Raw genomic sequence first — 69,619 nt, 5'->3', positions numbered from 1 at the left:
TCATTGTATGGTTTTCTTAAACCATTTCAAGCAGTTGGAATGTAATGTCAACTCAAAACGATAGCATTAAATTTTCATGGATTCAGTTTTGCTGTTTTGAAAATAAATTCAAAAGTAAAGTGTGCTTTTATTCTCACTCCGTGTTAAAACCACAGTTTTCACTGCCAGATAAAATATGTTTGTATAGAAGTAACAAGATTCCTTGTCTTATGCATTCATTCTAAAAGTAAAGAGAACCCCCAAAAGGATACATTACCACAAGTAAAATAAAAGTACAAAATGGTCAGTAAATCACTCCAGGGCTGCCATTTATATCATTACTAGTGAGTTCAAATATATTCTAAAAAGCTTTGCACTGCAGGGGAATCGAAATGCCATTCCAGATCCATCCTTTTGAACCATGTGCACGGGGAAGCAGTCAGTCATTCAATAAGCCACTAAATAACTATTCTTGTGGAAGAATAAAGACAAGAGTATTGACTCCAAGGCCCTCAGAATCTGGTACAATGAAAGGATAAAAATTCTACATTAGGGTTCAGTGTAAGAACACAGTGCAATGGGAAAAAGGATTTAGTCTAACTTACCTTAGAAGTGTATAAAGAAAAGTATTACCTACACTGAGTATCTGTCCCTCCTAAATTCTATGTTAAGTCCTAATGTCAAATATGATTGATGACAATAGCAGAAGCCTCAGCTTCAAAAAACGACTTAAAAGGTGAAAAGTTTTATTTGGTTTACAACTCCAGGTTATAGTCAGTTCATCGTTGTAGGAATCTAAGGTGGCCAGAAATGGAAGCCGCTAGTCATATTACATCCACAGACAGCCACAGAGAGCAATGAATTGATGTTGTATGCTATTGATCAGCTCACTTTCTCTACTCAATCCAGGGTCCGTGGCTTAGGAATCATGCCACAAACAGTGCTTGAGTCTTCCCACTGCAATTAATGTCATAAAGAATAAAGATAATCCCCTGCATACATGCCACAGGCCAGATCAATCAAGACAGTCCCTCCCTGAAACTCCTTTCCCAGGTGAGGCTGGACCATGTTCCATTGACAGTTATAGCTATCACATGGCACATGGTCATTAGAGATTATTGGATCAGGAAATTGGCACTCTTGGAATGGGATGCCCTTCCATAGAAACCCAGGAAAGTTCTCTCTCTCTCTCTCTCTCTCTCTCTCTCTCTCTCTCTCTCTCTCTCTCTCTCTCATCAATCATGTAAGAACACAAGAAAACGTCTACGAACCAGGAAACTGGCTCTCACATGACACCAAATCTGTATCTTCATGTTGAACATCCCAGCATTCAAAACTGTTTAAAAACTACTTTTCACTGGCTAGGACACACCTTTGATCTCAGTACTCAGAAGGCTGAGTGAGAATAAGGCCAGCCTGGACTACAGAGCAAGTTCCAAGACAGCCAGGGCTACACAAAGAAACCCTGCCTCAGAGGGGGAAAAGGTTGCTTATAAACTTCGAAGTTTATATTTTTATAGCCATCAAGGCAGACTGAGATATTACTTAGAAGCTGACATGCAGATTGAACTCTAGAACCTCTAGAGCAAACAGGCTCAGTGGAAAGCTGTTCAAGCTTTGCCCAAAGGGTTAGCTCGTTTCCACAGCCTGTGCTCTTCTGGGAATTGGTAAAATTCATCTTTCCATCAACATCTCTCATAACCCCAATCTCTCCTCTTACAGTAGCACTTTCTTCTCCATCTTTAAGCATTATTGCTCCCATGGCCTCTTCTGTTATGTTACTTCTCTCCATCATTTTACAATGAATAAATAAGGTACATTTGCTGTCACTGCTTCCTCAGCACCTTCCCCGTAAGCACTCTTATCCAGATTGACAGTAAATCACTGACTACAAAAAAAGAATTAAAATCTTACCATATTTAAAAAAACTTATCTTTTTCCTTCATTTCTCAACTCTTTCAGTGATTCTCTGTTGACTTTGTTATAGACCAGTGATTCTCATCCTTCCTAATGCTGTGACCCATTAATACAGTTCGTCATGTTGTGGTGATCCCCAGCCATAAAATTATTCCATTACTACTTTATAACTGTAATTTTGTTACTGTTATGAGTCATAATGTAAATATCTGATATGCAGAAGTTGGATATGCGACCCTCAAAGGGGTCATGACCCTCATGTTGAGAATCACTGTTATAAACTTAATCTGAGCATTTCATAATTTTAGTAAATGGGCAGAACCTTGGAGTTAGAAAGCTTTCCCCACTGTTTTGCAGAGTGTACTGGATTATGGGCATTGCTAGGGCACAGATAGATATAAGCTGCCCATAAGCTTTGCCTAACAGAACAAAACACAAACTTCCTTAGAGCAACTTGGGTAACTGAATCTTTCAAGAGAAAAAAAAAGGATGGTGTGCACCCTTCCATGCTCACTTCCTGTTTCCTGGTCCAGAAAAACAATTATTATTATTATTATTATTATTATTATTATTATTATTATTAATCTACTTTCCCCCTTAGAAAAAATAAAGAAAGAGCTGAAAGAAGGAGACTGTAGTGGTTTAGATGTAATTGGCCCCCATAAACTATTAAGAAGTGGCACTGTGGGGAGGGGTGACTTTGTTGGAGTAGGTGTGGCCTTGTTGTAGGAAGTGTGTCACTGTGGGGAGGGGCTTTGAGGGCTCATATATGCTCAAGCCATGCCCAGTATCCCAGACTACTTTGCCTGTGCGATCAAGATGTAGCTCCTTCTCCACTGTCAGCCCCTTCTCCAGCACCATGTCTGCTTGCACACTGTCATGTCCCACCATGATGATAATGGACTAAACCTCTGAAACTGTAAGCCACCCAATTAAATATTTTCCTTTATAAGGGTTGCCATGATCATGGTGTCTCTTCACAGCAATAGAAACCCCAACTAAGATAGGAGAGCAAGAATATTATAATAATCTTACAGTAATTGATAAAACTAGGACAGACTCAGGTCATCCCCACAGAAATGTTTATTATTCTAGAGACTGGGTGTGGTGGTGCATGCCATAATCCCAACCCTTGGGAAGGGAAGGAAAGAGTGATTCAGGTCGTCTTTCCTACATGATGAATTCAAGGCCAGCCTGGGATACAAAACAAAATAAATATTTAGTGTTCTGATTTAGACCATGTAAGGGTATTTGTTTGAGAGGACTGTGAAAAAAGGTTATTAAAGAGGAAAGGCAAATCCAATGCTAGGTTAGGGTGGAGCAAAAAGAATATCTGAAATAGTTTCATAATGTTTGTAAGGCAAATGTCTCATGTTTGTTAAGATAAAAATAAAGAACAATCAGATACAATAACAAATGGATTTGAGAGAGTCTTAGTTAGGGTTTCTATTGCTGTGAAGAGACACCATGACCACATCAACTCTTATAAAGGAAAACATTTAATTGGGATAGCCTACAGTTTCAGAGGTTTAGTCCATTATCATCATGGCAGGACATAGTGGCATGCAGGCAGACATGGTGCTAGAGAAGGAGCTGAGAGCTCTACATCTGATCCACAGGCAGTGAACTGTCTACCACACTGAACATAGCTAGAGCAAAAGAATCTCAAAGCCTACCCCCACAGTGACATTCTTTCTCCTACTAGGCCACACCTACTCCAACAAAGCCACACTTCCTAATAGTGCCTCTCCCTCTGGGGGGGTCATTTTTTTCAAACCACCTCACAGAGATATGAGAAAAAATAGTTAATATAAAACTTTAGATGCCTTACAATCATTTTAAGGTATTAGTGGAACAATAGTGAATGCAGTTGCCATGTCACTATATATTGGTGGTACTGTAGTAAATTCAGCTGCTTTCTAATTCTGTTTGTCAGTGTGCATTGGTGGTACAGTGGTTGGCACAACTGCCTTCCTAGGCCACCTGTCAGTTTGCATTGGCAGTAAAGTGGTGGGCACAGCAGCCTTCCTAGGCTGCCTCTCAGTCTTTACCTATATCTTCCTGAGAAACACCAGTTACACAAAAGCACTTAATGGAAAAAAGCTACATTTCCTTGCCTATAATAGAAGAGCAATTTCAATCAAGGGGCTCAAGTAGAATTATAAAAGATATCATCTCAATTCACCATCTTTAAAATATCTCTAAGCTAGTCATCTCAGAAAGAGAAAAATATACCCTATTTATAAGGACCTCCAGAAAGAGATTTTCACACATCATGTTGATGATTAATTTCAGTGCTTAATACCACCTCTTTCATGAATTAAATTAACCGCCCTTCAGATCTTCCATGGTATTTCTAAATGCAAAGACAGGAAAAATTCTTTGTGAATTAAATTAACTCTCACTCAGAAATTTAACATGGGCTTCTAAGAAAACAATTCAAAGAAAGAAGAACAATTTAGCTTATAGCCTAAATCTACTTTTTCACTTTTCTCAAAGTGGTCAAGTGTCCTATGCGCTCCACAAGGTTGGTGGCGAGATACTGCAAGCAAATCTCCTCACAGGACGTCCTACAAAAGTAGGAAGTGGGGTGAAGGTGGAAAGAACACAGATACACTCACTCTTCATCATCCTGAGTGACAAATCTGCAGTAGCTGCAAGATTTATAGTGCCGAAGTGAATTGCCTGACTTTGTAGAAATCAATGAAAGTAAAATTCAATTTAAACTTTTTATGAAAATAGCATAAATTGTAAGATGTAGCTTTCCCTGTAAATCACCAAGACTGGAAGGGTTCTCTCTCTAACAAGAGGGAGAACCAGAAAAACCATCATTCACAAACATCAATTACATTCTTTCAAGAAGACTATGGGCCTCTCAGGCTCATAGAGGGAAAAAAATCTGAAGCAACCCATGTACCACAGGTACACCAAACTGTCTTGTAGAGTACCATTATCATCAGCAGTCCCTGCGATAGTGACTGCTGTGGCCAAGTCATTTAAATAGCTATGTGCATCAATTATCAAAACTGCTGGATTTTGAAAGGCAGTCATGTTATACCCGGTCTTTTTCTAGAATGAGCAGTGCAACTTGAGAACGAGCAATGATATAAAGAATGTATTGTGGCACTGGATCAGTCCATGCTGCTGGCTGTCCCAAAAACAATCCTGAAGAAACAAAACCAAATAAAATCAAGCAAATGCAAAGTCAAATGAATATCATGTGTTAAAAAGTTAATATACAAGCCAGGTGTGGTGGCTCATGCCTTTAATCCCAGCACTCTGTGGGGAAGAGGCAGGCAGTCTCTGAGTTCAGGGTCTACAGTAGCCTGATCTACAGAGTGAATTCTAGGACAGCTAGATCTATGAAAAGAAACCCTCTGGAGGCAGGGGAGTTAATACAAAGCCCATTAAAAGACTCCTAGGGATCCAGAAGGTAGGAAGGCAAAGCAACTCAGATTAAACAGCAAGCTTACCAAGGGGTCTTGATCTAGAGTTCTTCCCTCTGCATACTCACAAAATATGGTAAATAATGCCACATACCAGAGAGAAACTGATAAAAGACATAGATGTAAGGGAAGGATACAATCAAGGATTGGTTGCATGATTCAGAAACTAGAATTTTCAAAAGTCAAGAACAGCAGCGTGGATAGAAAATCAGAGGAATCAGTTTAGTTGGCTAGAAACCCAAGGAAAACAACCATCCCAAGTCCCAAGGAGGATTGATGGTTGCAACAAATGTGAGCTACTAAGAATACGTAGAAGAGACATGGCATGGTTGTATTAATCCCTGTGTACTAATAGAATGGGTTCCTGAATGAGAACAAAATCAACAGGAAGAGTTAACAGAAGGGATGACTGACAATTTCTCAGAATTAAAGGTGAAGTGCCCCAGATTATAAATGCCCATAATGCATTCGAAGGTCCAAACAAATCAACGAGAAGGAAAAAGAAATCCAAACTCCAGACATCAAAGGGGAAATTACAGAGACTTCAAAGTTCGGGAGAAATAGCAAACTGTAGAGGAAGAAAGCAATTCATCTATAAAGAATGGAGTGCAGATTGTTATCAGAGTTCTGGGACAAAGGAAAAATAATTTTAGTATTTCTATAAAACACTGAACACCAAGTGCTGAGTCCAGTAAAGCTGTAATAGAGATGTTCTTTGTACACACGGCTTCAGAAGGTTAACCACAAACATGTACAGTGAAAACACTGGGGAAAGTAGCCTAAACAGAAAAGAAACAGAGGAAGCCAGATCTGTAAGAAAGTAGAGGAAGCAAATGTCAATCTTATCTAAAAGACCAAAGGCAAAAAGGAAAATAGATATGCACAATCAAGAAGCTGAACTGGATGAATTAAAATGGCCTTCCGTTTTATTATCTACAGGAACTCTTGAACACAAAAAAAGTTGAAAATGAAGGAAAGAAAAAAAAAACAATAGGCACATGTGAATCAAAAAAAAGGCAGAGAAGCCTAGTGGGGGGCGGGTGGGGGGGGGTTGTAGCCGGGCCTGGAATACAGGAGTTCAGGAGACAGAAGCTTAAGAATCACAGTAGAGCTTAAAGCCAGTCTGGTCTATACACAGGGATTCATAGGGAGACTTGGTCTCAGAAACAAACAATCAAACAAAATCCAGAGAAGCAATTTTAATGTCAAATCAAAATTAAATTTAAAACACAGTGTGATTCGCCAGAGAGAAGCCATGTAGGAGGAAGAAGGTGAAGGATGGAATCTGAAGGCAGTAAAACTCCACAGCTGAAGAAACTTGAGTCTCAAGAGGTTAAGAAACCTGTCCAGTAGGCAGTATCAAGACAGAAACTCAGGAGCTGGAGAGGTGGTTCAGCCATTACGTACACCTGCTGCTTTTTCAAAGGACCTGGGTTCAGTTTGCAGCATCCACATGGTGACTTACAATTGTCTGTAACTTCAGTTTTAGAGGATCAGATAAAATCCAATAAAATAAAACAGACTGTTTATAAAATCAAATTCAGGGGCTGAGAATCAATAAAGTGCTTCCATGCAAGTGTAACCTGAGTTTGAGCCCCAAAATGCACATAATCTGGGCAGGATAGTGCACTCCGTGCTGGGAAAGCAGAGACAGGCAGGTCCTTAGGCTTAATGACCACCAGAAAGTTCCAAGTCACTGAGAGACCCTGACTCAAAAAAAAAAAAAAATAGATGACCCCTGATGACCAACATCTAAGATTTTCCTTTGGCTTCCACAAACACTTCATGAGTATTCACAGATACCCATGTACCCCTACCTGAGCATATGACACACACGGGTGCATATCATATTATAATCCCTTAGAAGCAAGCCTGTTTGTTTTCTAATAAAAGACAGAAAGGGAGTGGTGTAACACAAAAAAATAAAAGACCCAGAGACAGATATTGGGGTTCAAACTTCAAGCTGAAGATCAGAGAAGCAAAGCGGCCAACCACTGCCTTTTACCTCTACCTCAGGCTGAAAGGGCTGATCCTGTCTCCACAAGCTCTTCACCAAGCTTCAGATTGTTGCCTCTCCTCAGAATGACTGGAGAATCAATCTCCACATGAGACCCTTTGCTTTTTACACCTCTCTAGTGCTGGGATTAAAGGAGTGTAACCCTGAGTGCTGAGATCACCTATGTGTGAGCTCTGTTTCTCTTCAGAACTGGATCAATTTCATGTAGCTCAGTGTGGCCTTGAACTAAGAGATCTGTCTATCTCTGCCTTCCAGGTGGTGTATTAAAGGTGTGTACCATCACTACCTGGCTTCTATAGCTAACTAATATGGCTGGCTTTGCTTTCTGTACATTCATGCAAGCTTTAATAAATCATAAAAATATAACACCATAGAGAAGAAGGTGAGGAAGAACTAGGGGGAGTAGAGGGAGGGAAAACAAAATCAGATACATTTTGTGAGAAAAAAATATATATTTTCAACAGAAGAAAAAATAAAATAAAAACGGGGCTAGAGGGAATGCTCAGCCATTAAGCACTGCTCTTGGTTTGGTTCCCAGCACTTACATTGGGTACAAACACAGCACACACATATACATACTTAAAAATAAGACAAAATTTAAAATTAGAGACAAGAACAAAATATCTAAAGAAACTCTTGAACACAAAAAAGTTGAAAATGAAGGAAAGAGGGAAAGACAAAAAAACAAAACAAAAACAATAGGCACATGTGAACCAAAACAAAGCCAGAGAAGCGGGGTGGGGGTGGGGGGCTGGAATCCAGGAATTCAGGAGACAGAAGCTAAAGAATCACAGTAGAGCTTAAAGCCAGTCTGGTCTATACACAGAGTTCCAGGGCATCCTGGGATGCATAGGGAGACTTGGTCTCAGAAACAAACAAGTAAACAAAACCCAGAGAAGCAATTTTAATGTCAAATAAAAATTAAATTTAAAACAGAGAGTGAGTCGCCATGTAGCCGCTGAGGAAGAAAGGAGTCCAGGCATCAGCCAAGACCAAGTGGAGATACATAGATTAATAGAAATGTGTTAATAACTAGCCAAATAAGAAGTCTGAGTCAATGGCCAAACAGTTTATAATTTAAAAAATTAAATTTAAGGTCACAGTGTCATGCAAAAATACAAATGTCATATATAGATCAAATGTGTGTTCAGTACGTATAATGATTATAACCTTTCTTAGGTAGAGTTGCCATTGCTGTGAAGAAACACCATGACTGCGGCAACTCTTACAAAGGAAACATTTCATTGGGATGGCTCCCTTACAGTTTCAGAGGTTCAGTCCAACAATATGATGGGGAGCACGGAGGTGTGCAGGCAGACATGGTGCTGGAGGAGTAACTGAGAGTCCTACATCTTGTGGGCAACAGAAAGTCGACTGAAAGTCACACCTAGGGAAGCTTGAGCAAAAGAGACCTCAGAGCCCGCCCCCACAGAGACACACTTCCTCCAACAAGGCCACACCTCCTAATAGTGCCACTCCTTTTGGGGACCATTTTCTTTCAAACCACCACAATGATACAACTCAAATAGTAGCACTTACCATCATTAAGTTCTTGCTGCACTTTAAGTAGTCTTCTGTTTATTGACTCAAGTATTCTTCAAATCCCCCATGCAGTAAATACAGTTATCCTCTGGTCTATTGTGGAAGAAACAGGGCAAAAGCAAGAAGGGCAGGCTCACGCTGCCTGACTCTGAGTTCACTTTCTCTACCTCTTACTTCTGCTGCTATTCTACATTAAAGTAACAACTGACCACCTTTTTAAGGCCAATCAAGAATAAGTTATGCAAGTCTGCAAAAAAATAATAATAATATTTGCATAGGGATAATAATGAATACCAAACAGTGAAGAATGACTAACTCAGCATTGCAATATACTATATTGGGATGATGGGAGAAACTTGGTCAGTATATGAAAACAAGGTTCATGAGTTGGAAAATTTCAGCACAGCTGATAGAAATTGACAGATCAGAAAGATAATCAATAAAGTGACAAAACAGAAGAGTGTGGTCCAGTGGATGACTACCTAGTATTGTAGATAAACTATATTGGTGGACATCTATACTCAGGCATTCACATATTTTCTCTGGCTGCTTTGTCGTGACAACAGCATAGCTGAGTAGCTATGACAGAAACTTCTGTTCCACAAAGCCTAAAATATTTCCTGTCTGTTAAGACACCGTGCCAGCACCTGCTGCAGATTTAAGAATTGACCAGCTCAATGACAGGCATATGGAGCATTTCATATGTAGAAAGAGTCAGTAATGCCCCCAAAAACTGCATCAGCTCAGTTACTATAAAGCCACCGGGAGGGCCAAGCAGATGCCATAACAGGCTGCTCAGTCTTGTCTCAGAGATCATGGCTCCATTTCAATTTCCTGAGACTGAGCAAGTAGTGTCTGAGGGAGAGCCACGAACAAAGGGCAACCAGTCTTCAACACCCCTGACAGCAAAGGACAAGCAGGCCCAGTACATGCAGTACCAGGCCTGAGGCAGCCCACACTGTCAGTGCATACTAGGACAACCAGCTTCCACAATCAATACGTTCAAAGTGATAACCAAATAAGGACAAAGCCTAGGACTTGTCCAGGCCTGCCCAAAACTGAAAAACTATAGTCCTGGCCAGCTCCTAACTAGCCCTAGCCAATTAGAATGTACTAATACAATTGCCAGCTGCTTACTCCAGTTGAGGATAAAAGGACCTAACTGCCTTAGGACCTCCCCTTGACTGTGCTTAAAAGGAGCGTGCCAGCTCCTCTAGGGGTCATTACCATTTTGCCTTTATGTGGATGATGGCCCCAGCATGGTGGAATAATAAAAATTCTTGCTGATTGTAGATGTGGATGATGGTCTTTTATGGGACTTCTCCAGGACCATAACAACCACCTTCCTTGCCTAGTACCATAGGTATCCAAAATATAACTCTAGTCATAGCACTAGAGCAGGGGTTGTTATCCTTCCTAGTGCTGTGACCCTCTGACTCTTTAATACAGTTCTTCATGTTGTGATGACCCCCCAACCATAAAATTATTCTGTTATTATTCCATAACTGCATTTTTGCTACTGTTATGAATTTTAATGTAGACATCTGTTATGCAATACCCGTGAAAGGGTCGTTTGATCACCCAAAGGGGTCACAACCCACAGCTTGAGAACCTCTGTGTAAGAGTCTAAAATACACATAAGGACCATGCAAACAAGATGAAAATTAAGGCTAATGAAAAACTATTTAGCAATCCTCCATGCTCATACAAGCAACCCTAATTAAATGCTGAAGACATGGAAAAGACATAAAAAGTATCAGGAGCAGAAGAAAAAAGGTTTGGTGGCAGGGGAGAAAGATAGGGAGGAAAATGGGGGGAATATTAACAAATTATATTGTGTATGGAAAATAACAAATTTTTATAAAGAAGAAACATGTAAGTGTGGCAGATACATAATACATATTTTTAACCCTGGATCTAAATCAGTAAACTATATCAACACAACTGTGAACATTTGTCAACAGATTTTCATAAGCATTTGCTGAAACAGCTATTGCGTATCTCATACAAGAGAGAGAGTGGCGTTGAGCAGATTAGAGCTTGGGCGTTGGGTGGGAACAGTGGATGTCTTTAGGTGGGGTCACTTAACTATTCAGTCACTTGGTTTCCTTCTCTGTAAAAATGAGGTTGGTGATGCTACACACCTAGTTCTCAGCGGTAATAAGGAAGATGGGATAAAAAGAACTGAGCACTTAGGAAGTTTCCAGAAGAATCTTTGGAAAGGTGATCTGCTGGGGCTACAACAGCTGAGAAACCAGCATGACTTTGGAGACATGTTCTTTGAACTGCATTCTTCTACTTCCTTGTCCCTCTTGGAGCAACTGAAGCAACATTTAGGGTCCAGGGTTCCTCCACACGTGTCCTCTTTCATTAAGATCTGTGTACTGATGGAAGTAAGCAGATACCCACAGCAAAATACTGAACTGAACTGGAATCCAGTTGCAGAGAAGGAAGAGTGATGAGCAAAGGGGTCCAGGCCAGGCTGGTGAAACCCACAGAAACAGCTGAACTGAACAAGGGAGAGCTCTTGATCACCAGACTGATAGCTGGGAAACCAGCATGGAACTGATCCAGATCCCATGAATGTGGGTATCAGTGAGGAGGCCTAAGAAATCTATGGGGCCTCTTGTAGTAGATCAGTACTTATCCTTACCATAGGAATAGACTTTGGAAGCCCATTCCACATAGAGGAATACTCCTTCAGCCTAGACACAAGCGGGTGGGCCTAGGCCCTATCCCAAAGGATATGACAGACTCTGAAGAGCCCCCATGGAAGGCCTCGCCCTCCATGGGGACCAGAAATGGTATGGGATTGGCAGGGTGTTAGTGGCAGGCAGGGGAGGAGGGGAGGGAGAGGGAACTGGCATTGACATGTAAAACAATCTTGTTTCTAATTTAAATTAAAAAATTGAGAAAAAAATAAAATAAAAATGGAAGATCTGTGTATAGAAACTAGAATAGAGGAGAAGACAGAGAAAGAGTCTGTGCTCCAGGGGAATGGAAGAAAACCCATTTTTCCAATAACTCCAGTGACCAATGAAAGTGCAGAATGTTTCATGACTGACACTGTAGAACAGCAGTTCTCATCCTGTGGTTCATGATCCCTCTGGGGAGTCATATGTCACATATCCTGCATATTGGGTATTTATGTTACAATTCACAACAGTAGCAATTATTACAAAAATTATAGCTATGAAGTAGCAATGAAATGATTTTATATTTTGGGGTCACCATATTAAAGGGTCTCAGCATTAGGAAGGCTTGAGAACCACTGTTTTAAAAGTAAGGTATTCAGCCAGGCGATGGTGGAGCATGCCTTTAGTTCCAGTACTTGGGAGGCAGAGGCAGGTGGATCTCTGTGAGTTCAAGCCTAGCCTGGTCTACAAGAGCTAGCTCCTGGACGGGCTCCAAAGCTACACAGAGAAACCAAAAGACAAAAAAAGTGTAAGGGGTTCTACACTTCATCTACCAACCCACTCTTTATCTAAGGTACATGGGGGAAAGATTTTCTTTTGTTTCTAAATATGTTTTATTATATTGAGCATAAACATACTCAAAATAGATAGGTTCGTTCATTTTCAAAAATCATAGAAGCAACACCAAGCAACTTGGAATTTGACACAGATTTCTTTCTGACATTTATTTATTGAAATATTTATTGAATAACAAAAAAATTGTCATATCATAGAATCTCAGTACTGGAGGCAATTTAGTACTAATTCAATCAGTGGAACAGCCAGGAAAATCATACATTAAAAAAAGAAAAAAAGGTTAAGTGATAACTATTTTTTCAAACTTGTCCCCAAGGATGTATTCCTGTTTACACTTTATTCAGGATGTGAGAGCAGATGACTGGATGACTTGCCTGTGTCAGATGTGGAAACCTGGTAACATAAACAGTTTTTATTCTGTGCCATAAAGCTTCAGACCAGAAGGTCATCACAGTCATTCAGGGATAAAAGTCAGAACGTGAAACCGTACACACAGAACGCCCTTTGCTCTCCTCCCACTTCTAAGAGCACAGATTGAAAATATGCCCTGAGACACCAGTCAGCTCTGGACCAAGTTCCTGGAAGGCCCTGACCTCCAGAGATTTCCGTTTGCTTCTCATGATTTTTCTCTCAAGTAAAGCTATGTCCCTCTGTATGGCTGTTTTTTTTTAAGCAGCAATTTTCTTTTTGTATATATTGTATTTCACCTTCCTCAAGTAAATTTTTTTGAAAAGTGGACATTTCTTAAGACAAATAGATAACTAGTGATGAATTTGCTCACTGCCTCCTATAGACCTTATGTTTAGATAGACAATAATGAAGCATCAGCATCATTCACGATAAGGCCTAGAGAGCCCCTGTTGCTGTTCTTGTGGCACAGTCATACTATGTAACTCTGGATGGTCTGGAACTGGATAAGTAGACCAGGCTAGCCTAAACACATAGAAATTCACCCGGCTCTGCTTCCATAGTGCTGGATTAGAGATGTGTGCCACAACTTGAGGAAAAACAAACTAGTTTTGTATTCTTGCTTCAAAAGTTTTTTTTTTAGACTTTCTAAAAAATGATTTACATAAAAGCAATTTAAAACAGGCTTAGTGTTCACAAGGATGAGGGTTCCATCTTCAGAGACACTCCTCAAGTTTAAATTGTGTACATAATCTTATAAATGATGGGGGATGTCCTTCTGTGTGCTGTGAATATATGTTTTTCTTATTGGTTGATGAATGAATGCTAATTGGCCAGTAGCCAGGCAGTAAGTATAGTTGGGGTACCAGACTAGGAGAAGACTGGGAAGAGAAAACACAAAAAGTCACCAAGGAGAGATGCCATGTAGCTGCTGAGCAAGAATGTTGGGCATCACAGGTAAGCCAAGACAAAGTGGAGATACATAGACTAATAGAAATGGGTTAATAATTAAGAGAGCTAGCCAATAAGAAGCCCCAGCCATTGGCCAATCAGTTTATAAATAATATAAGCCTCTGTGTATTTATATGTGACTAAAGGGCTGTGGGACCTGGTGGGGCAGAAACTCCATCTTCATATAAGTACACTCAGAGGGAGACTCTAGGGCAGCGGACCTCAACCTGTAGGTCACAACCCCTTTGGGAGTTGAACAACCCATTCACAGATATCTACATTATAATTGATAACAGTAGTAAATTTACAGTTATGAAATAGCAACAAAATAATCTTATTGTTGGAGGTCACCACAACATGAGGACTGTATTAAAGGGTTGCAACATTAGGAAAGTTGAGAACCACTGCTCTAGGGAAAGGCATATTCCTACATCTGTCTCTTTCCCATTGTTGGTGTTCATGGTTTGTGAGATTATAATGGGAGCATATACAAAGTCTACCAGGGAAAGACAGAAAGCCAAGGATGGTAAGAGTGGCACTTACCCACAGGCCAGAGGAATACCCACTACTGCTCCTCTCTCTTCCCTGCGCTAAAGAGAACAATACATTGCCATTGTAATGCTTTGCAATGCCAAATCATACTAAATTGAACTAAAAATAAATCACTCATTGTATGTATCAACCACAGATAAACCTGAAGGACATTGTGCTGAATGAAATAAGCCAGTCACCAAAGAGCAATTGCCACACAGTTCCACTCATAAGACATATATATAAAATAGACTCATGGAAACACAGAGCGATGGTGTTTGTAGGGGACAGGAGAAGGGGAATTGGGAAGCTGTTGGTGGGCAGAAAGTCCTAGTCATGCAAGATGAGCAGGTTCTGACTGCTGTTCAACACTATGACTACACATAACAACCTGTGCTGTGTATTTCAATATTTGTTCAGTTATGTCTACTATTTGTAGTAGCTTTTTTTTATACTCTTTACTCTTTGGGGGCCTGTCACCCAGCTCCCAAATAAATACATAGAGACTTATTTTTATTTATGAATGCCTGGTCTTAGTATGGCTTGTTTATAGCCAGATTTTCTTAATTTAAATTATCCCACCTACCTTTTGTCTCTGGACTTTTACCTTTCTCTATTCTCTCTCTCTCTCTCTCTCTCTCTCTCTCTCTCTCTCTCTCTCTTTTCTCTCTCTTCTCTTTCTTCTTTCTCCATGGCTGGCTATGTGATTGGGTGGCTAGCCCCTGGTATCCTCCTCTCCTTCTCCTTTTCTCACTCCCCCTTCTCTCTTCTCCTCTTATTTATACTCTCTGCCTGGCAGCTCCACATATCCTGCTCTTCTGCCTAGCCATTGGCCATTCAGCTCTCTATTAGACCAATCATGTGTTTTAGACAGGCAAAGTGACACAGCTTCACAGAGTTAAACAAATGCAACATAAAAGAGTGTAACACATCTTTGCATCATTAAACAAATGTTCCACAGCATGAACAAATGTGGCACATCTTAAACTAATATTCCATAATACCTGTTAGCTGTTCTTGTCACAATGAAAAGAAAAAAGATGAAGGAAAACACCACTGTATTCAATGAGAAAACCCAGGTGTGTGGAACAAACTATTTTAAGATGTACTAACGTGGAAAAAGTCATTTAACTCTTAGTCCTCATTCGTAAAAACAATGGTTACACTGACGTGTTCAACATGTTCAGCCACCTCAGAGATTCATTAAATATTACCAGACCCAGAAACAAACAAACCTACAGGACACTTGTTTGCACAAGCTAGCATTGGCCTTGAGCATGGCTTCCTTAGGCTTATTCACAGACATGCCAGTACCTAGAGCACAGGTAATTATTCATTCATAATCATTTATGTATTTAAATTATATATTATTTTCTGTGTATGGGTGTTTTGCCAGTGTACATGTCTGTGTACCACTTGTGTGCCTAGAACCCACTTAATCCAAAAGAGAGTAATGACTACTTTGGAACTGGAGTTACAGACAGTTGTGAGTTTCCATGTGAGTACTGTGAAGAGAGTCCTGGTCAACTAGAAGAGAAGCCAATACTCTTAACAGCTGAGATATCTCTTCATCCCTAATACAAGTATATTATAGATTTGAGACCAGTTTGGGCTACATAGTGAGGATTTACTCCCTACCATCCAGACCAAACCAAAAGTGTTGTTTTTAATTCTGTAAGTTTGGACTGCAGAAAACTATGTCACCCTCTGGTTCCCAAGATGATATGCCTTAAAATGTGTGATGAGAACGTGAGATAGACAGAGGACTCACAGTGTAAACATAATCTGGGGATCTTCCGTCTGCCTTATCTGTGGACAGCAGCTGTAACTATCCTTTGCCCTTCACAGAACATGGATCAGTTATACTACAAATTCAGAAAATGAATATCATATTTAAGATGACATCTTTCATTTTCTATAATCATTCCTTCCTCTAAGTAGTTAGAGATGTATCAAATGTCAAAAGTAAAGTCATAGCCGGGCACACACAGCAATACACACCTGTAATCCCAACACTAAAGAGGTAGAGGTAAGAGAGTCACAAATCTGAGGCCAGCTTTCGCTGCAGAGTAGGACTCTGTCTCAGAAAAACAAAACTGGAAGGGGGCGGAGGCTTGATTTCCTTTCCTGACTTAAATGTAAACCATGTTCTTTCCTTCATTCTTGATCTCTTTTTAATGTCTAACACACACTCATGTGGTGATATTTGTTTATGATATAACAAATACAGCTTGCCTAAAGATAAGTGCAAAGCTAGAAAACAATAGTTAGCCATAGAGGCCAGGCAGTGGTGGCACACACTTTTAATCCCAGCACTCAGGAGACAGAGGCAGACAGATCTCTGTTAGTTCAAGTTCACCCTGAGCTACATGAAATGGGTCCAGTCTAAAACATAAATGTCTCCCAGGCTTGAGTGCAGGAAACTTATTCTCCAACTGCTGGTATAATTTTGAGAAGAGGTAGGGAATCATCAGAGACTACTCAGTGAGTCTAAGGTCATTCTGGGCTGCATGAGACTCTGTCTCGAAAATGAATAGATAGGGGCTGGAGTGATGGATCAGCAGTTTCTGGGCTAATAGATGATAAACACTTAAATGTTAGCCACCTAGCTGTAACAAAACCCTCTGTTCCAGGTGAGGAACAAATTCAGCTGCACCTACAAGGTACCTTGGTTGTTGTCAGTGACACTGGCCTGCACCTCTTTTTACAGCAGGGATGATCTCTTTGTACATTCCTTCCCTGGTGACCCACATATGCCTTCTGGCCTCTGTACTGACTTCTGGCTTATGTAATGTTGCTCAATGTAGGGACCTCTGCAGCCTCCACATCAAAATACCTTTGGTATCACCTATTCTCAACCTTCCCAGTACTGTGACCCTTTAATACAATTCCTCATGTTGTGCTGACCCCCCCACCCAGACCATAACATTATCTCGTTACTACTTCATAACTGTAATTGTGTTCCTGTTGTGAATTATATTGTACTCTGGTATGCAGGATATCTGATATGTGACCCCTGTCAAAGGGTCGTTTGACCTACAAAGAGGACTGAGATCCACAGGTTGAGAATAAGTGACCTGGATGCTCTTACCTCTATTCTTTGGGCTAAGGTCTGTGTTCCATTTGTTCATTTTGCTGAAGCTTTGGGACACTAGAAGGGGTTTAACATGGCTACACAGAAAAAAAAAAAAAAAAGTATTAACTAATGTTCTTTTAAACTCTTCAACTTCCTACTCCCAGGGAATGTCTCCCATCAATTGGTCTTCAGGGACTACAGGTTTACTGAATTCTGTCCCTATAGCTCTCCAACACTCATGTGTGCATATTTCTAGCATGTCAGTGTCAGAACTTACCATTGAATAACAAATTCACAAGCTAAGTTGGCTTCTGTGGTTGCTGTTTGACATAATCACACTTGTTTTTAAGTCAAAAAGAAGTTGAAAATACTGGGGTGTTGGGGTGTGTGTGTGTGTGTGTGTGTGTGTGTGTGTGTGTGTGTGGTGAGAGTGGGAGTACATGAGTGTCTGTGTGTATCAGAACAGATCAGGTGTTGCATCTTGGAGTCATGTACACACACCCATCATCCCAGTACTTATGTGGCCAAGGAAGGAATAGTGCCACAATCTCTGGCTAACCTGGGCTAAATAGTGAGTTCCTTATGAGCCCAAGCTAAGAAGTGAGACCTGTCTCAAAAAAAAAAAAAAAAAATCAAAGGAACAAAATGATTCTTTTTCTCAACCTGGCTATACTAAAGTTTACAGGGGTGGGGGCAGGTGATTAAAAGCATCTAAGTTAATTAAGAGGAACCTACAGCTACAAATAACAATAAAAGATATAAATATCTCTGTGGTCTAGTAGTTTACCTAGGCTCAAACAATGACACCCATTTATTTTGTGCAAAATTATTTTTTTCTGTTTGGCCAACTAGCTCACACCATTGTGTGTAATATATGTTTAATTATTAAATTCCAAACTTTAAAAGAGAAAATTGTGAAAGATATGTCAGATTGTGTGTGAGCATACAGCAGAATTTTTCAATGTGCTAAAGGCTAATTTTCAGAGCAACATAAATATATGTGGGCAGTGAGAAATCATCACCCTTCAAGAAAATGAAGAATAAAAGGAAATGAGAAGTATGTACCAAGTACATTCGCTTACTCCAGTCTGTGCTCTACACTTTGTGTCGGAAGTGGGATAAGCTACCTGAATTCAGCCAGTGGCCTAGTAAAATTTTCAGCAGAGCTCACTCTGCTAAATGTCACTCACATAAAAGAGGGTGTTCCACCTGTATTTTAAGAAGATTAAACACATTCCTTACTTGTTTCTGTTTATTTGTAGATCACCCATCTCCTTGAGCTTTAAAGTGATCTGTTTTTTTAAAACATTATGGAGAAAAACATGAAAAATAAATGACTATCTATTATAAGGAAATAAGACTCACAGGAAAATGAAAGAGAGAAATAGTAAAATATTTGTTGCTGGTATTTTACACCTCGGTGGTTTTCTTTGAAGTATGAAATAGAAAAGGAATCAGGCAATAAAAGGAATTCCAATACAGCAAATGTATGCTTATAGTGCTGAATTCCAGCACCCCGGGAGGCTGAGGCAAGAGCATAGCTTGAGTGCAAAAGTCTAGGGCCAACCTGAGCAACAGCTCAGAGGCTGTATTAACCTGAGAACTAGGATTTGGATCCCTGAGCCTTCAAATGCCGGAAAATACAGGTCTGAAGATCTAAAGTCCTTTCTCCCTCTCCCTCTCCCCCCCACCCCTCCCCCTCCACCTTCCCCACCTCTCTCTCTCTCTCATACACACACACACACACACACACACACACACACACACACACACAGGGGGGGTACACAGGCACACACACAAACACATTAACATTGTAACAGAAATAGAAGGGGGGTGAAAGAGGATAAAACAGCAAAACTCCGAAGGAAAATAATGCACTCAATTGCAATCAAAAGTGCAGCAAGAAAAAGGGAATGTTAAAATACCAATCTGAGTTAAAGTGCACATAACTGCAAGGAGAAAATGGCTTCGTTTTATTTAGGCAATATAGCTCATTCCAGCAAATTGAAGAAAATTGCAGATTCAGTCAGTCATTCATTCAACAGATACATAGAAAAAACAATTTTGCTACTCTCTTCTAACTGGGGCACTCAAGGGGGGTCTATCAAATAAACATACAGTTTTATAGGCTCAAGGTGCATTTAAACAAATGAAATCGCATTAAATAGCTTAGTGTTTTGTAATAGGCACTAAATAAATACATGGCACACTATTCCAAAAAGGTACTAGGAATACTTGACTGTGTTTGTACATAAAAAAAATGATTTCCTGAACTGTGTAACTAAAGGCCAGACAACTTGTAAACAGGAACTGTGTGAATGGGAGCTTCAAGATTGCATCTTTAGATTTCAATGGTACATTAGAAGTACATTGTTGTAAACACCAATTAGCAAGCAACATTCCACAGCCAGTATTTATGTTTCCTCTGCACCCATTTTCTGCTGAATTTTCTCTTTTTAACTATATGTTCAATGAAGCATCATTTGAAGTGATTATTATGTGCATATAAGTGCTTTAAATATCAGTATTTGATCATGGCCAGTGGTAGCTTTTCCCCAAATGACTTGCAGTTGTAATCAAAAATAAGTTGATTCTCTTTTTGACTGACTCAGTTGAAATGCATCTCTCGGACAGCTGTGTGTCTGCATCTAAGGTTTAACCAAAATGTCACAACGCAATCAAATTTCCAAAACCTTTCGTTGTTATCATTATTACTGTATTATGTGTAGGCTTGGCAAGTGCCTTTACCTGCTAACCCTTCAGGATGGTTCTATAATGTTACTCTTTGTAAATTAATGGGTATATGTGTAGGAGTCTGTCATTCCTCCATGAAATTTACAGAGGAATTAAAAAGAGAGACACAAGTAAAGGGAAGTTGGGGAGTAAAAGATAAAAGGGAGGAGGAACTGAGTTGGTGAACTTAGCAGCAACTCCTACCCAGGAAGGGTAGGTCCAGGAGTCAGGCAATGCTCTTTGTGACAAGAAACGTATGCTGATTTTGTCTATGAGCAAGGAGAGACTTCTTTTGAAAGCAAACAAAGCAAGACATTATGAGACTCAAATCTCTGGGCAAACTGGAAAACAGTGTAACCTGAAAAGCAACACTTCTAACATCTTTCTACTAGTTTTGCCCCCACTAATCAAATTGTCCCTGATGATCAGACACCTCTACTGGTGTCCCAAGGAAGCAACCTTCTTTTTTTTCAAGTTACTTGTTAGTCATGTGAGTTACTCATGTAAGTCTCATTGGTAAAGCCTAAATCACATGACTATGGCCTGGTTACAAAAAGCACCTACTTTGAGGAGGCCAGCTTCATAGGGAATCACCCAGTCTTGGTAAAGATGCTCCAATGTGGGAGAGACAAAGGCTCACTGAAATTCAGAACTACTTCATTCATTCAACTTCACTTATTCTTATTAAATGACTACCATATGTCAGGCCCAGTTGCTTATCTTAGTTCCCAGACATTACATTGCATTAAAATTATTTATGTCTCTCTCGGCAATCCAGCCCCTTCCACATTACCTACTACTAAATTAATGGTTGATACAAGGCAGAGATCTTGTCATATTATGTGACATATTGCTATGTCTTCAATAAATATTTATGAACAAATAAATCATAAAGGAGCAAATGTTGCAAAAGTAAATGGTGCAAGAAAGAGCCTCATTAATGTGGAATTCTAGATTAACCTTAAAGAAGACAAAAAAAGTATTGAATGTTTTAGGCAGAGGGAACAGAAGGGACTCTGGCCAGCCTGTGTATGACAACAATGGCTCCTGCAGGCCTTGCCTTTCTCCCTCATTCCCTCTGCCTTGCTAAAAACCATTAGGTTACATTCCTAAAGCCAGCCACCAACATCTATTCCCTTATTTTCTCAATCCCTCCTCCTGAGACTGACTACCAAGGTCCAGGTATCAAAGTATTGAAGTTCAGCAATCAAAAAATCTCCTTTGGCTTACCTAGCAAGCATGCCCAATTAAAATTATACTCCCCATCCTATCACATGGTTTCCGTTTTACCTTTATAAGCTACCATTTGCCTATGGACCACATCTGTCCCCCCTTTATCTAGAGGCAGTCCTTTGTCCCTCTGGGGCAAATACCCCTTCCTCCTCTCCCCTGTTCCCTTTCCCTTCACCCTTGTCTTTTTTTTTTTTTTTTTTTTTTTTGAGACAGGGTTTCTCTGTGTAGCTTTGGAGCCTATCCTGGCACTCGCTCTGGAGACCAGGCTGGCTTCGAACTCACAGAGATCCACCTGCCTCTGCCTCCCGAGTGCTGGGATTAAGGCATGCCACCAACGCCTGGGTTATCTCCTGTTTTTATCTCTTATTCCTTGCCCTCTATTGCTCTGGGGCAAATAAATCTCCTTTGTGGGGAGAACTTGGCCTTGGGGTGACTTGAGCCGACTTGAAGGGTCACCACATACCAAACCCTGTAAGTGTGAGGTTGAGGAATAAATAGTAAAGAAATGGTATTGATATATTGGTTTGCATGTAAAATATCCCCTAGCAATAGCTGAACACTTGATTACAGAGTGGTGATACTTTTGGGGAAGCTGTGAAGTCTTTGGGAGATGGGTCTAACTGGAGGAAGGAGGCAAGCCTTTAGGTTTATGCCTGGCCCCATATTGGGGCCAAATTTTGTTTCCTGGTCCATCCTGTAAGGCACCCCAGCCACACCAAACTTGAACTCCCACCACCGTGACCTCTGTCATGTCTTCCCTGGTGCTTTAGTTTTCAGGGTTTTATGTTATCTTACACTTCCAGGTCACAGACCATCAGTGAGAGAAATCCAGGGCAGGAACTAAAGCAGAAACTGAAATATAAACCATGGAGGAGTGCTGCTCACTAATTTGCTCTCAGACTCATGATCAACCAGCTTTCTTTTTTTCTTTTTTTCTTTAAATTAGAAACAAGCTTGTTTTACATGTCAATCCCAGTTCCCTCTCCCTCCCCTCCTTCCCTGCCCCCCACCGACCCTCTATCCCATCCCCTTTCTGCTCCCCAGGGAGGCTGAGGCCTCCCATGTGGGATCTTCAAAGTCTGTCATATCATTTGGAGCAGGGCCTAGGCCCTCCCCCATGTGTCTAGGCTGAGAGAGTATCCCTCTATGTGGAGTGGGCTCACAAAGTCCATTCATATACTAGGGATAAATACTGATCCACTGCCAGAGGCCCCATAGACTGCACACAGCCAGCTTTCTTACACAGCCCAGACCCCCCAGTGTAGGGATAGAACCAACACAGTGAGCTGCTCCCCCACCTCATCAATTATGAATCGAGAAAATTCCCCAGAGACAGGCTAATATGACAAGTCTTCAGTTGAGGTCCCCTCTTCCCAGGTGACTTCAGGTTGTATCAAGTTGACAATGAAAACTAAGCAGGATATGGGCCACCAGGGACTGTATCATCTAAAACCATAAGTTAGATCATTCTGTCCTCCAGGAAGAAGTTTCTAATGTCATGTATCTTGTCACATCAAGGAGAAAGTAACTACTGTAGTTGCCTATAGCACTGGTTCTTCAACTCTTCAGCAACAGGAGAACCAAAACCTGGCATCAATCCCACTCAGCTGTATCCTTATAGAAGAAAGGGGAGTAGCAAGCAAGTGCTGACAGACCATGCAAGTAATTCTGAGGGATATTCGTGACTACAGAATATGTACTGGGGTGGGGAGCACGCAGATGAGATGACGAGGAAGAAGGAAAGCAACCAGCGATGTTGGTGGTTTTTGCCCCAACTTTTCTACTTTGTTGACCACACTTCCTTTCCTTTATTCCAAGCCTGCACACAACATGCACTGCCAATTGGATGGTGTTCTAGTTTCATTTCTGTTGCTATGATAAAACAGCCTGACTGAAAGTGACTTAGGGGAGGAAGCAGTTTATTTGGCTTACTACTTCAGGTTCTGATCCATTATTACAGGGACACTGAGAAAGAAACTAAAAGTGCTACATCCACACTCAAGAGAATAAGCAGAATAAACAAATGGATCCTTGCTTGCTTGTTTTCTGCTTATACTCAAATAGCTTTCTTCACTCTTATGCAGTTAGGGTCCAGCGTAGGGAGTAGTGCCACCCACAGTGGGCTGGGTTGCTTAGCAAGACAATCAATCCCCCACAGCCTGGATCACAAGCCAACCTGATCTAGATGACTCCTCAGTCCAGGCTTTTGAGTGATTTTAGGTTGTATCAAGTTAGAAAACCTATCTGGCAGAGGTGGTTGCAGCAATCTTCCTAGCTGAGAGAGACTTCCTGTGTTGGTCTGTCTTTTAGTTTCACTCCACTGAATTGCAACCAACTCAGTACCTACACTGACTGAACGCTGATGGGAAATGTTCTTCTGTGTATATGTTTGTCTTATTGGTTAATCAATAAAACACTGATTGGCAGGCAGGATGATAGGTAGGACTAGGAGGCAGGGAGGATTCTGGGAAGTGTAGGCAGAGAGGAATCGTCATGTGATCCCGGGACGTGACATAACTGGGCAGAAACTGCCACTAGTTAACCATAGAGGTCTGGATGTCTGTACAGACAGGCAGGAAGTGACATACCTGGGCAGAATCAGGATATAAGCAGGGACAAAAAGGAAATTATTCTCTTCTCTGCGGAGACGCTGAGCAGTCATCATGTACAGGCAAAGGAGTTGCAGGTCCAGCATTCCCCAGTAAGATAAGACCACGTGGAAATACATAGTTTAGTAGTTGTGCGTTAATAATTAAGACAGAGCTAGCCAATAAGAAACCCTAGCCAACAGCCAACAGCTTTATAATTAATAGCATCTGTGTGCTTCTTTGGGTCAGAGAAGGGACCCTGCTGGGACAGAAAACTCAAATTATAGAACACCTACCAGGAGTAAGCCAGCCTGTGACTGAGGTATCGTGATGAATGAAACTATCCCCTCCCCAGGGATCTTACAGCCTAAAAAGTCTGCATTCTGATATCTAACTGCACACATTAAACCTTTGGAATTAAAAAAAATAAATAGCTGCACACATTAAATACCTTTGGAATTTAAAAATAGCAATTACATCAAAATGGGGAGAAATTGTGAAGCAAATGTCCTACCCTATACACTCACAACAACTCCACTTTAAAAATGTGTCTTGGGATGGGATAAAAATTCATTATAGAAATGTATGAAACTGCCAAGCATTAAAAGGAATTAAAGACTCTCTGTTCTAAAAGTGTTCCTTGTTGACTTCCAACTTCCTGAATGTTGAATATGTATGTAATATTCAAATGGCAAATCAAAGCTGGATAAGTTAAATTCATCTGTAAGCATCTGAGGTTGTTTTTTATTTTTTTTTAGCACAAACTCTGTGTGTGTGTGTGTGTGTGTGTGTGTGTGTGTGTGTGCATGTTGCTTGCCAGTGAACCTGTAGCAGTGGCCACACCCTTTGGGCATGGTTTCAGGTGCAGAGGTGACCCCTTTAAAGTCTCAGAGAGCATCAGAAGGGCAAAGACTGCTTCTTCTGGAGCAGGAAGATGTTGGCCGTTATTTACTCTTCTTATCTGTATAAGTTCTTCCCAAATAAACACCTATTATCATTTATCTTGGGTCTGATGAACTTATTTAAACCCTGCCTTCATGTGTGTGTACACACAAATATATATATATATATATATATATATATATATATATATATATGCAGGAGAATATATATAGGTACATGTATATTGTACACATGTATGTTGATGCCAGAAGACAGCCCTGGGTATCATTCCACAGGTGTTGTCATCTTTAATTTTAATTTTTTTTTTGAGACAGGTCTCTGTCTCTGGGACCAGGAGCTTGACAACCTGGCTAGGCTGGCTGGCAAGCAAGCCCCAGCGATCTATCTGTCCCCACCTTCCAAGTGTTTGGATCACGAGAAAATACCACCATGCCCAGCTTTTTTGCATGGTTTCTGGGGATCAAATTCAGAGCCTCACACTTGTAGAGAAATTATTTCACCAACTGAGCCATCTCCTCAATATCAGAAGGAGAAATGATGGAGAAAAGAGGAAGTAATGGGGAGAGAAATTCAGGCCAGTAACCTCCAGGAAAAAGAGTACAGGCTGAACTTCAAATCATGACAAATATTTTGTCAGGGCATCGGTGGGTGTGATTGGCTACAACACGATCCACAGGTGAACAAATGAACAACAGCAGCCCTTTGCTGACCCAAAGTGGGAGAAAGTCATCAGAAGAAGGAGAAGGCTGTGTTAATGGGAAAGTAGGCTGAGCAAGACTGCAGCTTGGGTTCAGCCATGGTTCCTCACAGGAACGCACATTGCTGGCGAACGCCCGCCTGGAGTTTAGAATCTGCCCTTCCTTGCTTCTCTGTCTTTATCTCTGCATATTTATTGACCCATCTAGTTGATGTTTAAATGCCTAACTGCTATCAAGACTTTCTGCTTCCATTCCCCACATACAATCTTATACTGCTGCCCCTCACCCCTGCCCCAAATGCTCCAAGTGGGGCTGCGGATCCTCAAAGTCCTGCTGTTGTTTATTTGGTTACCTGTGATTTTCTCCAGAAAGCACTTCCTGTGTCCTTTCACCTGCTGGTGAGTCAGTCAACACAGCAATCTTCTAAGCCCTTGAATTCCAGACCCTTGTCTTTGACTCCTCAGTACAGCCTGCTGACTGGCAGAGAACCTTCCCTGATCTGAACTGGATGTGCTGTACCCGTGAGCTAACCCACTCGGGAACACATGCTAGGAGTCTTAATGGGGCTTCATGGTCCTCCCCACACAGACTTGAGATGGGAAGCTAAAGAATGGAGATGTTGTAATCACCCATAGCAACTACCATGGGAAAGAACCATTTGGAAAGGGGGCTGGAGTGACTCGCCAAGTGAACCAGTCTGAGAATTTAGGACTGACGCTTTGAAAAGCTCAGGTGACAGGACTCCACGAGGAACTTTGTCCTATTCCCCCAACCCTTCATGAACTGATGGAGGGGAAGAATATCAAGTTACCCACTGGCATCCATTTCTGGACCACAAGGGAGGTATGTTCCAAAAACATTCATTTAGCAATTTCTCTATAACTGATTCAATATGGAACTACATAGATAATTTAATGCTGTTGAATTGGAGATAGATTTTATTCTACCTATATCATATTTTTTGTCATTTTAAAACTCAAGAGTTAAAAATATATATCATTCAAACACTGTTACTAGTTACTCAAATCGGGTAGACTAAACTGGGTGGCACATTGATTTTTTACCTAGACGACTGGCCAAGTGCAAACAATGTAGCAAGTCTCGGGAACATATAGACATTCTGTTGGAGAATAAGAATTCCTGCTTTTGAACCCAGTTCACTGGGTTGGCCCAGTCCTTGGTGAAGACAGCATCCTTAGGATCCTAGCCTGGCTGCAGAAGGCTCGGTGTAGTTTCCAGGACGACCCATAGGGGGTGCTCCCGCGAAGCCGCCTCTCGGGTGCTCCTTCCTCGGAGAGCGCCAGGGCGCGCGCCCGAGCTCACGTGACCGTCTCTCGGGGCCGCGCCCGAGCGCAATGGCGGCGGCCGGGGCAGAGCCAGGTTGTGACCCCGGCGGCGGCGCCCGGTTCTTCTGCACCGCGGGCCGCGGCCTGGAGTCTTTCCTGATGCGGGAGGTGCAGGCGCGGCTGGAGGCCACGCAGGTGAGTCAGGCTCGCCGGTTCCCTCTTCCCGCCAGCGCGGGGCTTAGGCCCGGGAAGGATGTGTGAGCACTGGGCGCCCCATCCCTGCGAGCCGTGGGCGCCCCCCAGGTCCTGCGGTGACTGCTCAGAGCAACCAGCTGGTCGAGTGGTTTCTTTCTCCATCCAGTCTGGTCACCGCACTTCTGTCAACGGCCAAAGTTTCAACCAGGGGTGCGGAAGCCAGTTTTGTCCTGGATTCCTAAAAAAGGAACTATGCAGTGGCAATAATTGGAGTTATACCGTAAATGCGAATGTGCTTTCCATCATTAGTTGTTGAATCTTGTTACCTTTTTCGTCCCGGATTCCTAAAAAAAGAAACTATGCGATGGCAATAATTGGAGTCAATGCAAATGTTCTTCCCAGGCTTAGTTGTTGAGACTTGTTACTTTCTTGACGAGGTTAGGTTTTCACATTGTGACTTGCGAAAACGTAAGAAGTACATCTCAAACACTTGCGCTAACGGTAGTTTAAAAACAAACAAACAAACAAACAAAAAAACCTAATAACGCTCCTGCCGGCCTCAAAGCTACCTGTTCGCGTTTCAGTGACAACTGAACAGATTTTAAAGGCCCTCCTAGGTTCGAGAATGTGTTAATCAGGTTATTGAAAGCAGAGAAGAAAGATGGCATAGAGCAGGTCGGTACTTTTATGTGGTATGTGTTCTTGGAAAGGGAAAGCTTGGTAAAAACCAAACTAGCTGATCACCTCTGGGAGAAGTGTTCGAAGCCCACAAAAGGAATTTCTGCGATGGTCCGCAGGTGTACCCGGGAGAGTTACCAAGAGTGGCTTTGGCCACATTTGTGAATTGCACTACAGAATTTAGCAAAATGTTGAATGAAATTTATCCAAAATTGCCTCTCTATAATAATTCCTGCATTTAGCAAGGATTTAAAGGTGTTTTTTTTTTCTTTTCCTTTCCTTTCCTTTCCTTTGTGTGTGTGTGTGTGTGTGTGTGTGTGTGTTTGCATGAATGCATAGTACTGGTGGGAGCCCCAGACATCAGCTCATTTCTTTGCAGCTTGAGTTACAGGTGATTGTGAGCTGCCCAACATGAGTGCTGGAACTCGAACATGGGTCCTCTACAAGAGTAATACCTGGTCTTAACCAGGTGAATCCAATGATGTATTCAAGTCATGCAACTACAAAATGACAACAGTAATATTCAGATTCTGAATATCAAGCATTACTGTATAATATCCAACTCAGCCAGCCGTGTGGCTATATATAGTGCCACCCTGGGATTTTCTCTGCCAACTTGACCAGCTTAGTGTGGAAATGATAAGGTGTGATCCAATCTGGATATCTAAGATTGTTAGAAAAGGGGTCCTATTTGTTTGTCTCCTCCAAAGACAAAATCATTTGAGGGAAACTTCAACAGACAAGGACTCAGTCAAATATGAGAGAAATTTTCTAGACAGCAAGAGCAGGTAAATGCCAAGAGAATTTTCATATTCTGCTCTGATGTAGTTTTAGGAATAGAGATATGTGGAAAGAACATATGAACAGATACCCCTCAAATTGTATCCCAGCTGCTCTGACTAGATAGAAAGCAAGCTCTCCAAGTTAGTTGCTGGCGCTGTCGTTATTACTTCAGAATTACCTCAACATTCCCTAAGTATTTGAGATGTTAGATGCTATGTGCATATGATTTAATCCTCCGAAATATGTCACCTTCACCCCCATTTACAAAGACATAAGGAAACTGACCTTGGAAGGAGTCCTTGTGTCTGAATCTAGCTTCGAAGTCCATGTATTTTATCATTATTAGCTGGGTCCTTTACTGTCTGCCTGCACTGGAACCATGGCTGGGTAAGTGAGAGCTCTTCTAGTTGTGGCAATCCTAGGACCTTGAGTGCCCAAGGCCATGGTGCTGGACTGGTAGGCCCAGCGGCTTACAGCTTCGCATTCCCAACCGTGAGGTGCTATTGCTTCAGACTTTAGATACAAAAGCTCTATGACAACTCAGGGTGGAGGCTTATGACTCTGGGCTCCAGCAGCCCTGATATTCTTGTAGTCCCTGACATTCAGCGGCAGTGAGTGGCAGCAGCAGGTAGTGGCACTCCATAACAAGTAATGGCTGCTGAGTTATAGCTCGTGGGCCTAGAGTACCAGGACCCTAAGCCCTTGGCAGTGGCTAGTGCATACATTGTTCGGGCTGGGACCTTTGGCCTTTAAGGCTTAGCAGCACCATGAATTCTAGCAGCCAGCGCCCACCATTTCTCATCTTAGCTCTTTAGTGCCCTTGTTCATTTTGCCACTGTTCACTGTCATTTCTCTTACATGCTCACTGGGCAGCATCCTCCATTATTTCTACCACCTTTGCTTCTGCAGCCAGCTTTGTCACCTCTTCTGCCATTTTCTCTTTGTGTCACCAGCTCACCCCACCTTAATGATAAAGATTTGAAATAGGCAAGAAAAGATCATTCAAAGGAATCCTGTTACTGATCCTAAGTTTGCAACAACACCTGGAGACATGACAGAAGAGTGTGTCCCAGCTGGATCAGAAAAGAAGCTAACGAGCCTGCTTTTGCCAGCCATAAAGGGATGTGGTGAGGATGTATATTTACATCAATCAAATATAACCCCACCTACAAGTGAAATTAGTCATGGCACTAGTCATGGCAAGGCCCCCGCATGCAAATGATGATCTGTTTGTACCAATCACTGGTCTTTTGCTGGGCTGTAGGACAAAGTGTTCCCCCTCTGGCCTGAATAAGAATAAGTGCTGGCTAAGCAGGGTCATCTGTACTTTACAAAGACTTGTGTTGCTGGAGTTTCTTGACCCACCAGGTCCAGCCACTTCAGCCCCAAATAAACACACAAAGATGCTATATCAATTATAAAACTGTTGGCCAGTGGCTAGGGCTTCTTACTGGCTAGCTCTCTCTTTATTATTAACCCATTACTACTAATCTATGTATTTCTACATGGCCTTATCTTACCAGAGAACACGTGATGCATTCTGTCCTCCCAGTCACTACATGGCACCCCTCCAGGGTCTCTCTCTGCCTACCCCTGAAATTCTCCCAGTCCTGCCTATCTTCCTGCCTCTGTTGGCCAGTGTTTTATTCATCAACCAATAAGAGAAACATATATACAGAAGGACATCCCCCATCAAACTTGTAATGTCAAAAAAAAAAAAAAAAAAAAGGGTTCAATTCAAGCCATGGCTGAAATAGTGCCTTCTTAAAGCAGTTTGCAGCAAGCAGCTGTAGTTGCCATGTACCTTCCCCAAGGCATTCATGGAGTGTCCAGTGGTATTAGGGCAGTCCAGCTACACAACTGACTGACAGTCCTTGTGAAAAGCAGCCAGAGCACCAGAGAAGGGTCTAAAGCACACAGGGAGTCAAATTTCCCCAGCCCCTGACATCTTCGTTTATTTAAAGGAAAAATAAACATTAAGAGGATTATTTGGAGGGTTCTTTGCTATCGTTAACATCATTGTTTAACAGTACTGTAACAATAAGCTGTCTTCTGCCCCCCTAGTCTGTTTCACCTTGATATCTGAGGGGAAGGATTCTAAGACACCACACTGTACAAAAACATGTGATTGCTCTAATTTGTATATACAGTAGTGTAGTGCTTGTTTATAACTTGCACATATGAACTCTGTCCAGATGACAGAGGAACTAATACCATGTCAGTTGTTAAAACAATTGTTTAGGAAATAATGACAAAGAAGGAATCTGTGCTTGTTCAGTATATCCACAGGATTTACTTCCTAAATACTTTCAGTCTGAGATTCATTGAATCCACCAAGAGGGCTCCTGCAGTTACAGAGGACCAACTGCAATGTGGGGAACTACCCTGTAGCACTGAGTAAAGGCTGTGTCTGCAAAGCCACAGTAAAGAACATACATTTTACTCTTACATTATTCTTTAATGGATTTGTGATTTCGAATAAGTTGTTCAGATTTCTCAGCCTCACTTTTCCTTGGCTAATTCCTACTTTCATGGCATCTTTACGCTAAAGACAGATTGTATAGCGTGCAGGGCAAATATTTGGTGCTTCATAAATGCTTTCCCACAAAATCATTCTTGTGGTGAGAAGAGTCTCTTAAAAATGTAGGTTTACTGGAAGAAAATTAATATTCAAAACTCTGAATTTATAAAACAAATTAATTCAGAAGGATGATTGTTTACTTTTAGAAGATAATCACTCAATTTTAATCAGTGTTTTTCCAATTTTAGTGAACATAAGACTCACCAGGGAAGCCTGTTGAAGGTGCCAGCCCCAAAAGGTTTTTCTTTCAGTAGAGCGGCTGATGAGCTCAGGTGTTTGCATTGAACATGAAAGCACTCTCCTTTCCCAGGTGACTGTCACTCCAGTAAATCCGCCAAAACAGCTTGCAGCAGGCAGCCTCCTGTGTATTCCCTTTAGCTGTTTTTCATGGGCACAGAAACAAACAGAATAATATGGTGAATTCTCCCTGCTCATCAACCAGCTGCCATAGAGATCAGCCCACAGTGAATTTGGTTTCACTCCCCCTCCCCCACCATACTTCTAACCCATGGGATTTTGAAGTAGATCCCAGGAATCGTTTCATCTGTACATTTGTTTGTGTGGCTCTAAACTATGACTCTTTCCATAGCAGTATATATAGTGTCAAGGAGATGAACTTTTAAAAATATATCACCTTATCATTTACACAGCTAAAAAAAAATCATTTCTTCTCAACACATACCTAATTAGTATTCAAAGTCAAATTAGTTTTATAATATCACTTTTGTTTTTAAATTTGTGTATTTAAGTAGGGGTTTAAATACCATCTACATACTGTGATTGGTTGATATTCTTCGTCTAATCTATAAATTTACCTCTGTTCTTTTTCTCTCAGAATTCTCATATTAAAGTGACTGAGTTGTTTTGTCCCTAATCTAAAGCAATCCCTAAAATAAAGGCCTGATAGTAAATATTTTATTCTGTCTGCATCACAATCAGTTTCTGTCACATATTCCTGTAGGCTTTATGAGTCATGTGATTTCTATTATATTTTTCTTCTTTGTTTTATATACATCCCTTAAAAAAAAAAAAAAATTAAGCCATTTTCAGCTAACCGGGCCAATTTCCTGACCCTCCGTGACTGTGCTATCGGATAGTCACTACCCCCACAGTGGCTATTTAGGGTTAAATAAGAATCCGGTTTTTCAGACACCTTAGTGACACTTCAGATGCTCAGAAGCTATACATCCTGGTGGCTCCTAGATTGGACACAAAGTTACCCTCATCTAGAATTGCCTACTGTGGTGGTTTGGACAAGAATGGCCCTTCCCAGGCTCATATATTTAAATGTCTGGTCCCCAAGAGGCAGACTGTTCAGGAAGAATTAGGAGATGTGGCCCTGTTAAAAGTGGTGTGTCACTGGGGGTGGGATTTGAGATTTCAGAAGCCCATGGGAGACCCAGCCTGTCACTCTGTCTCTCTTCTCTGTCTCTGTCTGTGTCTCTGCCCCACCCACAACCTCTTGCTAAAAGCAGCCAGAACACCAGAGAAGGGTCTAAAGTTCACAGGGTGTCAAATTTCCCCAGCTCCAACATCTTAGTTTATTTAAAGGGCTAAGAGCATTATTCTTTTTTTTTTAAATTTATTTATTAGTTCTAGTTAGGGAACAAGCTTTTTCACATGTAAGTCCCTTCTCCCTCTCCCTCCCCTCACCCCCATCAATGGTCTTAACTTACCCATAAAAAGATATAGGCTAACAGAATGGATACGAAGACAGAATCCATCCTTCTGCTGTTTACAAGAAACACACCTCAATTTCAAAGACAGGCAATACCTCAGAGTAAAAGGATGGGAAAAAATTTTCCAATCAAATGGGCTCAAGAAACAAGCTGGTGTAGCAATCCTAATATCCAACAAATTAGACTTTAAACTGAAAGCAACCAAAAGAGATGAAGAAGGGCATTTCATACTCACCACAGGAAAAGTCCATCAAGATGAAGTCTCAATCCTGAACATCTATGCCCCTAATATGAAAGCACCCACATTTGTAAAAGAAACATTACTAAAGCTCAAACCACACATAAAACCACACACACTTATAGTAGGAGACTTCAACACCCCTTATACCACTAGACAGGACCACCAGACAGAAACTTAACAAAGAAACAAAGGATCTGACAGAAGTTATGACCCAACTGGGTTTAACAGATATCTATAGAACATTCCATCCAAACACAAAAGAATATACCTTCTTCTCAGCGCCACATGGAACCTTCTCAAAAACTGTCCACATAGTTGGCAGCAAAGCAAACCTCCACAGTTGCAAAAGAATTGAAATAACCCCCTGTATCTTATCAGACTACCATGCATTAAAGCTAGAATTCAACAGCAATACAAATTGCAGAAAACCTACATTCGAGTGGAAAATGAATAACACCCAATTGCACCATTCCTGGGTTGAGGAAGAAATAAAAAAAGAAATTAAAGACTTCCTAGAATTTAATGAGAATGTAGACACAACATACCCAAACTTATGGGACACTCTGAAAGCAGTGTTAAGAGCATTATTCTTGTAGAGGACCTGAGTTAAGATCACAACACCCACATCACTTAGTTCACAATTGCCTGTAAGTTCAACTCCAGGAGATTCCAATCTATGACCTCTTATGGCACCCAAACACATATGTGTTTTTCTACACACATATATGTAATTAAAAGTAATAAAAATAAGTTACCTCAAAAGCAATGAAAAAAACCTGGTGGAAAAGGGAAACGCTAGCTTTATCAGTTGATGAGTTCTTAAAGACTGACTGACTGACATTCATTCTCCCTCCTGCTTTGAGATAATGTTACTATTCACAAAGAGAAAATTGCTTGTATTCATATATGTGACTATGTCATTCTCACAGTCACTCAATTAGTAAACTATTTCTGTGTTTCTCATATGTGAAAAGACTAGGAAGCCTTGTGTAAATTCATAAGACAGCAATACTGCCTTGGGTTTTGAAAGTGGATTTGTTATTTTAATCATGATTTGATGTCCTGAATATGTCAGCCTTTTCAGGAAGTAGATACTGTCATGAGACCCAGCTCACCCCAGGTGACCAGCATCAGTTTCAAGGTTGGTGTGACCCAACTACTGCTTACTAGGCCAAACCTATTGAAAGTTCTTCCACTTTCCAGTGTCACCATACTGACCAGCCTTCCTGTACATGACCCTTGGGGTACACATTCAACCTATAGCACAAGGTACCCCAGATTCCCTGGTGCCTTCATTCCAGAAAGCTTAGGATTATGTTGGTCAGCCATGAACATTGTGAAAAGAAGAACTCCAAGACAGTTCATGTCCTTCCAGGACCTATGACAGCTAGGAGGTTTAGGGATTCCTTTGGCACCAAGTGCAATTTCCCACACCACATTCAGTTCCCTGTAAATCAGTGAGTTTCCCGTTTCCCTTCTTCCCCACATACCACATGTTCAGCCCAAAGCCTATTTCTGTGCAGTATTCATATCTCACTCCTATCTATTTTCCTGCTCCATAGCCACGTGTCCCTCATTTCTACCTCAGTAATCTGTTCTCCCTCCAGCGTCGCATTCTCCACCCAGTCCTTTATGCCCCTTTCAAGGTAATTTTTCTGTCATCTAAATCATCGCTGTCATAGTTTTCATCAAAATTCTTTAATTGGCTGCCCATTACCATCCATGGTACTCAGAATTTGATGGCCATGTATCAGGCTGGCCTAAGCTATGCCATCCGTCCCCCTGACATTATCTATCAGTCAGCATAATTCAGCCAATGCTGCCAGCATGCTGACAGTATTCTGCAGCCAGGTTTCTGTTGCTTCTGCACCTGTTTCTGTTTGTTAGAGTTCTGCTTCCTAGATCTTACAGGATTCGTCCCAACATGTTAGAAACAGTGGCTTCCTGATCAGTGTTAACATATTGTTTCATTTTCTTCTAGGTTTAATTTATAGTATTGTCTTACAAGTTTTACATCTTAGTTTATATGTCTGTTACATTATGGTTCATAAGCAGTGGGTGAGGTTGGCAGTGTAATTTTGAATATTTTGTCTTTTATTTTTTTTCCAGGCACATAGGTGTGTACTTTACAAGAGGAAGCATAATAGTCTGACCACATGACCTTATACAGATTATGTAGCCTACCCTAAATGTCAGTTTGTGACATGGAAAATGGGCATGATAAAATCTATGTTTAAAGGAAAATAACATGTTGGCAGTATCTACTGCAGAACCTAACAAATGATAGTTGTTCCACAAATGACCAAAGGAAAAAAGAAAGTAACCCTTATTCTGACCCAAAGTCATATTACTATCTGTTTTTCTGAGTCTAGGTTGAATATATTTCAGGAAAAGTGTTTTTCACCACCTGTTCAGATTTGGCCTCCATGAAGAAGTTAAAGTCAGCAGAAAGACTGTTTTTGCTGATTAAGAAGCAGCTTCCGATCACAGTTCCTTCTCTGAGCAAAGGTACAGTGTGTGCCCGCTGTTCTTACCCACCTGCTATGTGACCAAGTTCGCCCACCCAACAAATGTGTGTATCCGGTTTACACTCCAGTTCATTCATACTGTGTCATTTGAGTTTTCAGTTGCCTGGTATTATCACATATCTATAGCCAGCCAGCTCCTTTGCTTCTCTGTGAAACCTGCTGCCTGCCTTCTGGGTTATATTGTTCATGTTTTCTTTCTAGAAATAAATATGTTGTATTTATTTGATTTTTTTGAAGCACATAATAACCATAATACAATTTTGCATCACAAGTTGGCAAAAACTTTCACAAATTTTAACTAAATAATATAGTTAGAAAATTACTACATAGGAAAATTTTCTTCTCCTAGAACCATCAGTGTTTTCAACAAAATTATGCCAATTTATAAAGACATTTTGTAATTACTCCCTAACTTTAAAATGATGTTGAATAAATGATTTCAAGTTCATGATGAAAGCCACTTTTAAAAGGCAGACACCACAGTATTTAACATTGCCTTAACCTTCAGTCTGATTACTATGTGCATAAGACATCAAAGAAGTTGCAAATGACAGAAATCAAGGAAAAAGAAATTAGAGCAAAACCCAGGGATTTGTCATGTGACCATAATTTCTCCCCAGTCATTCATACACTGTCATCTTGAAGGAACTATAGTGATAATTTTCAGATCAACTTAGTGACTTTTCTTTAGAAAGAAAGGTTAAAGGTCACTAGGCAAGCTGACAGCCCTGAACTTATAAGTGGCCTGTGTATCTGAAGTTTGATTTCACAGAAACTCATTTTAAGATTTATGTTAATATTTTGTGTTCTAAAATGAAATGGGTCCAAGGTTTAGCTGCTCTGTTTCTGACCTCTATATTTTTCAGTTTTGGGCCAAGGTCATAATCTTGGGTCTGTGCATAAACTCACCCTTCCCTGAGTATCACAGGATAAGTGGCTTTGCTAAAGTAGTGCATGGGATTTCTATAAATTCCATAAATCTTAGAGCTCTGTATTGAAATAATGAAATTTATTCTGCTGTACATTCTTAGGATAAATTATATAAAATCCAAATGAAAGTGAAATTTTGTTCATGTAGCAATTCAGTAAAATATTTTCAGGATATAAAGGTCATGAAATCTGGTCGGTGAAGTAATAGACGATTGTCTATAAAGCTTGAAGATGGGTAAACTGAGGTTTTATCTTTTTAGGAAAAATACTTAATGAAATGCAAAGACTTGTAAATGATGATCCAGGAAGCTGGCTGAAGGCCATTTCACTTTGGAAAGAACTTCTTGAATGTGATACAAAAAGAGAAAAAGTTTCTCAAAGGGACGCTAACCCACTAAAACGCAAAGTGGGAGAAAATGAGATTGTCATTGCTAAGAAACTAAAAGTAGAGGAGATACAAATGGTTGAAGAGAGTCACAGGGAAGACCAGCGGGACAGACTAACTGAATACTACCTGGAGCAAGGGAATGCTGTCACTCAAACCGAGGCGCTTCAAGAACAAGGACCCCAGAATGATCTGGTAAAGACAGCTGGCACAGAGAACCTGGAAGACTTGACCTTCCGAGTTTCCTGTCGCTGCAGCGGGAATATCGTAAAGGCCTTCACTGCACAGGTATGCTCACCTCCCAGGTGGAACCCTGCCTTCTGGAAGCACACCTCTTACATCACAGATAATGCGGCCCAGACAGATGATGAGGTCTGACGTCATTTGCCTCAGCGACTCCAGAAGAAAGCTGTGCCATTGCACATGACGGCCTTTTGCTTTCTGCCTAAACATCTTCTTAAGTTCATAGATGTCCTTTGCATATGTAAATGCTGATGCTGTGGCCTTAATATGTTTGGGTTCTTCTTCATTACGATTACATGCTTTCTGAGGACCACCCTGCGCTGTGTGATATTTGCAGGCATGTCACTGGGACCTAGACCACATGAAGTCTAACAGTCGAGGGAAAGGTGAACACCTTCCATCCCAAGACCTCGTGGCTGGCCCTTACAAAGTCCAGTAGCACAGAATGGGTCTGGATCTTTTAGCCAAACTTAGGATCACACAGACCGTAAAGGTGGGTCTGGTAAACTGATCTGATCATGTGTGTAGACATGGTAATAGTTAATGCATGATCTTTTGTTGTGTGCTCATTTTTTTTATTAGAAGGGTCATATATATCAGGTCATGGTCTTATGTCACACACCTAAAATTGCCAGAGTAGAGATTACACACAAGTAGAGAGTAGTCCTAAAGGGTTGGAAAAGGGAGAAAGTAAAATACAGCCCTATTGTCTTCCATAGGCAGTCTTGAAGTTGTATTTCATTATTACTAAATTCCCATCAAGTGATAGCTAGCTCCTGTCCATTTTAAAGTTTCTTCTATCTTATATTCTTTTCTATAACCTTTCCTATAACTTGCCTCCTTGTAGGAGGTGGGAAGAGTGGTTGGAATTGCTCTCATGAGGAAGTTTGGATGGAAAGCCAATTTGAGGAATCCATATTTAGAGGTAATGAATATCCATCTCAATTTCTATACGACAGCGTCATCTCCTTTCCATGCTTTTCAGGTTGACTTCAGTTATAAAAAGTGTGTCCAGCAACCTGCTTCTCTTCGGCAGCCAAATAGTGCAGAAATGTCTTATCCAAACTGGAGTCACTTGGCCACAGTTGAAGATAACATTTATAATGAGGTTGCAGAGGCTCCCCCATGGTCTTCTCATGCATAAAAAAATATCTTTAATAACAGATATCTCTATAAGAAATTATTTGTTATAGCTGCTGTGTAAAGAAAATGAATAATAACCTAAAGACTCAGAAAATGTGATAGTATTGTTACTAGTGGCTTTTATTTAGAACAAAGAAATTCGGAGAGTAACAAAAATTAACCTTCCCTATATTTTGAAAAACATCGTCTAAATTTGGCAGTCAGTTATTTTAATAATTTATGTATGAATTTATTCCATGTGATACAACTTTATGGACACAGAGCTGGCCAAATAAGTGAGAACCCTTTGTGAGTTGTTGAATTTTTTCCCCTTTATCTATATTTTCCCCTCTAAAATATAGTATCTGATATAAATCTAATGGTATACCCAAAATATTTTGACCCCCAGATTTTTTGGTGTAGTGTTGTCTCCCCCACTTCATCCTCTCTGTTTTCTCCATCTCTCCCCAACTCCAGTACACTGCCAAAATCATCTCACAAAAATACCATCAGTTTAGCTCCTACCCACATGTCATGGGGTTAATAATGGTTCTAATGGGTTAAAGTAACTGTGCAAAACCATAATTAGTATTAAAGCAATGAATAATAAAATGTATTACTGAAATCGATGAAGAATCAAATCTTAAATTTTATCCTGTAAAATTGATAGGAAATCAGTTTTATAGTAGGGGTAGCTGTTCTTGACATTTGGTATGTGAAAATGAGATCGATATATATTAAAACTTGAAATAGAACAGAATTCTATTAAATGATTTTTGCTAAAATGCATAAATCAATACAATTGGAAAGCTCAGCTGTGATGTTTTAGTTGATGGAGGAATTGTCCACAAATGGAACCACTTTGTATAATTCTTGATACAATTTTCCCATATTGGAATTGCTCTGGTGAAACTGCTAATCCTGAACCTGACTTTGGGGGCTGGGGTGTGACTCATTTGATAGAGCATTTACCCAGCATCTGTGAGGCCCTGGATTCCATGTTTGATCTCTAGCAGCAGGTGGGGGGAGAGATGGGGGGTCCATGGACACTTTTGAGTGAAAGTACCATGGATCACGAGGTTCACTGTGTTAGAATGGTCTATAAAGCTCTTCAGATTATAAGAATAAGAGAAATTCCCACTTTTTTGTTTTGTGTGTGCTGCTAATTATGACACATTAAATTCTATCCAAGACCTAATAGAAGGAAGGAAAGAGGCTAGAGGATTTGGGGGGTGGGATTGTTTGTTGGGGTTTTTTGAGTTTTTTTGTTGTTGTTTTTTTTGCAACTTGACACAAGATGGAGTAATGTGGGAAGAGAGACCTCAGTGCAAATGCCTTCATCAGATAGCCTGTGGGTGGATCTGGGGGGTATTTTCTTAATTAATCTTTGATGTGGGAAGGCCCAGTTCACTGGGGGTGGCAGTGCCACTCTGGGCATGTGGTCCTGAATTATACAAGGCAGCAAGCTGGGCAAACCACTGGAGCAAGCCAGCAAGCAACATTCCTCCATGGTGTCTGCTTCAGTTCCTGCCTCCAGGTCCCCTCCCTGAGTTTTTGCCTTGACTCCCCTCTGTGATAGAATGTTACCTGAGAGTTGTAAGATGGAGTAAGCCCCTTTCCCCCAGGTGGCTTTTGGTCCTGGTTTATCACAGCAACAGAAATCTAACTAAGTCACTTGCCTGCAAATGGTAGAGAGGACACCCTGGCTTAGGAAAGCATCCTCTACTGTGCACTGTCCATGCGCTAGGGCAGGCAGCCCTGTATGGCTGCAATCCTGCTTAAGGTTAGAGTAGACTTGAGGGAAGTCTTTGCTACCCCAGTCTAAAAAGCTCAATCCAAGTACTACAATCTAAATTTGTTCACTTCTGGTTAAGGACAAAAGACTACAGTTTTTCTTTCCAGACATGACAAGTAGGTCTTGGCATTTCTTATTACAATACAGATCATATAAACTCAAAACAAATGCTTCAGATTGCCAGTAACTTGACGTGGCGCCTTCCTGTGCCGTTCTGATTCTGTTTGTTCTTTCAGATCTTCATGCACCTGAGTGACGCTTACTCTGTGGTGGGAATTCCCCTGTTCAGGTAATGGTTGGAGTTGTAGAATTAAGAACTTACTTTCATTTACGTAGTATGGAGTGTTGAGACAGGAAAGGAAGCAAAGCTTTCTGGGATCCTTGCTTGGGGGTAGGGTCTTGATATGACCTGTTAGAGCTGATTGACCATGGTCATCCATGATTACAGGATAAATCTTGAAACAATGCATCATTATTTCATGGGTAGTTTTCACAGACCCATGTATAAGCTGTAACTGTTAGTCTATTGACATCTGGGAGATGTAATTTAAAAAGAAAATAAAGCATGGTTACTTAAATGCATATCAAACATTCTCTAGATTTCATTGCCATTATTGTTTTATTACGAGTGGCTAAATGACTTTTAAAGTGCCTCTCTACTCATGCAGAGTACTAATTAAGCTCAAATTCTTTTTTCAAACATATTGACTGAACTTTTCCTATGCAGGAGGTGCTTTTTCTAGGTGTTTTGGGATGAAAGCTGGTTGGATGCAAAATAGTCATTCTTGGGTTCTTGGAAGCTCGTAAATAATAATGGCTTTTTAAAAATGTCTTGTGTGACTAACCCTGTTCACACAATATAGGAATTTAGATAACTTTTTCTGTTAACTCTGCATTTGCCTTAAGCTTATGTTTTCTCATTCTCAAATGAGAATTTATTTTTAAAATGCTAAAGGTGGCTCTTATTCAGAGGTGAGCTCTCCAGTTGGCCAGCCCAAGGCAGAGAGCTTTGCAGAGGCCCAAGAATGCTGAATGATTTGCCCCTGCTATCTGCTGGTCATATGGCACACTCTGCTAGTGTCTCTCGGCCACCAAGGATCAGGAGTTAGGTGAAGGTTCTTGGTACCACAACCCCTGTGAGACTATTACCTGCCTTGGTGCCCTGCTGCTTACCCTGAGTCACTTCCAGCTCCTCAGACTGCCTGCTGCAGGACCCTGGATGACTTTAATTCCAGTACTTCTGCCTCTCTGGCTTTTCTTAAAATCCTTGAATTGCTGACAGAAGGAATGGGGGAAACTGCAGAATGATTGCATTTATTGATGATCACCAAAACAAAGGTAGGAAGGACAAGTAAAACATAAAATATACATTTTATAAGGATTTATATCATGGGCTGGAGAGATGGCTTAGAGGTTAAGAGCACTGGCTGATCTTCCAGAGGTCCTGAGTTCAATTCCCAGCACCCACATTGTGGCTCACAACCATCTATAATGAGATCTGGTGCCCTCTTCTGGTGTGTAGGCATACATGCAGGCAGAACACGGTATACTTAATAAATAAAATCTTTTTAAAAAATTCATATTATAAAGTCAGTCTCAGTTGGTCTCTGTCTTCCTGTTCCCCCCTCTCTTCCTCCCTCCCTCCCTCTCTCTCTCTCTTTTTCCCCTTATTCACACCTCGATGCTGGGAGTCGAACCCAGCGCTTCACACACATTCATGCTATACAGGTGTTTTAGTTCTGAGATACATTGTTACTTTGACCCCCCCCTCCACCTCCGCCAGAAAATGTGAGTCTAAAAATTAACTGAAAAAAAAAAAAAAAGAATATCTCAACCCTAATGGTACTAAATGCAGCAGTGATATATTTAGATTCCAACACCAAGTAAACTAATATTTTAAGTTTTCAGTTATATATAAAACTTAAATATTTATTCAGCAAGTATATATAGCTACATATGTGTTTTTAAATCATTAAATTTTATTATTCCAATTTTTTCATACTTGTAGAAAAACAAGTCATGCCATATAGCATTTCAAATGGTAATTAATAATGAGCTGAAAGTTTAAAAACTCAGTTGTACCTGAAAATGAAGACCCAGAACTGGAATTCACGGTGCAATTGAGAAGGTTACAATTGATACCCTGTGGTGGGTTGAGTGGACTGCCTCAGTGAAGGAGGGAGTGGTCTCAAAGGTGTCAGCTGACTAAAAGTGATGATTTGGAAGAGTGTGAGTAAAAGGACCAACATGGTAACCCTGACCATGGAAAACAGTAAAAAATTATGAAACAGCATAAGATAGCCAGGGTGTCTGAGGGCCACATCCAAATGCATATCTTAGTAGTTCCAAAAGGCCTTGCTTTCATTAAAGACAAGAACTGTTTGGCTCTTTTGATGAGCAGTTTGAAGTCCCAAGGGTTATTAGCTGTATCTATACCACATGGTTATGGTATCACGTCTCTGCTATAAAATCAAGAAAATAATACTACCTACTCTATAGCTATCTTAGTTACCTATTGGTGTGGTAAGACACCATGACCAAAGCAGCTTAGAGAAGAAATGTTTTATTGGGGGCTTATGGTTCCAGAGGGTTAGAGTTCATCACCATCATGGTGGGGAGCATGGCAGTAGGCAAGTAGGCGTGATGCTGGAGCAGTAGCTGAGAGCTCACATCTTATCTCACGTTGGGAGCAGAGAGATACATTGGGTCTGGCATGGGCCTTTGAAACCTCAAAAGCCCACCCTTATTGGCACACCTCCTCCAGCAAGGCCACACCTCTCAGTCCTTCCCAAGCAGTTCCACCCTCTGTGGACCAAGTATTCATATATGACCCGTGGGAGCTATTCCCATTCAAACCATCCAAATATCTTTTTGGCTGGGGTTAAATGAGCCAAGCTGTGTGACAATGCTCTGTGCTGTTTCTGTGATTCAGCGCATGCTGAATACATTTTCACTTTTATTTTTTGTAATGATTCAGTGACTAGTGAGGAAGGAGAGGAACTTTGACTAGAGTGACAGGAATCTATTCAATTAGTTTGAGGGGACACAACTGTGTCTCTGAGTATGATGGTTATTAAGTTCCAGAAATCCAGTCTGGGAGTAGTGTGGCACATGATAAATGATTGACCAATTAGGAAAGAGCTAACTAATGGATGGCAGATGGACAAAGAATCTAAGAGACTTGCAAAGCTGGACCAGGTAGCACACACTTTTCTTCTAAAACAGGACGCTCTGGGTGCATGGTGAATCTAAGACAGCCAGGACTGCATGGCAAGACCATGTCAAAAGGAAGAAAGAAAGGAGAGAGAGAGGGGGGAGAAGAAAGGAAGGAAGGAAAGACGAGAAGGAAGGAAGGGGAGGCAGGGAAGGAGAGAGGAGGAGGCAAAGAGGAGATAGAAAGTGTGAAAGAACGAAAAGAAAGGAGGTGTGAGGGGATTAAGTAAGGCCTTCCCAGTGGACAAGAGAAGGGAGACACACCACTACCACCCCGGGCAGATGTAGCAAAATTCCTGTCTCCATTTCTTTTCCGTCACTGTGATAAAATGCTCTGACAAAAGCAACTTAAGGGAGAAAAGGATTCTTTGGCTCCCAGGTTGCAGTCTACTATAGCAGAGAAACCACATTCCACCCACAGCCAAGAGCAGAGAGCAATGAATTAACATATATAGTGCCTAGCTTGCCTTCTCCATCTTGTACAGCCCAGGATTCCCTACTCAGGGAAGTGTTGTGTCCACGGTAAAGACAGGTCCTACCACATCAATTCATGTTATCAAAACAGTTCCTCACAAACATACCAGTAGCTAAGCTAAATCTCAAGAGCTCTTCCCAGGTGTGCCTGGAGAGCTGCCTCTAGGCATTAAGATCATGCCAACTACCCCATCCTTGTCTTGATGGAGGATGTTGTGTAAGAGAAAAAAAAGACAAAATTTATCTATGTGGAAAGAACCAAAACCTATATTTCCTTTTGAACAACTAAAATCTAATATTTGAACAAATCCTAAACAAGTAGATCATTGTTCTTATTCTCAAGAATTTGAGCTCTGCTTCCCCCTAAGCTCCTCCATGCTGGTTTGAATGCATCCTTTTGTTGGAGTCAGAGCAGGTCATGATGCCTAGGTTTAAGCAAAGTAAGAACACATTTGCATTTGGCAGGTATTGTCAGATTTATCAGAAGTCCTGTATAAATCTCTGCACCTTGGAAGACTTTGTAAACTTTTCAACTGAGGACCATTTTCCTCATGGGGGTCACCTTATTGCTATCTGTAGTATAAACTGATGTGTTTTATAGCAAGATAATTGTCAAGCTTACTCTGTAAGAGCAAAATTCACTGATCAAAATATTTTATGGTTTACAGCTTGGAATTCAAAGCTATGAATATGGTAGTATTTATGATATGGGCTATTATTTCCTGAAAAGACTTCATTTAAAAGGCCAATTCAATTCACATGGCTTTACCACACCAAACCACCTAGCTATAACAAGAAGTACACAGTATATGTATTAGAAAGCAGTATATGTCATCTTGTTTAATAATTTAAGAGGCAAAAAAAAATTAAGAGGCTTGTGGTAGTTACAAACAAAACAGAATAAAGTCAGATAAAGTTGAGAAACAAAATGATAAGAGAAATCAAAGCCTGGAATTACATTGAAAGTTTTATAGAAGAGCGCAGAAAACATTGTAACCTTATGTGACAGCCCTCTTATTGTTTTCTAAAATAAACCTACCCCAAAACACCAGCACAAATTCTTGAAATCATAACTTCTTTATCTTACCCACAAACTGTAGCTACAAAACCGCATTGAACTTTCTAAGATGCCCCTTACAAGCATCATTACAAAGGTAGGAATGGAGTTTGGAGAGGCAGCTCAGTCTTTAAAATGCTTGCTATACCCTCGTGGTGGCGTATGTTTGTAACCCAGCCCTGGGGCAGTAGAGACAGGCGGGTACCTGTACTCACTGTTCAGCAATCCAAGCCTAATCAGCAAGCCTCAGGTCCCATGAGAGACTCTGCCTTAAGAAACAAGGTGGACAACCTCTGAGAAATGGCTTCTGACCTACATACGCTCACACACATGCACGCACACAGAATAGTAGAAGTGATGCACAATAGTTTGACATCATTTGAACTACTTTGAAGTCTGTCAAATGTAGTAACATGGTAGCTAGGATGAGGGATGGGTGTAGGGTGGCTGTGCTATAGTTAAGAATGAGAGCCGAGATTCATTTGTATGCTCCCACCTCATTGTGTCTTCCGAGATGCAACTCAGCAGAAACCACGCTTACAAAAGAGACTGAATTTCCCATATTGCATCCGGATCACAAAGCCTTGTCCTCTTGATGATACCAGCTGTCACCAGCTGTTCTATGTAAACACAGGGAAGTGCTAAGTAAGAGGTTTCCTTTGTGTGTGAATATATTTTTGTAACTTGAACATAGAGTTTAAATTTCAGTTGTCTAGAAAAATTTGTTATTCTTAAATACCATGCTGGTTGATTAAACAAAGGCCCAATGTAGAAGGTATTTAATAATGAGGTTAAAATATCCTCTAGTTCGGAGAATATATCAGAAGTATGTTAGCATACTTCACAGATACAGGCAAAATGATTGTGTTTTGTACCCTGCTCTTTAGCATAATATAGTAATATTTGATACTTACATGGTCTCTTTATTGCAGAGTTCCTTTAGCCAGCAGAACTTATATCCAGACAGCTGGGCTGCGGTCGACCATAGCATGGGCCATGGCATCTATTGCGGAAATTAAGGTCAGGAAGATGCCTCCATCCCTCTCAGTGCCAGCAAGGTCCTTCTGATGGTGGGCATCCGACTTACTTGGGGTTTGAGGTTTCGTTATTGTTGTTGTTTCTTTCTCCCCTTCATTTTTTTGTTGTTTTGCAGCTGCCATTTGACTTAAAAGCTGTTACAGTTTCTACTTTTTGTTTTGTTTCTTGCTTTTTGATTTTCTGGGTTAAACCCATCTTTAAGCATTTTGACTGAAAAGTATGAGACCAAAGTGAGTTGCATTTTATTATTTCTAATATTGTGAGTCATAAATGTGGCCTAAAGAACCTAAATCTTAAAAAAAAAGTTGGTTTTTCTCTGTTTCCAAGATCTTCATCAGTCTGTAAATGTTCCACTGACAATAAGAAAATTGTGTTTTCTAGTTGATAATGTTCTGTATGAGCTCTGCTTGTGTTAGTGTCTAAAGCTGTTCTGAAACTTCCCCATGTTACTGTATTTGCATTAACATTTCTTCTTTGTAAATGCTGTCTTTTTTTCTGTGAAAGCCCTCTTTATCTGGGTCAGCCAGCTCAGCAAGTGTTTTACCATGTCTCATGTCTTATTGATCATGTCATACCTTTCTTTTATTTTTATCTTCAAGTTTTGTTTTGGTTTTGATTTTTTGTTTCTTTGTTTTTTGCTGTCTTGCCTTTTGTTTCTCCCAGGCAGTCCTGAGCACCCTTTGGACCCAAGGAAGGTCTTGAACTTGTGACAGTGCTTCTGTGTCAGCCTCTTTGTTTTCAGTTTATTACCCCTCATCCAGTGTTACACCTGCTTTTGACCTTTTCTGGACCTGTTTCATTCTTTGAAAACATCCAGGAAGAGTCATGGCAGATTCACTTCCTGTCTTCCTTTTCTACTTCCTGTCTTCTTCTCTTAACCTTTCCGTCATAAGGATTTTACTTACAGATGATTCCATTAAGTTGGTTCGCCCACTAGGAACTGAACAAATCCACCACTTTTTTCCAGCTGCACATTCTGGATCGCTAGTGTTTCTCTTCCCTTCCCTGCCTGAGACCTTTGCAGCTGTCCTGACTTCCTCTCCCAGCCCCCAGCTGCAAGACCGAACTGACTTCCTGTATGTCACAGCATCCCTCAAAGTTGCACCTACTTTTTCAGAATCTTAGTTGGCTCTTTCATGGCTGTCCTGCCCATCCATGATGTCAAAGCACAGTTGTCATAACACATTTGGATATGGCAGCAAAGATCTCCCCCAAGATGTGTTGTTCCATATCCTGTTTGTTCTCTTTCCCTTCCCCATCTCAGAGGTGATGACGTGATTAAAGTCTTTCCATAGCCATCGCCTCTCCTGTTGTATTTGACTGGGACACTGTCCCAATCTGCCCTCCTCAGGTAGCTCACACTCCTCCTGGTGTTCCATCTCAACTGTGAGGAGCCTTTAGTCTGGAGTTCTCTCCTTCCGAACACATGCTGTTCTTCCTGTCTTTTAGTTTCTGGTGTTGCAGATGAACTGCCATGTACTGAGAGTTTTCTTGGTTCTTTCTGCTCGTAGACTCCTAAGAGTTTTCTTTCACCTCTAAAGCCAGGAGTATTGCCAGGTTCTTCTTACATGTGGCCTTTTGTTGTGCGTGCCTGGATGTGGTCCCATTCAAGCCCAGAGTTTCCAAATCCACCTGACCATTCAGTTCTGTGTCCAGCACTTACTGGGCAAGGACTTTTACGGGACAAGATTTAACAACTCTGCCTCAGTTTCTTGTTTGCAAGATGGAAATAACATCGCATACTGTTAAAGTAGTCGTTAGGGTTAAGAGCCTGGACCTTAGCAGTCCTGATGGACTAGGATTAGCTGCTTGTCTTTAATAGGCCAATTACAAATGGCTGAAGAGATGGCTCAGTGCCAAAAGCATTGGCTGCTCTTGCAGAGAACTAGGATTCAATTCTCAGCACCTATACAATGGATCACAATCCAGTTCCAGGAGATCTAAATCTCTTCCGGCTTCCTCAGGCCCAGGCACGCAGATAGTGCACAGACATACATGCAGGCAGAACTCTTCACACACATGAAATAAAATAATTTTTAAATAAAAAAAACAAGCAAATAATCATGAATAGCGAAAAAGATGAATTCAATGAGGCCACATTAGGAAAGAAGCTAACAAAAAATGTTCAGTGGCCTACTCATCTACAAGTCCATCCCTGAGGTCCTGACAGAATATTTAGGGTTACATAAAGGGCTGGTATGCATGACTGAGCAGTCCACGTGTTGTCCTGCCCATCATCATCACCATTGTCTCACCCCATCTCTCATGCACAAAGGTCTGACACTTGTCAGAACTGTGTGAAATCTTTCAAAGACAAATTCCTCTGGCTTTTCTTTCCCCCAGCATAAGGTTCCAAAGAAAATTCTCTGGTTCCATTTTCTCAGAAGTGAGAGGGGAGACTCTCCTTAGAATATCTTCCTTTCTGCCATGATGGTTATAATAGATTCATATCAGGACTAAATGAACTAGCATTAATAAAGCAATTAAACTAGTGGCTGTCCTAGAAAAGTGCACAAGTATTAGTTGTTATAGCAGTAGTATTTAAAATTACTATGGCATATGAAATATTACTATTTAATAATTCATTGTTCCTCTTAGATAAGCACTCTTCCTTTCTTCCAATATTTAATATCATTGCCTCAGCTGTCTTGTTAATGTAACTTTAAACTCTTTGTTTTTGACCTCTGAAATTCCTGGTAGAGCATGTTAACTTGCCGGCTCCATCCTCCAAGTCATTCATCCTTTCCCATGTGTCTTTATCTCTTCATATTTTACCTCTCCATTTGAATTGTTCTTCTAAGTTCCAAGAGTACCAGAGACATGATCTCCCTTAATTTATTTGTTGATTTTTCTAGCTTAAAATCATGCTTTTTTTTGTTGTCATGTGTGAGTATCTGTGAAGTCTCAAATCATCACCCCTCCAGTAGTTAACAGCTCTGCTCACTAGGGCAGATAGGATGCATTGCTCCCCACAGGCCAAAGTGTGCTAGCAATGGATATTTGAATGCTGCGAATAAATGATAAGAGGAGACAGGTCTCTGTATCAACAGTGTGAGAGACTCTGTCAGTCCAGAGATGCCTGAAGGAAGGGCCTCTGCCCCTGGTCTCCTTCCAGCCTATAGCTCTCTGATGGCTAGTTCCCCTGCTTTCTTATTGCTCAACCCAGGCAAGGCAGACCCCTACCAGTTCCTTCATGAGGATCTAAGTGGGACCCCAGCTTCTCTGAGCACCAGAGCCTCGAGGTCTGAGCATCAGCTTGACCAGGGTTCCGGCCTCCATGCTACTCTTTAAACCTTTATCCCAATTTATTTTGGTATAAGGCTAGAGATGTGATTACCATATATTCTTTTCTATACTTTCAGTAGTTCCAAAGTTTGCATTTAAATGTAAATGTATGTGACCATATACAAATCTGAAATCTCACCTTTGTCTGGGTGTAGGCAAACATTTGGTGTCAGGATACAGTTTTTCTTGCCTGAAGGATATGCCACTTCTTTCCTTCAGGTACCGTCTGGTTCTGACACCTGGCTCTGACTCAGGGACCCCGCTTCCTCTGTAGACATGTACAGTGAAGGATGTTTTCCTCCCACATCCAAGTGCCACTCAGCCTGAAGTGGGGTATGTGTCCTGCTTACTCCTCACTGGTTTTTGGTTCCTTTCTTCTGTCCTCGGAGCACATGCTATTAGATTATGCCAGTCAAGTGCAGTCCACTCTCCCTAGTGTTCCTGTTAGAGTCCGAGCCTTATTCCTGTCTGCTTCTTAATGAGCCCTGCTGTACCTCCTACCTAGCTATTGGACATTTAGCTTTTTATTAAACCAGTTACAGTGGCATATCTTTACACAGTATAATTAAATATCTCACAATAGGAAGCTGAGGCAGGGGCATTATAAGAGCCTAAGAGTTTGAGGACAACCTCGGGAACATTTCAAGGCCCTGTTTCTTAAAAGGAAAAAATTCTGCTCTCATACAAGAGTTGTTTTTGGTTCTACACTTTCAATTTTCTTCCTTCTTATTTGCTTTTAGTACTAGGCCCAGAACTAGTGTGTTCTCTCCATTCGAGTCTGTGTCTACAGAGCATTGCCTTTTGTCCTTCAGTAGTGAATTGTCTGTTCTGCCCTACCTAGAAGCAGGTACTGAATTTAGCTTCCTCTTTCATACCTAAGGACTTTTTCCCCCTAATGAGACATTTGCATCACCCCCATCCAGTGCTCTAATAGCTCACAACTTGAAAAAAAAATAAAAAGACATATTCACACACATTTAAAAAAAAAAAATCCTCTAATAAGTCCAAGGTCCCTTTCTCTGTTTCCTTTTACCAAAAAGAAAAACCACTGCTGGAAATAGCTGATATGTGCTGCCTCTGGTTCCTTCCTCCCCATTCTCTCATTACCCTCTGCTTTCATGAAGCCCTCACTAAAACCTGCCCATCATCCTTTTTAACATTTGATGACGTGACCACTCTCCCTGAAACAGATTTTCTCTGCTACTTAGGGACTGCACTGGCTCTCTTCTCACTAAGCATGACTGAGTCTCATCTTCCAACATCTACATCTGCAGCACCCAGGCCTGACGCATTAGACATCCCTTTTTATCTGCCCTTGCTTCCCTAGTGATCTCACCCAGTTCTTATGCTTTAAAACCACTTATAATGACTCACATTAACTGTTCCCAAATTTGTATCTGTAGCCTGAACCTTGAGTCTCTAGATTCATCTATCCGGTGACTCATTTGTCATCCCTACCAAGTGATCTAAGAGGTATCTTACAATGAGTGTGTCAGAATAGTTTCCTATTCCATCAACTCTCCCTCCACACCTCTGTCCCCACCAGTAACAGACAGTTTTTTCCCTGTTGGTCAGGCAAAAGGTTTATTCATTCCAGCCTGTTGGGTTTCTTTAACAGTTCACATTCAAATCTTCCATCTGGCTTCACTTTTAAAATACACCCAGAATCCATCTACTCCTACAGTAGAGCTCTTAATCTCTCCTGCCTGGACTCCATAACCAACCCTCTTGTGGTTTATACTCCAGAGCAGCCAGTACCATACCCTCTAACTGTAATACCATGTAACCTTAATCACACCCTATAATAGTTGCCTGTCCTTCATCCATAGAGCCAGAATCCTTAGGGTACTAACAAGGTCTAACATGATGTTATCTCCAGAATGAGAATAATTAGGTTTTTTTTCTCCATATTTCTATTTCCCTCCAAACACAAATAGTATTACATGTCCTGACTCCTTGGAGCTTTGTGAACCACGTGACTGACATGGTTTAAACAGCCTGATGTTGTAGGAAATCATGTGAATGACATCCAGGTGATTCAGAGCATTGCAGGACTTGTCCTGCACGCCCTCCCTCTGCCATGGTGATGGTATTCTTCCATTCAAGTGGTGACCATTTCATCGGCCTGGCTTCCAGAAAGTAAAATCCCAGGTGCCCTGCTTTGGGTGGGCATGAAGCATGGGCTGCATGTCATTGTAGACCTCTGAGGGCTGGGGAGTTTATAGTCTTGGAATTCCCTGGCTACATCTCCAGGGTTACCATCCCCTTTGTCCCCCAAGCCCTACCACCACCACCTTGACTACACCAGGCTCCCTTCTGCCTCCAACCATGACAAATGCAGTCCTGCCATAGGACTTGAGCTGCCTGAAATTCTCCTAGAGTGTAAGAAGGAATCTTGACTCCTGATATAATGACTCCCCAGGTCTAGGCTTCTTTAACAGTAGACCTATTGCAGCAGACTTAGTAACAGCAATTTCTGTTTCTGTTTAGGCTGGAGCACTGGTTCTGGATCCAATGTGTGGCCTTGGGACCATCCTTGTGGAAGCTGCTGAAGAGTGGCCAGTGAGTTGCAAAGTTTGATCTAAATCAAGTTGTGTATTTATTTTAGTAATTAAATCACTTACCAATATTTTACAAGTAGATAGTTTGGTTTTGGATTGTTGTAATTATATGAGTTCCTGTTTACTATAGTCATAAGAGATTTTAAAGCATTAATTAAATTTCTATATTTTTTAAAAATGCTATGAAGAATTTAAGACAATATGACAGGATTATGATAATTATTCACACCTACATTATACTAATTTCCAAGTTCCTTAGGCATCTATAAATCTATAAGATGTTCTTAATTACTGAAATACTTAATGGATTATTTATACTTAAATGTGGACTTCTTTCCCATAGGATGTATATTACATGGGTGCTGATGTCAGCGACTCACAGTTACTTGGTGCATGTGACAATCTGAAGGCCGCAGGTCTTGCGGACAAGATTGACTTACTTCAAGGCTCTGTTACAGGTAAGATAATAAAAAAGAAAACAAGAGCCACTCTGTGTGCGGGTTTCCTTGCTCATGCCCTGTGGGAGGTCTGTGGGGCTAACGTGTGCTTTACTTCCACTATTGTAGTTGTTTGATTTTTCTTTTTTTTCAAAATAAAACTGAGTCATTGTCATCTCATGACCTGGAATGAAAGGATGCAACCCTAACATAGACTATTAGAAGGAGAAGAAATTGTTTGAATTTCTTTCATGTGAACTGTATGAAATGAATTGGTCAATCCTTTGCTTCACATTGGACACAGAAAAGTGAGTTAGTCACCTACCCTTGGGTGATAAACCAATACTTTCAAGAACCCAGGAAGGTCTGGGGCAAACCAGGATGGATGTGACCGTCACCCCCTCTTCATTAATAGGGAATCAGCAGTGGCAGATGGGAGCAGGCACCAAGATGCAGAGTCCCTGTCTTATCTCCCTAACCTCTGAGGCCTGGCACTGTTAGCAGAGCATCACTGAGCTTTTTGCTTGCCATTCCTTGGTATCACACTCTTCTTTTTACAAAGCAGCTCATTTAAATCTGCAGAAGATATATCATGCTCTTGGCCACGAGTAAATATTGAACCTGTAATCTGAAAGAACAGAGTGTGTTTTTATAGTTTCTTTCCTAGAGAGCTAGAGCAGCGGAAATGAGTATCAGAGGAGAACATGTTAGGATGAACATGTTAGGAACTTTTATAGAGAAGTTCATAAGCCACCTCAAGGAAAGACTTAGGTTGATCACACCTTCACAGTTGTGTGAAGCCAGTGATCATTTGCTCTGTCTTAAGACCCAGATTTCTATAGTAAACAAAGATGACCAAATCAGGTTCTCTTGAGTCTGATTAGACCTGTAAGAGAACAGCTTCCTAAGTTGTCTGAGAGCCTGGGGTTGCTTTCTCCATGACACCTTGCAGACCAATGAACAAAAGAATAATAAGCATAGAAGATCCAGCAGCAGTTGAACCAGGGAAGGTGATGAACCAGTGAAATAAGCTTCTCCATTGCTTTTGGCCATGATGGAAAGAAACAAGTAAAAATAGTTTCCAGTGTGGTATCTGTTTCCAGAGGTCCACGGTCCTTTTTTCAGAATTACTGAAGCAGCCCATGACCCAACAAATATGTCATCCACATGGCATTTTAGCACAGACATTTTCAGATGTAAGATGTTCAGAGAACATCTCACTAATAAGCCTTGTGGAGCTGTGAGGGGTGGGAAGGTGTTTAATAAAATGCAGGCATAGAAAAGATGAATCAGATGAGGAACAGAGAAAGTCAGGACAAGATGATTTGGTCCGTATAAATATAGAACTAACTGTAAACAACCAAGAGAATGACTGTTTCCGAAAGAACATGAGTGTTCCAGACCTGGACATAGAAGGGGATGACAAGCTGCAGAAAATACAAGGGAAAAATAGAGGGGAGAGGTGTTGGTTTCTAGAAAAGCCCTCCACCAACTTAATCCTACGGACATATGTGATAACATACCTGAGGGTCTGTAAAGCTTGTAAGAAAGAACTGTAGCTCCACAGTCCTATATTTTAAGTAATTTTACCCATTTTTCTGCCAGGAAAAAAAGGAAAATTCAAGCAGTTATTTTGCTCAAAAGAAATTTTGAACACAATTTTAAAACGAAACTTTTTTTCCCATTTTTGAATCATCCTTCAGAAATGTAAAACAGAACTGTTCACTTGTTTGCTTCTGCTGTTCTATTTTAAGGCCTTGTCCTTAGTTACAGTGATCCACAGGTAGCTCAGAGCAATCTCTGTGTGTTGGCTTATGAGTTGGTGCCAGTCCACAGTCTCTGGCCCACGGTCTGTTGCAGATGCCCCTAGGTGAACAACACCTGCAGTCTGTTGTACTTCCTTAGATACTGATGCTGTGGACTATGAGAACTAGTGCTGGAGGAGGGGAAGGGCAGAGAGGCCTATCTACAAGGATTTAAAGACCTTTGGTGAAAATAAAAAGGCAGTCTTTACTAGACTCCGGCCCTGAGTTTCCCCTGCCAGTGTCCCTGCCAGACCAGGGACCACCACACAATAATGTTGCTGCTCTTTATCTAGGATCTCCAAAGCATTCAGAGGCTTGTCATCTCATAGAAGCAATATAGAAACTCTAAATTTTTTTGTTGTTGTTGTTACTTTTGTGGTACTTGGCACCATTTTTTTGAAACTCTAAATTTTGTTGAATATTTTTTTAAATGCTCATAGGTCAATGTCTTGTTGGGGTGGTAGTGCCTGATGTTGCCATAACCAGAGTCTCTGGTTTCTGCATTGCAGAACTACCACTGCCTTCACAAAGTGTGGATGTTATTATTTCTGACATCCCATTTGGGAAAAAGTTCAAGTTAGGAAAAGACATCAAAAGCATTCTACAAGAAATGGAAAGGTAAGTTGTTGAATTTATTTCCATAAATTTTTTGTAGCTACAGGCCATTTAGTTAAAATATATCACTGCCCTTAAGTCTGTTCACAGTAGAGTAATTTCCCAAAATTTTAATGTTTAATTTTCTAAAAGTTAGAAGTTTAAAACTAAGTTTTCTGTGTCTTCTTCTACCATTAACTTTATTGTAGAAAAAAAAATACTTTTGTTCCAGTCACCAGGGTGGGTAATTTTAATATGTGCTTCCTCTGGCTCAGACCCCACACTTTATAGATGAGGAGCTGGGGCCCAGAGAGGTTAACCTGGGCCTAGTGACAGAGCTGCTGAACCTCAGGCCAGATGGCAGGGGCAGGACTGTCACTGGTATGAGATGGAAATGCAGAATAGTGTCCATTACAACCTATATCATGTTGTCCTCAGGGTATCATTTAAGTGAAGTATTTTTTGAAGATATTCAAACAGTGAGGTCTAGATAAACATTTTCCAGTCATTTGCATTGATACAGGAATAGACAAAAATAAGAGATCAATCCATGATAGATTATGTCAGCTGGACATTTGATGGACTAGAACATGAGTGTTGTGAACCTGCCATGAGAGTAATATGTCACCAGCTGAGCATATATTTTGGAAAGCGCAAAATCAGTATCAAGGCTAACATTCCATGAGTAAGTCATAGCCTGGCTCAAGGTCTAAGCCCGCCTGTTAGCCCTCCTGTTAGCTCTGTTAATCCTCTTGTTAGCTCCCTTGTTAGCTCTCCTGTTAGCCCTCCTGTTAGCTCTGTTAGCCTGTTAGCCCTCCTGTTAGCCCTCCTGTTAGCTCCTCCTGATAGCCCTCCTGATAGCCCTCTTGTTAGCTCTCCTGTTAGCTCTCCTGTTAGCCCTCCTGTTAGCTCCCCTGTTAGCCCTCTCACTGCCTCTTGTCAGCGGGGTATGTCATGTTTCTCATTTGTGTGTATGCATGTGTTTGTTCATGTGCACATGTGCAGAGGCCAGAAGTCTCTGTTGTCTTTCTGTATCACTCTCCTCTCAACTTTTTGAGACAAATTCTCTGAACACAGAGCTCTCAGATTTGGCTAGACTGTGACCAACAAGCCCAGGAGTCTGTGTCTCACTAACCCATCTGCTAGGATCTCAGGTGCACACCACCACATCTGCTCTTCTACATGAGTGCTAGGGATCTGACCTTGGGACCTCACATTTGCCATGGCAAGCACCTTACCTACTGAACTGTCTCCCAGCTGATGGACCCAGTGTAGTAAAGCACACTCCATCTGCAGTCCCAAAAAACACCCCTGTGGTGGGGGGTATGGAGAGACAGAGCTGACTCTGGAGTGACAACTCTGACCCCTGTGTGGGTGTGCCATGGCATGTGGGTGTACAAACATAATAAGCAAAGTAAATTAATTTAAAGAAGAGCCAAAGTACTCTCTGTGCCTGGGTCCCTGGCTAGCTCAGTCGGTAGAGCGTGAGACTCTTAATCTCAGGGTCATGGGTTCAAGCCCCATGTTGGGCACCAGATGTAGTTGGAAGTTTTTCTCTGTCTCACACAGTCCCACTGGACTGGTTTCTCTCCCACCTGCTGGGTTCCCATAGCTGCTTAGGAAATAGCACTCTATGGCTTAATATAAATTACAGTTGTTTTATAATTGCTCCTCCCGACTCAAAGCAGCAGTGATACAGGCATCATTTTCTTGAACATCCCCAGATCCAATATTAATTCCCCTTGTTTCACACACCAGCTTCACAGTACAGTCATTGCAGGAACATTTTTAAAATACTGTTGCCCATCCCCCACCACTGTCCACATTTCTAATTTAATATAGAGTTGGGCTGAAAAGGCCTGAAATAGTCTCAGAGAAGAAACAGTTTCTGGTAAAATTCGGAAGTTGTGAAAGAATTTTTTGAATGTTTTTATACATGCCAGTGTTCAGTAAGTAATGAAGCAGCAGGGTTACTTGATAACCAGAGAGTGCTCCTGCCTCAGGCCTGGTCTCAGAACCCTCAGTGGCATCATATTCCAGCCTGAGCTCTGCTCCCCTCCTTCTGGTTCCCCCACTAGGGTGAACCACTCTGAGTGCCTCCTTCCATTGTTCCTACCCCCACTGCCTCCCAGCCTTGGCCTCTTCCTGTCACTCCTGAGCCTCTCAAGTGTGCCTACCTCACTCTTCACTCATTAACTGCCCCTTGCCTCCCCCTCACTGCTGTGGTCCTTTAGTCTCTCATGCGTGCTCTTCATGCTCTTCAGTCACTGTTTTCACAGATGTGTCACTGACAGACAGCACTTGAGTGACTTGAGTAAATAAACTCTCAAAAGCCAATGCTTCAGGATCTTCCCTTTATGCGATTTTTCTTTAACCGTCCCTTTGTTCATGTCCCAACTCCTCCCTGGTGGCCTCCATCATCAGCTTTTGCTTTCTTGAATATGCTGGTTCTATAGGATTCTGCCATTTGCCTTCTCTGTTATACAATCTTTTGTTGAATGTGACTACAAATTACTTTGAAGCTTGCCTTTTAAGTAGAGCAAAAATAGATAATTAAAGCAGATTTGTACTAGAGATTCCATAATTACTATAATGAATATGCATTATAGAAGATGCTACTAATTATCAAAACCCTTGTACTTAAATAGCTGAAATTAAATTTCAGATTAGCAACTATTTTAAATAAATCAGGATTGTTTGTTGTTTCAGAAGAAAGAAATACTCATCCTAATTTCCTTTTTTTTTTTTTTTTTTTTTTTTTGTCACAGAGTGTTGCGTGTTGATGGAACTATGGTCTTGCTGCTCAGTGAGGATCACCGCAGGCACCTTAGAGACTGTAGAGGCAGCAGCATCCTCTTGACTTCCCAGGAAAGTCCCCCTGAAATGAAGATGCTTTTGAATCCTGACAAAAGAACTGGTACATCAGACAAGGTGTCACCTTCACATAAAGCCAGTAGCTCCCAGTGCCCAAGAAGAGTGTTGGCCTGTGGTTCACTGGTGCCAGTGGAGTGCTTCAAAGTCAGCCTTGGAAAAACAGATGCATTCATATGTAAATACAAGAAGGCACATGCTTCTGGACTATCTGCAGCTGGATGCCATGAGCCAGGCGCCCAGCCTGAGATGGCAACCCTGCAAGAATTCCCCAGTCCCCAGGATTCCTTATAGCCCCAGAGCTCCAAGTGCACAGCCCCTGCAGATGGATGTGGGCAGGGAACATACTTGTTGAACAAGGCTTCCTGCTCCTCTGTACTCAGTGTTTTTGACAAAGAGCAGTTGGTGGAGATCTTGAAAAGACTCAGTATAAAAACTACTTTGCAGAAATGAGACCTCTAGAAATGAGGAAACCTCTATGTGTAACTTTTTTTAAATATATTAAAATGAATTTTTTAACCTATAATTTGCTTCTCCATTGAAATGAAAATAAATTTTATTTGCCATAATTGATGACTCATATTTTGTAAAATATCAGAAAAGAGTAAGCTGGAATCCCTCAGCATGATGAAAATGAATTTTGCTTTTTTAAAAAACTCATATTTTCATTTTATGCCTATGTATGAGTGCCTACATGGATGTATGTGCATCCCATGTATATAGTTGATAGAGACCTGGGAGAGCATCATACCCCTTGAACTGGAGTTACATGGGGGTACTGGGAACTAAATCCAGGTCCTCTACAAGAGCAGTAAGGCTGTTATCCACTGAGCCATCTCTCTAGCACCTGTGTTTGCTTTTTTGAAAAAGCATTCATAAATTGTCTCCTTAATGTGTTTCTTGTGTTTGCTGCTTGAGTAAAAAAAATCAGAAGGTAGTGAATATATATTTTCTTACTTGACCTTTTATATAGTAACTCAGTTTCTGTCAAGTTTGATACCATTTGAACAACCTTCCTATGTTTAGGAATTCCCCACCTTGTGACTCTCATCTCCCCCGTAATTTGTCTTTCTAGTAGGGCACGGTATTTATTCTGGCCCTGCCCCCATGAAGGTCCATTGACTAGTGCAAGCTGTGCATCTGTGTGTAGTAGCAGCAACAAGGTGGTCTTTGCTTGCCCTGGAGTTTTAGATTCTAGCTTGGCTTTCTGGCTTTGCTAAGTGAATTTGGAATGCTGCATGCTAAACTTGAATACCTCTGCTTTTCCTCAACTCTCTGGATTTGCTTGTTAACAACTAGGATGCTAATATGGAGTTAGACACTCGTGGATTTTAAGCAAAAAGTCCCCAGAAATGTGAGTGTGTTGTTGTTTGTGCAGCCTGGCTAGATCAAAGACAGGTTACAGATAGCAATGTCGAAAGCTGGTGGCAGGTCTTGTTGCCTCTTCACAGCAATAGAACACTGGCTAAGACAGGGGTCTAACTAGAATTCAAGGTATATAGAAGAATTCAAAGGCCATGTGCAGGGAGGCATTGGAATGAACTTACTATATTTGCCCACCCTTCAAATCTTCTCACTTCCAAAGCCCCCCCAAAAAAATGTGCCCTCCATTACAGCATTGATGGTGGAAGAATCTCACTAGGGCCTGGACTGTGGAGGTAGGGGATGTAGGATACTGCTGTCACAGTAGGCCTGATCTCAGTAGGGAAGATGAGCACTGCATGAGAGAGGTAAAGAAACAGCTGTCATTGGGCACAGACACAAGTGGAGCCCAAGGCCTGAGTGGTACCTTACATGTCTCTCCCCCAGGACTGTGGGTAAAGGAGACTAATTTCAACATCCCTAGACTCCACTCAACACCAACTACAGGGAAGTCTATAAAATCTCACTTCTTATGCACAGCTGGAAAACAATGACTCAGCTTTACCGGGAACCACTGTCAAGTTATAGTACATTAACCAATTCCCTTTGAATGAAAGGATGGGAGAGACCTCCCAGCCCGCCAAGGAAAGAATTATGACCAATTAAAATAACTGCTCACCAAGCAAGGGGAACATCTAGACATCTCTTTCCATTGCTGGCTGACAGTGGCCCTCTCTTAGCCCTCATTCCTAGAATTCCAAATACTAACACTCCTGTCCACTGGTCAGAGTGAGGGCTCATAGGGCTTCAATGATAAGTGAACCTTTGACCCTGAACTGCCTCACAGTCCTATCCTAAAAATAAATACTACATGCCTACTGTTGCCAAAGCACTTGTGTTAACCAGTTGTTTCTGCTGCCACAAAATACCTGCTAAAAGAAACATAAGAACAAGTTTATTTTGACGCAGGGTTGGACATTACCATCCATCAAACTTAGAAAGGCATAGTGGCAAGACCATGAAGTAGTCACATTCTATCCACAGTCAGGAAACAGAAAGCAATGGATGCTGCTGTTCACCTTGATTTTTCTTTCCATTTAGTCCAGGCCCCTAGGCCATGAAAATGCTGTCAGCACACATTAAGGGTGAGTCTTCCCACCTAATCTAGAAACTCCCTCACAGACATTCCTGGAGGTTTGTTTCCATGGTGACTCTAAACCCCATCAAGCTATCAGGATTAATCATCACAGAGCTGTTCCGAGCCTGAAGCACATTCATGACCCAAAGCTGAATTCAAACATTTAGTGTGTGTTTGGGGGGGGGGGCAGGATAAGAAACAATAGACATCATTTATTTGCTAGGTTGTAACAGTTGTGGTAGCTGTGAAGAGGTTCCTGGGAGAAATGAGATACTCAGAGAGACACCTGTGACTCTCAATCTGCCACCTACTGAGACAATGGACCCCAAAGAAATGGAAATTTCCCCCAGGAATCTACTGGGAGAAGGAGAGGGCCCCAGCCAGAGGGAGAACTTGCCACACAGATTTCGCAGTTCTAACAACATATCAGAATAAAGCCCAGATAATGGGGTCAGCATGGTCAGGACCACACGGTGACCTTGACTACGTGGATGTGCGCATCTTTAGCTTTGATCTTTAATTTTACTTCAGGATACGAAGATGTATTTAGGGGAGTTGCTATATCTTTGTCCCTCTTGCCAATGTGGCTGCATTGAATACATCTGTTTCTGCTTTCCAACATTAATTTGACTCTTAATTGAGGACAGGTGGCCAAAACTAGCTTGTAACCCCCAAGTTCAACAACAAACTGATTGTGGAGTAGGAGACTAGATTTTGCTTTTTATCCCCCTTTTTTTCTTCTCTTCATGCATAGTGTATGTGACATGAGTGGGCATGTGTATGCATGCTTGCATATGTGGGGGCTCATGTATGTATTTTCATGCATGTTAGAGGTCCAAGGTTGATGTCCTAAATTACTCTACATCTTTATTCTTTTTGAGGCAAGGTCTCTCAGTCACACCCAGATCTGAAGTTCTGGCTAGTCTAGCCAACCAGCCTGCTCCAGCAATCCCTGAACTGGAGGCTGAAATCACCAACTGCCATACCCACCCAGAATGTATGTGGTGCTAAGAATCCAAATGCCAGCCTGATTACTGTTAGGTCCAAAGTGGCACCCCAAAATGGCAGCGCTGGTGACATTGTCCTAAATAAGACATTGGCTGAGTGAAGAAGGGTTGTTATCAAATAAACCTGAAGGTTTCTGTTTACTAAAAAAACAGGTCTCTTTAAGGGGGTTCTTTTGTCAGAGTCCAGCCTGAACCTCCCTGCAAAGGTCAACCACTTCCACCCAATGCACCCAGTTCCCAGTCAAGCCCAACAAGCAGTATCAGCTCAAAGTCCCCACCCTGGTGACTCATAAAATCTGCTTGCCTTTTGGTCCCCAATAAATCTTCCTTTCTACTCGTGGGGTAGTCTAGTTCTGTGGTTTCATTGCATCTTCCCTTACACTTGTACTTTAAGCACTGAGTTATCCCCCAGTCTGCTTTATGTTTTTAATTAGAACAGGTCTCACTGAGATTGTGAGATTTAAGCAAGTTTTTAAAGGTGATGGGGGAATGTTCCAGGCAGAAGGAATAGGCAGGCGGTAGAGCCTCTGTCAGAGGCAGGAGAAGAACAGAAAAGGTGCCTGGAGCAGAGTAGAGAATGGCAGACCAGGATGCTACACATCAGACAGGACACTGAGGCAAATTACAAAGGCTGGCTTTAGCACAACACTGAGGGGGTTTTCAATAGCTGGTAGAATCTAGCATACATGAGCAGCAAACTGTAGGAAGGACATGGTAGAAGTAGAAAATTGGTTGTGTGCTTCTTTGATTGTCCTCCTGCCTCTGCCTCCAGAATGAGTTGAGCTTCCTCATAGGCTGTACCACACCTGGAGGGTTTGTTGTTATTTTCAGTAGTACAGGCAAGAGAAAACTACGGCATACCCCAAGGTGGGAACAGTAGAAACAGGAAGGGATAGCCTGCCTATACTGTAAAAGTAGAATAAATGGGATCTAGGGCATGTTTGATAGCACTGTGATGGATGGCACAGGGACAAATGACTGCAAGACCTTTGGGCATGCACCTAAAATAAGGAAGTTTCTGTTGCAGAAACAGTGGGGCAGGGATAGATTTGGGGGTATCAGAAGTTCAATTTTTAGACTCCATAGTCTAGACAGCCTAATTTCGACTTGTCTAGCCAAGACAGTCTAAACTAACAAATCTAGTTTAGACTTGCTTGCTAGACGGTTTTAGACTTTCTAATTTTGAAACGCGCATTAAGCAAAGTGGAGATGTCAAATAGGCAACTGAATGTTTGAATCTGCAGTTTAAGAGAAAAGGTCTCCTCTGGCTGTACACATTAGGACATTGTTTAGAGTGGCTTGAAGTTGGATGGTGTTACCAAAGATCTAAGCATAAGATAAAAGGAAGTGGTGTGAGCTCCTGGATAGATACTGTGTCTTCAGAGGCTGATGGGCAGATTAGAACCTGGAACTGTAGAGAGACCGGATGTCATAGGTCCTGACACTAACTACCTTATCTTGAGCTAGCTTTAGACTGGGAGCAGGCACTCCTTACCCACCTCTGTCATGCATATGCATGCATGCCCACACCACACAAATTCAAATAAAGATATATCACATTCCCAATAAATACTCGGAAGTAAAGGACTTTAGTTTTCCAGGAAAAGGACAAAGACACTGTGACAGGTTGAGCATGAGGAAGTGTGGGAGCCACTAAGCCGCACATCATTGCCAAGGCGAAACCTTATCCTCCTGTAGGTTGCTCATTACTTCATTGAGTTCTCACCTTTTATATTCTGGCGCTCATATTTGGTGACACAAAATATTAGTATGCCACAGGAGGGGAGAATAGTTTATTAGCCAATGTTATAATGACACCATCCTGTCCTTGGTAGTAATGTTTGATCCTGTGCCTGTTACAGAGACACGCAACAGAGAGATCCGCATGGTGAAGCAAATGCTGGCTAGTGGGTGGACATGGCAACAGTACAGTGTGCAAATTCTCTCCTGGCTGCTTCGCTTTTCTCCATACAAGAAAGAAAGAAAGAAAAAAAAAAAAAACTAAATGGCAACTTCGCCAGCTCCTCTGCAATCACAGGACCCTCACTGCCTCCCTCTCTGGCTCATGAAAGAAGACTGTCCATTAATTAGAGGGCCAAGGTTGTTTACTGTGTGTTCCCTTTCCTACCAAAATAGCTAAACAGAAACACTGCCATGTCATTACACAAGCTGTGGGTATCAGTACCACCAGAAAGAGTGGCAAAGATGCTCGATGGAGCTTCTTGGCATCTGAAGGCAGCCCATGTCACCTTTGGGGTTGCCGCTCTCATTTCCTGGAAGCCTGGTAAGGGAGTCTCCAGCTGGTTCGGGCCCCACTCTCAGCAACTCCACATTAATGTCTTTATGACCTGAGAGATCTAATGTTGCCCGGTACATCTGCGGCAGATCCCAACGGGAGAGAGCACAGCTGCCGCCTCTTAACTCCTGGAGAAGTGCCAAGCACTAGCCTACAAGTAATTATTCTGCTTCTGGAAACAACTACTGGCTTGCTACTGGGTCTTGACTTTTGGACAGCATGTAATCACATGACCTGCAATGCGGATTTTGAACTGGGAGTGATTTGACCTCCCAAGCCTAGAGTCCTGAGGACCCAGCAAAGTAGCACTCCCTCAGCAGGCAGAGGTGGCACAGTGCAGTGCAGAGCTCCAAGAGGCCGACTGCTTAGGGGCTGTGGCGGAAGGTAGTCTGTATCCTGCCTGGTAGATGCCTCTTACACAGTGCCACCCCTCCCGTCACAGTCCCAGTGGAATTAGCAGCAGGAAGCCTGAAAACATCAGGAAGGGAAAACTGGCTCACAGGTGACAAGTGACACTGCATGTTTTTCTGGTACCTGTGGGGACATGTGAGCACCACTCCTGGTGAAGAGGTATGGGGAAAGAAGTCCTTCCCCAGGTGAACTGGGAACTGTGTGCTATTGCACTTTGCCTCAAAGGCTAGATGACCTAAAAGGTACTTCCTTGCCATGTCACAGGTGGGAACTAAGCGTGTAGATGGATAGTCAAATAAGAGGAACGGGTGGGGACTCTTGCAGCAGGCCCCGGAGCAGAAGAATATTTGTACCCCACTGGAATGATCACAAAAGGCCCCTCTAGGGAGAGGGTTCTTTGTCAAGTAGAGACTCACCTTCCCCAAGCCCTCCAGATGTCAGTCTGTGCCTTCCCTAGTCACTTTGCCTACAGAATCATCTCTCCAGCCCAATATGTCTTTTTGATTATCCTATTTTTTGGAAGGGATGTCTAGAGGAGAGATGTCTTGTTGTGTTATCCAGACTGAGTTTCAGCGGTTGTGCTCAAGCAATCCATAGGCACCTGCCACTGCACACAGTTTAGTACCAGCATGTTTAGTAAGATTTGTGTTTCTGTTCATGCCCAAGACCTCATGAACAGATGGCGAGGATGGAGACGATTCATTAGAGCAGCAATGCATTCTGACCAGGCTGAAGTGGCCACTGCTACTACCAATTACCTTGCAGTAGAAGTGACCAGCTGTGAGACTTGTTACAGCACAGTAAACAGAAAGGGGGTTACATGAGAGACCCTTGGGCAAGACCTTGCTTGGATAACTATTTCTTCTGGCTATAGAGTTGGTGCAATCAACACATTCTGTGTACACACCAGAGAATGGCCTTGTTCACAATTGTGTCTTTCTGTCCATTGTTATACTTCTTACCAAGCAGCTCTTTTTGTAGGGATGTGATGAAATAACAAGACATTCCTGGGATTCCTTGTCTTAACTCTGGATCCTGTCATCTGAAGCAGAAGATGTCATTTATCTAGTCCTTTCCAAAGCTCTATCAGGCAGAGATTCTTCCAGGGAAACTGAGGAATGGAATTGGAATGTTGGCTCTATTTTTTTTTTTCTTGCTAAGCTCCTACTACTGTGTTTTCACATCTTCCAGTGGAGGGATGGGCACTAACATCCAATTTTTTCCTTTTAGCTCAGTACCAGCCCCTATCTCACATGTCCTATATGATAAAGTTCTAAAGTTCTATAAATAGGGGATGATGCTGCATCTTGAAGAAAGTCTGTTTCAGATTTTTGTTTCAGCAGTGGTACTTTTCATTCCTTAAAGCCCTGATTCATGGCCTGCAAAGGTGGTGCATGCCTTTAGTCTCAGCACTTGGGAGGCAGAAGCAGGCAGATCTCTATGAGTTCAAGACCAGCCTGGTCTACAAAGCTACACAGAGATACCCTGTCCTGAAATAAAAAAAAAAGAACCCAATTCATCAGCTGAAGATATAGCTCTGCTGGTGGAGCATTTGCCTGCCATGATGAATACCAGGCAGATGGTAAAGGGATGGGGAGTTAAGTATTACAATGAAACTTTAAAGAGTAATTTGAAATGACATATTCTGTCAAAAGAAAGCATGTAATTGCTACAAAAGATAAATATAGAAACAAAAGAATGGGTTTCGTTATGACACCTCATGCAAACAGGGCATCATACTTTGCTGCTATTCATTCCCCCCTCCCCCCCCACCCCACCCCACCCCCGTCTCTAATCCTCCCTCCCTCTTCTGCTGGTCCCCTTCATCCATCTCCATAAGAAGTCCCCCCACCCCCACTTCTGCTTTCAAGGATTGGTTTGTTAAAAGTCAGATTGTTGTTCCATCTGGGGAGCTATGTAGTAAGTAACTCCTCAGAAGTGTGAGATACCACGCTGTGGGAATGCTGCGTGTGCCATGACCTAATGACCAATAGATGGCGCCGTTTCTCCCATAGTCAGAATAAGGAGTCCAGAACTGAACTCCACCAGGGCACTCCTGATTACACTACTGACGTATTTGTATCTCATCGATGAAATGTCTGGTCTTCCTGACTTTGTGGTCTGCACACCTCTTGTTCCCAGTAGAAATCTTCAGTACTATCACACATTCCATGAAGAGTCAGGGCACATTCCACACAGTCTCTCAACACAGTCTCTGCCACCCCAACCTGGAACTTTTTTTTTCTTATATGACAACTATGATAAAGGAGCCGATCCTATGGAAAAATACAAACAAGATTCTAGGTGCCAGGAAGTCTGGATTTAGTCTTCTAGACCTTTCCACAAACTTTCTGGAAAACCAGTTTTTCTGTGTCAAGGAATCTAGATCTATTGACCATGCGCAGTAAGAGGCAGAAAGAAAGTCACTGGTTCTGTGGGAATCTGGGTTTAAATGAAGGCAGCCCTCTTTGTGGAGAAAGCAGTACTCCCCCCCAAAAAAAAACCACACACACTCAAATTCCCAGCAACTCATAATTTACTATGAGCAGCCAGGATCATTCATGGAATGACCCTGTTCTTTCTGTAACTATTCTTGAAAACTATTTCACTGCCAGGACACACAGCGATGAAGCCACTGGATAAGAAGGTATTGATTATTTTGGATTCATCATTACACAGGAGAGAAAAAGCACAATGCATGCTGGCTGTACAGGTTGGAACACTATCTCCGAGTGCTAAGTGACAGGTATGCAAGTCAAGAACACAAGAGTCAGTCAGATCGGAGCTGGGACAAAGACTGCTTTACAGGTGATTTATTTTGGGAGTGGAAGCCTAGAAACAAAATTGGAAAAGAGAGTTAATTTAAGGATGCAATGTTGAGCAGAAGCAACTATGACGAGTCCCTCGGAAGAGCTGTGGAGAATTATAGAATACACAGCAGAACTGTGCACCCAACACACAACAAAAGAAGGTGCCTACCCACCATCAGTCACACAGTGCAGCCTTTCCTCCCTGCCACACACTGTTGTTTTTGTTTTCTTTTTAAGATTTATTTATCATTGGGGCTGGAGAAATGGCTCAGAGGTTAAAAGCACTGGCTGCTCTTCCAGAGGTCTTGAGTTCAATTCCCAACAGCCACATGGTGGCTCACAACCATCTGTAATGAGATCTGGTGCCCTCTTCTGGCCTGCAGGGATACATGTAGACAGAATACTGTATACATAATAGATAAATAAATATTAAAAAAGATTTATTTATCATGTATACAATGTTTTGCCTGCATGTTGCATGCATGCCAGAAGAAGGCACCAGATCTCATTATAGATGGTTGTGAACCACCATGTGGGTGCTGGGAATTGAACTCAGGACCTCTGGAAGAGCAGTCAGTACTCTTAACTGCTGAGCCATCTCTCCAGCCCCTCCTCTCACTGTTTTAAGATTTAAACCTCATGGTCTAATCCATTATCCATGGGAACTCATGTAGAGGGAAAACTGAAACTGAATCATATTCTCAAAGTGGGAGTGTCCCTGACCCTTGTTATGAAGAGAGGGAATGATGGCAAATGTTCTTTTTTGGAGGGAGAATAACTACATTACAATACAGGGGAACATTGGGTACCTGGAGGAACTTAAACATGGTGTAAGAATGGATGTTGATATTAGGTATCCAAAGAGCATACTAAGTTAGTAAGTTATCATGTTTTCAGGTTACCAGGGACTCCTAAACACTTTTCTAGTACTGGGAGGACTTTTCACCCTTTGAGTCCCACCAGAGTGCTAGCTTTTCCAGTCTCTATTCTAGTGACACGTTGGCCGGCCCCTGGTACATGATCATCTAATCCAGATAGGAGCTATACAGGAGAAGCAGGCACCATGACAAATGCTGTCCAGGAGAGGGATAACCAAAGCATCAGAATTCTAAGACCAGCAGTCACAGAAGAATGTGCTCACAGCATCAGTGGTACAAGCTGAAAAGTGGGTGACAACCCTCCTGACCTATGCTTTAGATGGTACCCCTACTTTAACAGCTCCCAAGACTCATTTTTTCTGATCTTAAGCATCCAGTATGTTTTTTGTTTGTTTGTTTGTTTGTTTTGTTTTGTTTTGTTTTTTGTTTGTTTTAGAGACAGGGTTTTTCTGTAGCTTTGGAGGCTGTACTGGAACTCACTCTGTAGACCAGGCTGGCCTTGAATTTACTGAGATCCACATGCCTCTGCCTCCTGAGTGCTGGGATTAAAGGCATGCACCACCACCACCACCCAGCTTGTTTGTTTGTGTGTTTGTTTGTTTTAATAAACCTTCTTTCTGATACCCTGGAGTATATTCTGTTGATTGGTTCTGGAAGGCCAGACCTACTTGTAAGGCCAGTGACCACACTGTAGCTCATCCTTAGAGCACTACCTCTTAGATCTTGCCTGTTTTTGTTGTTGTTGTTGTTTGTTTGTTTGTTTGTTTTTGTTGTTGTTGTTGTTTGGTTTTCTGAGACAGGGTTTCTCTGTGTAACTGCTCTGGCTGCCCTGGAACTTGCTCTGTGGACTAGTCTGGCCTCTAACTCACAGAGATCCACCCACCTCTGCCTCCCAAGGGCTGGGATTAAAGGAGTGACCCACCACCACTCAGGGTTGTTTGTTGTCTAATAACATACTCTCCAGATGTCATTCACTGTTGTTTGATGCCATTTTCTCCTTCAGGTGTGCAGGAGCCTTACTTGTATCTTTGGGGGGAAAGAGAAACAATGTATGGGGTAGATATCTTCATGTATGTGTCTAAGGCCCAGCAAATAACAAATAAAAAATGTGTTTCTTCTCGTTTCTTCATTGACTTGAGTGACGGTGATATTGATCAGGACTGGCTGCAGTTCGGATAATCTCTGTGTATGTCACAGGATTAAATCATGGTTTTAGGTTCTGCTGATACAGATTTAATAGAAAATGCACACAACTCTAAAGTTTTCTGAATTATTTTCCCCAAATTGATGATATCGTCTAGTTGTAATATTTTATAGAGATTTTTTTTCCTCCTCCAGAACACATCTCGGGATTCAACCCATAAACACAAGAGCATCTAATGTTTCATGTATTAAACTTGAGCTATCTCTTCTTTGAAGTAAACAAATAAACTCTTGTTGGTCTGAGAAGGGTGAAAAAGACAAGGAAAGCCATGCTGGGAACAGACAGCTGTAGGGGAAGACATGGACTTCCTGTGTAACTGAAGTTCATTAAGGATTCCAAAAAAACTGCACTTTGAGTAACTGTTCATGTCAATATTAGATAAGGGAGCTAGTTATACTACACATTTGGACTAAATGTGTAGGTTCTGGTCTTAACAGAAAGACCTCATTAATTAAGAAATATCAAGTCTTTGGGAGCCCATTCCACAGAGAGTGATACTCCCTGAGCTAAGACACACGGGGGGTGAGCCTAGGCCCTGTCCCAAAGAATATAATAGACTCTGATGACCCCCTTTTGAAGGCCTCACCATCGCTGGGGAGCAGAAAGGATATGTGATAGGTAGGGTTTTAGTTGGGGGGGGGTACGGGAGGAGGGAACTGGGATTGACATGTAAAACAATCTTGTTTCTAATTCAAATAAAAAAATATAAGTAAATAAAAAAAGAAATATCAAGTCATCAGAGAGGCTTCACCCAGCAACTGATGGAAACAGATGCAGACCCACAGCCAAACATTAGGCCGAGCTAGGGGAAGCCTATGGAAGAGGGGAAGGAAGGATTGTAGGATCCAGTGGGGTCAAGGGCACTACAAGAAAACCCACAGAAACAACTAACTTGGGTTCACAGGGGCTCACAGAGACTGAACAGACAACCAGGGAGCCTGCATGGGACTGTCCAAGGCTTTCTGTATAGATGTTACAGTTGTGTAACTTGCTCTTCTTGTGAGACCCCTAAAAGTGGGAGCAAGGGCTATCTCTGACTCTGCTGCCTGCTTTGGGAACCCTTTCCTCCTACTGGATTGCCTCAACCAGACTTAATAGAAGAGGAGGTGCCTGGTCTCACTGTAACTCAATATGCTATGGTGACTGGCTGATATTTATGGAAGGCCCACCTATATTTGAAGAGAAATAGAGAAGGAGGGTGGTGTAGGGAGGAACAGAG

At 41.6% G+C, this 69,619-nt stretch overlaps 1 protein-coding gene and 1 non-coding gene across 6 annotated transcripts; both read left to right on the top strand.

The window, feature by feature from the left end:
- The first annotated feature begins 26,837 nt into the window (after positions 1-26,837).
- On the top strand, positions 26,838-57,863 carry Thumpd2 (THUMP domain containing 2). 5 transcript variants are annotated; one of them, XM_035445353.1, is made up of 11 exons: positions 26,860-26,994; positions 29,409-29,582; positions 35,329-35,464; positions 36,675-37,087; positions 37,890-37,967; positions 40,196-40,248; positions 45,636-45,723; positions 51,517-51,588; positions 51,931-52,045; positions 54,339-54,447; positions 57,192-57,863. In XM_035445353.1, the coding sequence occupies exons 3-11, from the start codon at positions 35,383-35,385 to the stop codon at positions 57,586-57,588; spliced, it is 1,407 nt and encodes a 468-aa protein (XP_035301244.1). In that variant the 5' UTR covers positions 26,860-26,994; positions 29,409-29,582; positions 35,329-35,382; the 3' UTR covers positions 57,589-57,863. The 5 variants fall into 5 exon arrangements, with proteins under 5 accessions (XP_027273696.1, XP_027273700.1, XP_035301245.1 ...); XM_027417895.2 differs by lacking the exon at positions 29,409-29,582 and having other exon boundaries at positions 26,838-26,994; XM_035445354.1 differs by lacking the exon at positions 29,409-29,582 and having other exon boundaries at positions 26,857-26,994; positions 35,345-35,464.
- On the top strand, positions 55,883-55,955 carry Trnak-cuu. Its single transcript has one exon. It is a non-coding gene; the product is annotated as a tRNA-Lys (tRNA).
- Positions 57,864-69,619: the final 11,756 nt, after the last annotated feature.

This window comes from Cricetulus griseus, chromosome 5 (genome assembly GCF_003668045.3).
Source record: "Cricetulus griseus strain 17A/GY chromosome 5, alternate assembly CriGri-PICRH-1.0, whole genome shotgun sequence".
In the NCBI taxonomy this organism is placed as follows: Eukaryota; Metazoa; Chordata; class Mammalia; order Rodentia; family Cricetidae; genus Cricetulus; species Cricetulus griseus.
The sequence above is the reverse complement of the archived record's forward strand: the minus strand, read 5'-3'. Positions and strand labels throughout refer to the sequence as shown.

Coding starts and splice junctions, on each gene's coding strand:
- Thumpd2 (XM_027417895.2), top strand. CDS start 26,869: ATGGCGGCGGCCGGGGCAGAGCCAGGTTGTGACCCCGGCGGCGGCGCC. Junction 37,968..40,195: donor TGAGGAATCCATATTTAGAG/GTAATGAATATC, acceptor TTGTTCTTTCAG/ATCTTCATGCACCTGAGTGA. Junction 54,448..57,191: donor ATTCTACAAGAAATGGAAAG/GTAAGTTGTTGA, acceptor TTTTTGTCACAG/AGTGTTGCGTGTTGATGGAA.